The 72,089-nt window shown below is 48.2% G+C and overlaps 1 protein-coding gene across 1 annotated transcript; it reads right to left on the reverse strand.

The window, feature by feature from the left end:
• Positions 1-33,789: 33,789 nt before the first annotated feature.
• Positions 33,790-38,382, reverse strand: LOC123147501 (protein STICHEL-like 2). Its single transcript, XM_044566771.1, has 6 exons — positions 38,029-38,382; positions 36,205-37,390; positions 35,881-36,097; positions 35,499-35,693; positions 35,146-35,355; positions 33,790-34,723 (listed from the first exon to the last, which is right to left on the reverse strand). The coding sequence occupies exons 2-6, from the start codon at positions 37,330-37,332 to the stop codon at positions 34,047-34,049; spliced, it is 2,427 nt and encodes an 808-aa protein (XP_044422706.1). The 5' UTR covers positions 37,333-37,390; positions 38,029-38,382; the 3' UTR covers positions 33,790-34,046.
• Between the last annotated feature and the right edge of the window lie 33,707 nt (positions 38,383-72,089).

The following is a 72,089-nucleotide window of genomic DNA, read 5'->3' on the forward strand; positions in this document are numbered from 1 at the left end:
ATGGGGGTCGAAGCCGACGGCTGCAATCTTTCAGGTTATACATATGTATACATAAACGGCCGCCCAGGAGGCATCATATTACTTTCAGGCAAAAGTATAAAAATAGCCTTATAAAAATTTATAAAAGCATTTCGCTTACAATGATATTACATATCACTCAAACATAATATTTTTTGAGCACTGGGTCTCTATCAAACGAGCACCCTCAAGAACTTCTTCAAAGTACTGCTCAGCAGCCATTCGACCTATGGCCGAATCCCGCGCTGCAACAGTGGTAGCATCCATCTCCGCCCAGTATGCTTTAACACGGGCAAAGGCCATCCGTGAGCCCTCTATGCACGCCGACCTCTTTACCGCATTAATGCGTGGCACCACGTCAAGGAGCTGCTGCACCAAGCTGAAATAGTTGTTCAGTTTTGGCCTTTCCGGCCATAGCTGATCCACAACAGACCTCATGGCGTGTCCGGACAACCTATTCAGTTCGGCCCAGTCGGCTAATTGGTCAGTCAATGAAAGCGGACGCTCGGGAGAATGGAATTGTGTCCAAAACCGCTGGTCCACTTCATGGTCCGTCTGACCCTGGAAGTACTTGGTCGCATCGGGAGTGCTCGCCGCCAAATCCATATACACATCCTCCGAACTCCACAGCCGATCCAGAGAGGTATACCATGGATCTTTGAACTTCCTCCGCAACATAAAGGATTTCCCAGCTAAAATATCCTCGGCTTCCCGCAGCTCCTCCTTCTTCGCCCTCATAGCAGAGTGGATGTCTTTTCTCGTCGCAGCAGCCTTCTCAAGGTCTGATGCCTTCGCTACGTTTTCCTTTTCAAGAACTCGGCAATGGTCGGCGGCGGCTTTTAATTCTATGGCCATCTTGGCCATCGTATCTCGGCTCTCGCCATGCGCGGCCTTCTCGGTTTTCAACTCTTCGGCCGCCTTCAAAGCAGCCGCATTACTAAACCTCGCTTGTTCCTTGGCTCGGGCAAGTTCTGCCCGCAAGGCTTCAATAGTGGCAGCTCCATCTGTAGTCACAACATATTAAAGATACTGGCATCATGCTGCTCTTACTATGTGGCGTTTACCAGATAATGACACTTACCCTGTGCCTCGTCAAGCCTTTTGTTAACAAGCTCGATGTCGGCGTCTGCCGCATCCAACTGTCGTTTTAAATTGGCAAACTCGCTAGTCCGGCTAGCCACCGGAGCTTCCATCACCTGCACATAGAGGCAGTATGGTTATTACCTGGTGAGGGAGTCCTGGATTAGGGGGTGTTTGGATAGCCGGACTATACCTTCAGCCGGACTCCTGGACTATGAAGATACAAGATTGAAGACTTCGTCCCGTGTCCAGAAGGGACTTTCCTTGGCGTGGAAGGCAAGCTTGGCGATACGGATATGAAGATCTCCTACCATTGTAACCAACTTTGTGTAACCCTAAACCTCTCCGGTGTCTATATAAACTGGAGGGTTTTAGTCCGTAGGACAACATATACATCAACAATCATACCATAGGCTAGCTTCTAGGGTTTAGCCTCTTCGATCTCGTGGTAGATCTACTCTTGTACTACCCATATCATCAATATTAATCAAGGAGGACGTAGGGTTTTACCTCCATCAAGAGGGCCCGAACCTGGGTAAAACTTCGTGTCCCTTGCCTCCTGTTACCATCCGGCCTAGACGCACAGTTCGGGACCTCCTACCCGAGATCCGCCGGTTTTGACACTGACACCTGGGAATATGATCCTCTGTTCGTCGTTGTTTCCGATGACAACCAGAGTCTCAGGGGCTACTATCTACACAGGGCACAACTAGAATGTGCAGGACTATCGTACATTATTTTACGTACCTCAAAGCCTGTCAGTAGACTCATAAAAGCTTCATGCAATCTGCTTTCGGCGGACGAGATTCTCTCCATCACCGTATTCATCAGCATACGGTGTTCATCTGAGATGGCCGCTCGCCCCACCAACCCCCTCAGAACATCCGATTGCACACCAGACGGTGCCGGACCCTTTTGTCTGCTCTCTTCGGGAGCCGGACACTGGGAGCTTCAGGGGTCAATGGGATTATCTTCTGGCCTCACCGGACTCGGAGAGGCCCTCCGCGATGACACTTCGGCGTCACCCGCTTCTGGAGCGGAGGAGTCCGGAGGAGGCGTTTCGCTCTCCATCATCTCTGGAAGAAGATCCCCTGAAGACGAGCTCATTTGAGAGGGGCTAAGGCCCGAACTGCAAAAATAAATGCGGTGGTTATTTTCTCAGAAGAAAAAGAGGGCATACATGTACTATTAAAGTATTTCGGGTCACTTACGACTCGCTGGAGAATTGATCCCCCCGCGGACTTTGTGCGGTAAAAGCACCCCCAAGGTAGGACCCTCTGTGGGAGACTTCTTCTCCCGTTTGGAAGCTTCGGCTTCCGAATCCCCGGGCGCAGTCCTTTTCCTCCTCCGGTCGTCTTCCTTCATGGAGACGCTCGCTCCCTCGGTTAGAGTGGACAGCGTTGGGGGCCCACGTCCGCCCGTATTATCCTCCCCAGTATCTTCCTTCAAGGGCTTCGGGCAAGGTGCGACCTGGAGCATCTTTTCCAATACCAGATTGTCCAAACCCTCAGGGAGGGGGGCCGAACACCAAATCAACTTCGCCTTTGTTATCCAGTCCTGGTCAAAAAGCGAACTCTCAGGAATAACTTCGTAACAAATGAGAGATAGTATGTTCGGCCGGAAGATTCCTTACCTGTTCGGCGGCGCGGTTACTGCTCAGGCCCACGTCCTTGGTGATTTCCAGACACTCTACCTGAGGTCCGAAGAATGACTTGTACATCTCCTCGTGCGTCAGGCTGAGGAAATTTTGAATGACACGCGGTCCCTCGGGATTGAACTCCCACAAGCGAAGGGGCCGGCGTTTGCAAGGCTGGACTTGACGGACCAGCATAACTTGTATTACCGCAACCGAACTAAAATCTCCATTGAAGAGATCTCGAATGCGGCTTTGCAGTATAGGCACGTCCTTGGCTGGACCCCAGCTCAGACCTCTGCTGATCCATGAAATCAGTTGTGGTGGAGGGCCCGAGCGGAAAATAGGGGCGGCCGCCCACTTGGCACTTCTAGGAGCCGTGATGTAGAACCACTCCTGTTGCCACAATTCAGACACCTCTGGAATGGAACCTTTGGGCCATGGAGCTCCCGTCATCTTGCGTATTGAGGCACCTCCACACGCTGCATGTTGCCCCTCGATCATCTTCGGCTTTACTTCAAAGGTCTTGAGCCACAGGCCAAAGTGAGGGGTAACCCAAAGGAAGGCCTCACACACGACAATAAATGTCGTGATATGAAGAAAGGAGTCTGGAGCTAGATCATGGAAATCTAGCCCGTAATAAAACATCAAACCCCTGACGAAAGGATCCAGAGCAAGGCCTAGACCTCGGAGGAAGTGGGAGACGAACACGACGTTCTCGTTGGGTTCGGGGGAGGGGACGGCCTGCCCTCGGGCGGGCAGCCGATGCACAACCTCGGCGGTCAGATATCTGGCCTCCCTCAACTTTTTGATGTCTTCTTCCGTGACGGAAGAAGGCACCCATCGGCCTTGAAGGCTAGATCCGGACATGATTGAAGGTTCGGAGCACCTGACCTGAACCTTGGGTGTTTGAGATTGAGGTGGGGGAAGGATTCGATTGGGCACGGGAGGGAAAAAGTAAGAGCCTTGTCCCTTTATAAAGAGGGTGAATATCAAGCGTCCTCTCCGTGGACGTTTGGACTTGCCTATAGTCTAGGAGTCCTAGAAGCGGTTGGATTACCCACGCCCGTATTGATGAGAATCCCGGAATAAGGGGACACAATCTCTGCTTTTACAAGACGTACCAAGGAAACCGCCTCGCATGATGCGCTGAGGTGGGATAATAAAACGATTCGAATAAAGGCTTGGCCGTGGTACAGTGTCGCACTACGGAATACGTCAGCGGATTATATCTGTGTAAATATTATTCTCTCTATGGCCATATGTGGAAACTTATTTTGCAGAGCCGGACACTATCTTTGTCTTCAAAATCTTCTATGAAGTACTTGGAGGAGGAACCCGCCTTGCAATGCCGAAGACAATCTGCGTGCCGGACTCGTCGTCATTGAAGCCTGGTTCAGGGGCTACTGAGGGAGTCCTGGATTAGGGGGTGTCCGGATGGCCGGACTATACCTTCAGCCGGACTCCTGGACTAGGAAGATACAAGATTGAAGACTTCGTCCCGTGTCCGGAAGGGACTTTCCTTGGCGTGGAAGGCAAGCTTGGTGATACGAATATGTAGATCTCCTACCATTGTAACTGACTTTGTGTAACCCTAACCCTCTCCATTGTCTATATAAACCGGAGGGTTTTAGTCTATAGGACTACAGAACAACAATCATACCATAGGCTAGCTTCTAGGGTTTAGCCTCTCCGATCTCGTGGTAGATCTACTCTTGTACTACCCATATCATCAATATTAATCAAGCAGGACGTAGGGTTTTACCTCCATCAAGAGGGCCCGAACCTGGGTAAAACTTCGTCTCCCTTGCCTCTTGTTACCATCCGGCCTAGACGCACATTTCGGGACCCCCTACCCGAGATCTGCCGGTTTTGACACCGACATCGGGTTTTGCGACACTAGTTGCGGTTGTAGAGGCGGTAGTACCATTTCAGGAGCGGTAGTACCGCCCTTACCACCGCGGTAGTACCGCGTTGGGTCATATTCCCTACTAGTCTTCTCTGCTCGGCAGTACCGCTGGCTGGAGCGGCAGTACCGCTGACCTAGCGGTAGTACCGCCCCCTCTTAGCGGTAGTACCGCCCTGTGCGGGGCTGGTTGGTGGGGGCAATAGTTGGATTGTTGCCCCCACTATAAAAGGGGGTCCCCTTCTTCCCTTTGACCTACCTCTTCCCCCTCAAGCTCCATTAATGCTCAAGCTCCATTAAATGCTCCAAGCTCCATTTTCGCCTGATCTATCTCTCTAGCCAATCAAACTTGTTGATTTGCTCGGGAGTGGTTGAGAAGGCCCCGATCTACACTTCCACCAAGGGATTTTCGATTCCCCCACTCATCCCTAGCGGATCTTGTTACTCTTGGGTGTTTGAGCACCCTAGACGGTTGAGGTCACCACGGAGCCATAGTCCATTGTGGTGAAGCTTCGTGGTTTTGTTGGGAGCCTCCGATTAAGTTGTGGAGATTGCCCCAACCTTGTTTGTAAAGGTTCGGTCGCCGCCTTCAAGGGCACCAATAGTGTAATCACGGCATCTCGCATTGTATGAGGGCGTGAGGAGAATACGGTGGCCCTAGTGGCTTCTGGGGGAGCATTGTGCCTCCACACCGCTCTAACGGAGACGTACTTCCCCTCAAAAGGAAGGAACTTCGGTAACACATCCTCGTCTTCACCGGATCCACTCTTGGTTATCTCTTACCTTTACTTGTGCAAGCTCTTTAGTGTTGCTTCTCTTTCTTGCTTGTATGCTTGTTGTTATTGCATCATATAGGTTGCTCACCTAGTTGCACATCTAGACAACGTACTTTGATGCAAAGTTTAATTTGATAAAGAAAAGATAAAAATTGGTAGTTGCCTATTCACCCCCCCCCCCCTCTAGTCAACCATATCGATCCTTTCAATTGGTATCAGAGCCTCGTATCTTTATTAAGGACTTTACCGTCCAAAGAGTATGGTTGATATCGTAGACGGTGTGGAGGAACACTCCGGTGTGAACCCGATCTCGTCTACGGGCGATGGGGGAACCTCGGTCTCTCGTGAGGAGTTCAATGTGGCCTTAGAGACATTGAAGATCTCCATGACGACCGAGGTTGAAAGCATGTTTACTAAATTTCTTGAGGGGCTTAAACTATCCACCGCACCGTTGAAAGTGGGTGACCCCACCGACAAGGTGACGGGTGCTATCCCCGACAAGGGGGAAGCTAGTAGTGAAAAGGCTCCTTCTTCTAGTGGTAAAAATGGCATCGGCATCTTTGCTCATGTGGAACCACCACTTGTTTATAGTGGACCGGTTCCTTCTACTCATTTGAATCAGGCCGGTCCTCCCCCTAAGATTGTGAAAAATGAGGACTTTGATTCCTGGGTTTACCGCTTTAAACGTCATTTAAATCATGTGAACACTAACCTTTGGAGAATCATTGAAGAAGGTTTCTATCCGCATGATCCAAGCAACTTCACTCCTCGAGAAGCCGTGGATAATCAACTCAATGAGAATGCTCTCTTCATCATTCAAGATGCAATTCCACCCGAAGACCTACCTCATCTTCGTCCCTTCGCCTTAGCCAAAGATGCATGGCATTGTGTTGTCTCTCTCTACCGGGGAAGCGCAAGCATTCAACGCTCCAACTATGAAGTGGTGCAGGATGAGGCCGATGAGTTTGCTATGAAAGAAGATGAAGAACCTCGTGAGCTTTATCGGAGAGTAACCAAACTCGCAGTCTCACTACGAGATCACGGGAGCAAGGACACGGATGACAATTGGATCAAGCGCAAATTCCTCAAGGCAATGATGCCCTACCACAAGGCCATGTCCTCCGTCATTCATCAAAGACCGGACTTCCACACTTTGACCTCAAGCGAAGTGTTGGATGAGTTTGTGGCCATGAACATTTTGGACAAGACCGCCGACAATGCGGTGCTCCATTCTCAACGGGCAAAGAAGCCTAACCTTGCATTGAAGGCTAAGCTCACCGTTGAAGAAGAAGAGGAGGAAGAAGAGGAGAGCAACCCCGAAGATACGAAGTATGCGTATCATGAACACATGGCACTTGCTTCAAGGAAATTTTGGAGCAAGAAAAACTCGAGGCCAAACTTTAGCAAAAACAACTCAAGTGGCACGAAGAGCAAGCAACATGTAAGGACTTGCTACAATTGCGGCAACGTGAGTCATTTTGTTGTGGAGTGCCCGTATGAGAAGAGGGAAGACAATGGTGGCAAGCTCATCCGAAAGGACAAGGCCAAGTCGTTCCCCAACAAGAGCAACTTCACCAAGAAGACTCCTCCCATGGCATTGGTGGTACAAGAAGTGTACAATGAGGATGATGACGATGATGAAGGTGATGATTCGGTTGCCATGGCCTCCGTTGCCATTGTGACGACTTCACGGGTGTCTCTCTTCGACTCACCCAATGAGAGCAGCACCGCCAAGTGCCTCATGGCTAAAGCCACCAACAAGGTAACCCCCAACATCAAAACTACCATCAATAATCATCCTTCTCCGACGGATAGCATCAATGAACTTGAGGGAGCTAATGTGGAGGCTAATGAGTTTGAGGCCTTTATGGGCAAACTCAAGGGAAAATCCAAGAAGCACTTTGTTGCTCTCTTGGAACAACTTGGTGAAGCCAATGACATGCTCGAGGCTCACGAAGACACCATCACTAAGATGGAAGGGCATAGTCGTGACTATGCCGATGAGATTTCGGATCTTTCCAATGCTCTTGAGGAAGAGCGTGGTCTTCATTTGGCTCTTGAGGAGTCACACAACATTGATCATGCTAAGTTAAAGAAAGATTATGATCATGTCCTCATAGTTTCTCATGTGCTAAACTCCGAGAAGGCCGAACTTGAGGTTGATCTTGCTAGACTCAAAGAGGAGTTTGGTCTACTTGACAAGGCTCACAAGGTCTTGAAGGGTGCTCATGCTAGCCTCAAAGAGTCTCATGATCAACTTCAAGTAAAGCTAACCAAGGAAAAAAGCCACTTTCCCTCGTATGATGTTAATTGATAATGCAAATGCTACTAACCCGTGTTGTGAGCATGTGCATCTCATTGAGGAGAACGCTAAGCTAAAGGGGAAACTTGAGAGAGGTCTTGCGACTTGCATACAAGGCAAGAAGAACCTCAACGATCTCTTGATCAACCAAAAGGGAGTTGTGGCCAAGGAAGGGGTTGGGTATGTGCCCGACTCCAAGAACAAGAAGAAGAATGACAAGACCAAACGACCTCCTCCTCTCATGCAAACCTTTGTGAAGGAGGGAGAGAGTGTCGGCGTTCTGGGAACGGGGGTCCCCAGACTTGCCTGCCTGCGGCCTGCGGCGTGGCTCAAAGGGGGGCCCAGCACGGCCCATCTTCATCAACACAGACTTAAGACCCTCGCGCGGGGCCAAGCCTCGCGGGGCGGACGACGCGGAGCTTCCTCAGGCACGGCCTCACCAGGCTGGCTCGCGAGGAGGCACAGAGATCAAGGCAGGGTACCTCATGAGGAGCCCTGACGCAAGCCATGACGACCAAGGGCGCCAGGCGGGTGCCAGCCCGCGTAGTGTCCTCCTTTCCCCTTTGGTGCAAAGGGGGCAAGCGCAGCCGCGGAGTACCGAGGCATCAGGCAAAGGTTGCCATTTCGGTGCAACGAGACCAAGACCAGGAGGACTGCAGGACGGAGGTCATCGTGGAGCCTAAGACGGCGTCACCACCAGAGCTTTGCGCAGGCGAGGACCAACTTTAGTCAGGATAAGTGTACTAGATGTTCCCCTCAAAATGGCCAATTGTTGGCGCCCTTCCCGCTCAATATTTGGGAAGAAGCCTAGGGCCTTTGCATATAAATAGGACCGGCCACCCACAGGGTAGGGGGATCAGATCGAAATCAGAGAGAGAGAAGGGTGACTGAACTCCTCCTAGCAGTTCGTCCCCCCCCAGCAAAGAACAGACCCTCGCGAGGCTGTTCTTCCTTGTATTGTTCATCATCATCAGCCCAAGAGGCAATCCACCACACCACACACTGGAGTAGGGTATTACACCACAATGGTGGCCCAAACCAGTATAAACCCTATGTCTCTTGTGTCGTTCTTTCCATAGCTCAGATCTCATCGAGGCGGAGGGGTGCAGGTAGGTAGAAGGCGAAATCTCCACGCGCACCCCAGTGTTCGAACCTCAAGGGTCTGCCAGAACCCGAAATCTGACATTTGGCGTGCCAGGTAGGGGTGCACCGGAGTTTTCCCTTCCGCCACCGCCACGACCTGCCTCGTGATGAGTAGCGCGTCGCCCGCTCCGGCCGCCGGCGCCAGCACGGGGGCCAGGGGGCTCCGAGCCCTGGCCACAGCCCTGCAACGGGTACGGTGGCCGGACAAGTTCAAGCCAACGACACCGCCGCGCTACAGTGGCGCAACTGATCCGCTGGCCTTCTTGCTGGCGTACGAGGAGGCCAACCTCGAAGCTGGAGGTGACGATAGGGTCATGGCCAACTGGCTCCCCATGGCCCTCACCGGCGCTCCACACGCATGGCTGCTCCACCTGCCGGCAGCCTCCATGGCCTCTTGGGAACAGCCTCGCGGCCTCTTCCCCGCCCATCATGCTACACCAACACCCCCGGTCGTCGCGGCCCTCCTGGGCGGCTCGCGGGCGCCGCCTACAAGTCACCACGTCAAGCCGTTCATCTGCCGGGTCAGCACCGCTTCCACGCGGCAGGGGGCTCTCCCGGACCGGGCGGCGCCCAAGGCCGGCCTGACCTTCAGCTCGGGGGACCACCCCTCCAACTCGGCCTGCTCGGGTGCGCTCCCCATGCTGTGCACCCCCACCATCTGCCAGGTGGCCGTCACCAGAACTCTCATCAATGGCGGTGCGGGCCTCAGCGTGCTCTCGGTCGAGGCCTTCAACCTCCTCTGCATACCCCTGGAATGGCTGCAACCCAGCCGGCCCTTCTCACGCGTTGGGGGCGGATCATCCAGCTCCTTGGGACAGATCAGGCTCCCAGTAACCTTCGGCACCTATAGCAACTTCCGCACGGAGCTGGTCAACTTCGACATCGCCCCCATCGGCCTCCCCTACAACGCCATCCTCGGCTACCCAGCGCTGGCCCAGTTCATGGCCGCGACGCACCCGGCGTACAACCTCATGAAGATGCCCGGGAGCAGCGGTGTCCTCACCGTGCACGGGGACACCGGAGACGCGCTGCGGGTGCTCAAGCTCGCCTTCAAGACGGCGGTGTCGGCACAGCCCGCCGACTCGGAGACCCCCGAGCCCAAGGGGGCTGCACCCGCCAAGAAGAAACAGTTGTTCACCCAAGACAAGGCAGAAACCAAGCAGATACCCGTCGATGAGGACGGGTCCACCAACGCCACTTTCACCATATGCACCAACCTCGAACCCGAGCAAGAGGAGGCCCTGGTCGGGTTCCTGCGCGCGAACAAGAAGGTATTCGCTTGGGAGCCTGACCAGTTGGCGGGGATCCCTAGGAGTGTAATCGAGCATCACCTCAACGTGTGCCCCAACGTGCGCCCTGTGAAGCAGAAGGCAAGGCGGCAGTCCACAGAAAAGCAGGCCTTCATCGTCCAAGAGACCCGCAAATTAGAAGCCGCTGGGGTCATTCGCGAGGTCCGATACCCGGATTGGTTGGCCAACCCTGTCGTTGTGCCAAAGAAGGGAGGGAAGGAGCGCATGTGTGTCGACTTCACCAACCTCAACAAGGCATGCCCGCAAGATCCGTTCCCGCTCCCCCGCATCGACCAGATCGTCGATTCCACCGCGGAATGCGACCTGCTATGCTTCTTGGATGCCTTCTCCGGGTATCACCAGATCAAGATGGCGGTAGAGGACGTCGAAAAGACAGCCTTCCTAACCCCGTGTGGGGTGTACTGCTACACATGCATACCATTCGGGTTGCGTAACGCAGGAGCGACCTTTCAGCGGCTGATGCACATCACCTTGGGCCCGTAGCTCGGGAAGAATGTTGAGGCTTACGTTGATGACATTGTGGTAAAGTCTCGGGAGGCCAGGACCCTGATACAAGACCTGGAGGAGACCTTCGCGAGCCTCAACGCAGTGAACCTACGGCTCAACCCAGAGAAGTGTGTGTTCGGAGTCCCCTCGGGCAAGCTCTTGGGTTTCCTCGTGTCCCACCGAGGCATCGAGGCTAACCCGGAAAAGGTCAAGGCGGTCGAGGACATGAGCCCGCCAAAGACCCTCAGAGAAATGCAGAAGCTCACCGGGCGCGTGACCGCGCTAGGGCGCTTCATCTCCAAGTTGGGGGAGCGAGCGCTGCCTTTCTTCCAGCTAATGAAGAAAAAGGGGCCCTTTGAGTGGACCGAAGAGGCCGACAAGGCATTCCAGGATCTCAAGAGATACCTGACTAGCCCACCGGTCATGGTGGCTCCGCGCCCTCAAGAGCCCCTGGTGCTTTACCTCGCCGCCACTCCCTACTCCGCCAGCGCAGCCCTGGTGGCGGTTAGAGAGGAACGTCGCATCAAAGCCACAGCAGCAGCCCGGGACAAGGCAAAACAGGAACAAGGAAGGCCCGCAGAAACCGCCACCGCGGTTGAGGAGGATCAGCCGCCACAAAGGAGTGCACCGGAGGCGGGAGAGGCCCCTCTCCCGGATGGCCAGCCTCAGGAGGCCTCGTCGCCTCAGGAGGCGCCATGGTCTCCCAAGGGAGCCACCAGCACTGACGCACCTAACCTCGTTGAGCACCCAGTGTACTTCGTCAGCACGGTGTTGCGGGATGTGAGGGCACGGTACCCCATGCCTCAGAAACTCCTCCTCACGCTACTGGTGGCCTCGCGCAAGCTGCGGCACTATTTTCAGGGTCATCCCATCAAGGTCGTCTCGTCATACCCCCTGGAGAGAGTGCTTAGGAGCCCTAACTCAGCTGGAAGGGTCGCTGAGTGGAACATAGAACTACAAGCGTTTCAGCTCGAATTCAGCACGACCAGAGTCATCAAGGGAGCAGCATTGGCGGATTTTGTGGTAGAATGGACGGAGGCACCAGGCCTCAAGGCCGACGAGGATCGGTCCCTCTCCCCGGAAAGCGAGGCGCCAGAAGGTTGGGTCATGTACTTCGATGGGGCGTTCTCCAGGCATGGCGCTGGGGCTGGGGCGGTGCTTATATCGCCCACTCAGGACAAGCTCTACTACGCTGTGCAGCTCTGTTTCCAGCAAGGTGAAAAGGTCTCCAACAACATAGCGGAGTATGAAGGTTTAATAGCAGGCTTGAAGGCCGCAGCTGCCCTGGGGGTGAAACGCCTCACCATCAAGGGCGATTCGCAGCTCCTTGTCAATTTCTCCAACAAGGTGTATGAGCCAAAAGATGAGCACATGGAAGCCTACCTTGTGGAGGTCTGTAGGATGGAGAAGCAGTTCTGGGGGTTGGAGTTGCAGCATGTGCCCCGTGGCACCAATGAGGAGGCCGATGACATCGCCAAACGAGCGTCCAGGCGGTTACCTCAGGAGCCTGGCGTTTTCGAGGAGCGGCTCTTCAAGCCCTCAGCCTTGCCGTCATTGTCAAACATGGCTCAGCCTCGGGAGGAGGTCCCCCAGCCACCTGCCTCAGGAGCCCCGGCCTGTGGCCCGGCCTCAGGAGCACACCTGCTCCTGATGATGGAACCTCAGGAGGGGTGCTGGATCACGGAGCTCCAGAGTTACTTAACACAAGGGACCCTGCCGGAGAAGGAGGAGGAAGCGGAACGTGTAGCACGGCAGGCCACGGCATACTGCATCAAGGATGGAGAGCTCTACGGAAGCGACCAAACGGTGTATCCCTGCGCTGCATCTCCAGGGAGCAAGGAAAGGAACTGCTAGAAGATATACACGGCGGAGACTATGGACATCATTCATCATCACGGACCCTCGTCGGCAAGGCGTTCCGCAGTGGGTTTTATTGGCCCACCGCACTCAATGACGCCGTCGGACTAGTGAAAGCTTGTGAGGCCTGCCAATTCCACGCCAAGCAGATCCATTAGCCGGCAGGAGGCTTGCAGACTATACCCCTTTCGTGGCCATTCGCAGTCTGGGGGCTGGACATCCTGGGCCCGTTTCCTCGGGCGCCAGGGGGCTACCGCTACCTCTACGTCGCCATGGACAAGTTCACCAAGTGGGCTGAAGTAGAGGCCGTCCGCACCATCCCCGCGGGTTCCGCGGTCAAGTTCATCAGGGCATCGTGAGCCGGTTCGGGGTGCCAAACTGCATCATCACGGACAACGGTTCACAGTTCACCAGTAACCTTTTCAAAACATATTGTGCTAACCTTGGAACACAGATATGCTACGCTTCGGTGGCGCACCCCCGAAGCAACGGCCAGGCCGAACGAGCCAACGCAGAGGTCCTGAGGGGCCTCAAGACCAGGACGTTCAAGAAGAAGCTGGAGGCCTGCGGCAGAGGTTGGTACGACGAGCTTCAGTCCGTATTGTGGTCCATCCGCACAACCGCGACCAAGCCGACTAGAGAGACCCCGTTCTTCCTGGTCTACGGAGCCGAAGCGGTCCTCCCTCACGAGGTCAGACATCGCTCCGCGCGGGTCCTGGCGTTCGACGAGGCGCGGCAGGACGCCATGAGGGGGATGGACCTCATGCTGGGGGAGGAACATCACCGAGAAGCCGCGCTGCGAGCGGCGAGGTACCAACAAGTACTGCGACGATATCACTGTCGCAACATCCGCCCTAGAACTCTCGAGGTAGGGGACCTCGTGCTCAGGCGGGTTCTCTCCAGGGAGGGATTGCACAAGCTCTCTCCCATGTGGGAGGGCTCGTTCAAGGTTGTTCATGTTTCCAGGCCCGGCTCCGCGCGCTTGGAGACTCAGGAGAGGGTGCCGGTCCAGAACGCATGGAACATCCAGCACCTCCGGAGGTTCTACCCCTAAAAGGCCCAGAGCCTGTGAAGAAGGCGACTGCCTGTGAAGCTGTCACATTTTGGAAAAGGCCCAGAGCCTGTGAAGAAGGCGAATGCCTGTGAAGCTGTCGCGTTTTGGAAAAGGCCCAGAGCCTATGAAGAAGGCGAATGCCTGTGAAGCTGTCGCGTTTTGGAAAAGGCCCAGAGCCTGTGAAGAAGGCGAATGCCTGTGAAGCTGTTGCGTTTTAGAAAAGGCCCAGAGCCTGTGAAGAAGGTGAATGCCTGTGAAGCTGTCGCGTTTTGGAAAAGGCCCAGAGCATGTGAAGAAGGCGAATGCCTATGAAGCCGTCGCGTTTTGGAAAAGGCCCGGAGCCTGTGAAGAAGGGCAACGCCTGTGAAGCTCGCCCCCCGTGACACTCTCACGTAATAATGAGTTGGGGCTGTACATGCCCCGGAGTCTCAGGAGCGCCGGCCTCAGGCCCTGGGGCTCCCTCCCACGCCCAGTGGCAGCACTTAGCTCCGCGCTGGTGAGAAGACGTCGAAGACTAGATTAGGTGCCGGGCACGGCTTTTTCATTTGCTTTCCGCAGTTGGCTTGTTCATTCTCATTTGAAGTTTTATTGAAGTTGTTGCCGTCTTTGGCTTGTGGTTCTTCGACTTTTCATTCTCCTGCCTCGATTTCTCTTATGCAAGGCCTCGCGAGGGGCCAGCCGAGCACCCTCGCGAGTGTTCCTGTCCTGGTCGTTCAAAGGTTTCGCGACCTGGGTCCATTACAGGAGCACCCCTCCAGTCCGTGCCCCACGGGCACCGCGACACGAACACAGGGCCTGGGTCGGTCGCCCCCCTTGGCTGGGGCCGGGAACTATCCACGCGCGGGCACGTAGCCGGAAGGCACGATAACGGAAGCAAAACGATGATTAACAGCAATAACCCAAACACGCCCCCGCGGGGCTCCACACTACTGTCTTTTTATGCAGGAAAAAGGGAAAGAAAGAGCGAATCAGGCGCAGCTCGCCTCACACCGGCCTGCAGGGAAGAATCGAGCTGCCCCCGGGGCTCAGGCCGACTCCCTCTCGCGCTTCACCGAGGCGCGACGGTCGGCAGACACGCTACCACCTCCCAAGCAGATACGACGGCGTGGAGGCTGACCGCGGCCACCGCTAGAAGAGTCTCCACCTGAAGAAGAACCGGAGAAGCTTGGGGAACCTTGAGTGCCGCCAGTCACGCGAGCGCTGTCCTCTCCATCATCGTCGGAGCTGGGTTCCCGGCCACGGTCGTCGCCCTCAGGGTAGCACCCTGCACGGCGACCATCTTCCCCAAACACCCTCACGTAGAGGGTGGCATCGCCGTCGAACTTGAAGTGCAGGGTGCACCGACGGCTCAGGCCACGCGCGCGGGCAAACGTCTGCCAACCGCGGGCCAAGGCCAGGCTACCGGCTGCGGAGACCTCCAATGAAGCCCATGAGGCCCGGCTGCAGCAGCCGTCAGCCTGGAGCCAGAGGCAGACCGGGGCGCCGGCCGGGAGCTCGCCGAGGAGGAAGCGAGGAAGTGGAAGCCGGGTGCTAGTCGGCTCCGCCGACCACACAACGAACTCCGGCAGTACCTCTGCAGCGCGAAAGCGCGGCCTGGGGGGACGCGCGACCGAAGCGCGCCCCCCGGCCGCAGCAGTCTGCCTGTCACCATGCTGGAAATCGTCTCCGCGGCCACGGGGAGCTGCCGTGGTGGCCACAGGATGTTTGCGAGGGCGCCCTCGGCCGCGCTTGGGCGGGGGAGAGGCAGGCTCTACCCGGCGAGCCTTCCCCTTCTCTGCGGCCGAGAACCTCCTCGACGGGGCCATGAAGAAGAAGGAGAAGAAAAGGGGGATGGACTGGAAGGGCGAGCGCCGATCCATACTTATAGCCGGCGAGGGCCAACCGTCGGCCCCCACTATCGCAGGTAATCATGACCCGCTTTGCATGCAGGGACTTGTCCAATCTGTGCAGTTGCCGAGGCGCCATGGGGAAGTGGAGACGCCCACGTCCAATCAACCGCCACGCGGCGCCCAAGGCTGCAGGTTGTTAGGGCCCATGGCGCTTCGCGCTTACCCTTTCGCCTCCTTGCACGGCCAAGTCCGGGCACGCCTTGGGCCCGGGGGCTAATGTCGGCGTTCTGGGAATGGGGGTCCCAGACTTGCCTGCCTGCGGCCTGCGGCATGGCTCAAAGGGGGGCCCAGCACGGCCCATCTTCATTAACACAGACTTAAGACCCTCGCGAGGGGCCAAGCCTCGCGGGGCAGACGACGCGGAGCTTCCTCAGGCACGGCCTCACTAGGTTGGCTCGCGAGGAGGCGGAGAGATCAAGGCAGGGTACCTCATGAGGAGCCTGTGACGCAAGCCATGACGACCAAGGGCGCCAGGCGGGTGCCAGCCCGCGTAGTTTCCTCCTTTCCCCTTTGGTGCAAAGGGGGCAAGCGCAGCCGCAGAGTACCGAGGCATCAGGAAAAGGTTGCCATTTCGGTGCAACGAGACCAAGACCAGGAGGACTGCAGGACGAAGGTCATCATGGAGCCCAAGACGGCGTCACCACCAGAGCTTTGCGCAGGCGAGGACCAACTTTAGTCAGGATAAGTGTACTAGATGTTCCCCCTCAAAATGGCCAATTGTTGGTGCCCTTCCCGCTCAATATTTGGGAAGAAGCCTAGGGCCTTTGCATATAAATAGGACCGGCCACCCACAGGGTAGGGGGGATCAGATCGAAATCAGAGAGAGAGAAGGGTGACTGAACTCCTCCTGGCAGTTCGTCCCCCCCCCCCAGCAAAGAACAGACCCTCGCGAGGCTGTTCTTCCTTGTATTGTTCATCATCATCAGCCCAAGAGGCAATCCACCACACCACACATTGGAGTAGGGTATTACACCACAACGGTGGCCCGAACCAGTATAAACCCTGCGTCTCTTGTGTCGTTCTTTCCATAGCTCAGATCTCATCGAGGCGGAGGGGTGCAGGTAGGTAGAAGGCGAAATCTCTGCGCGCACCCCAGTGTTCGAACCTTAAGGGTCTGCCGGAACCTGAAATCCGACAGAGAGTGCCTCCGAGGAGAAGAAGAAGAACAATGCAAAGGGTGGCAATGTCAAGAAGGGCAATGCCGCCCCTCCAAACAAAGCCGGCGATTTTAATCCTTCTTATGTGTTATGTCGTGCTAGTGATGGGCATGTTTATGCCAAATTTGTTGGTTCTCTTCATGAATACATTGAATGGTCTATTTGGGTTCCAAAGACCCTTATTACTAACATCAAAGGACCCATTACAAAATGGGTACCTAAAACCAAGCAGTGATCTCTTGTAGGTGTTTGCTTCCGGTCGGAGATCATGGTTGCTCGATAGCGGAGCTACAAATCATATGACCGGAAGCAAGGACTTGGTGGTGGACGTGCACAAGGTTCCATCTATGCCCGCCAATGTAGAGTGGGGTGACGCCTCATCTTCTAAGGTATTGGGACTTGGCAAGGTGGTCATCTCTCATGATCTCATGATCGAGAAAGTCATGCTTGTTGAGTCCCTTGCATACAATTTACTTTCCGTTCGTCAACTTGCAATCATGGGCTTTGCCACTTTCTTTGATATCGATACCGTGGCCCTCTTGTGGAGCAAGACTCTTAAAGTAGCCTTTGTTGGGCATGTCGAGAATGGTCTATATGTGATTAACTTTTCGGAGCGACCCACTAAGACCGCGACGTGCCTAATGGATAAAGTTGATGTGGGATGGCTTTGGCATCGCCGTTTAGCCCATGTCAATATGAGATCTTTGCAAAGTCTCCTCAAGGGGGACCATGTCCATGGACTAACGAATGTTAGTTTTGCTAAAGATCGTGCTTGCAGTGCTTGTATCGAAGGAAAGCTACATGAGAAGGCTCACCCTCCCACGACTATCATTTATTCAAAGAGGCCTTTGAAGCTCCTTCACATGGATCTCTTTGGGCCTCCATCCTTCGATAGTCTTGGAGGTAGGAAGTATTGCTTGGTGATTGTGGATGACTACTCAAGGTACACGTGGGTGTATTTCTTCAAGAGGAAGAGCGAGATCCAACAAACCATCATTGACTTTGCAAATGAAGCACAACGTCAACACAATGCAAATATCTTGACAATAAGAAGTGACAATGGCACCGAGTTCAAGAACTACACCTTGGATGAGTTTCTTAGTGATGAGGGAATCAAGCATCAATATTCCGCACCCTACACCCCTCAACAAAACGGTGTTGCAGAGAGGAAGAATTGGACATTAATGGATGCGGCAAGGACCATGATGGCGGAGTTCAAGTCTCCGTACAACTTTCGGGCCGAAGCCATCAACACCGCGTGTCATGCATCCAATCGGCTCTACCTCCGCAAGGGCTTGAACAAGACTCCATATGAGATACTCACCGGTAACAAGCCCAACCTCAAGTACTTCCGGGTATTCGGGTGTAAGTGTTTCATTCTCAAGAAAGGTGTTCGGTTGTCTAAATTTGAGGCTAGAGGTTATGATGGCATATTTGTTGGTTATGCTACAAACTCTCATGCTTACCGTGTCCTCAATAAATCCACGGGACTTATTGAGGAGACGTGTAACGTGGAGTTTGATGAGAATAACGGCTCCCAAGTGGAGCAAAGTGGCACTTGTGATGTAGGTGATGAAATTCCTCCCCAAGCCATAAGAAGAATGGGTGTTGGCTTTATCCTACCCATTGAGGAACCCCTTGTGGCCGAAGGAGAAGGACAAAGCTCCACTCAAGTGGAGCCATCACCAACCCAAGGCCCACACGCTTCCGAAGAACAACATGAAGGCCCTCATCCTCAAGAACATGACCAAGGGCAAGATCACGCTCAAGACGGTGTTGACACATCAAGTGATGCCCAAGGTCAAGTTCTCTCCTCCGAGCAAGTTCAAGAACAAGAACAAGCCCAAGACGACGCTCAAGATGATCAAGTGACCACTCCTCGTCTCACCCCCGAGGAGGAATTAGAGCGTCGTGCCGCCAAGGTTGCTTCCAAGCTCTCCACCAAGGATCATCTCATGACGAATGTGCTTGGAAGATTAAGAAAGGGGGTAAGAACTCGTAGACAATTAGCAAATTATTGTGAGCATCACGCGTTTATCTCTTGTGTGGAACCCCACAAGGTCTATGAGGTGCTAGAAGATCCGGATTGGCTCAATGCCATGCATGAAGAACTCAACAACTTCGAGCGCAACAAAGTGTGGAGATTGGTGCCAAGACCGACCGGGAATCACAATGTCATAGGAACCAAGTGGATATTTAAGAACAAGCAAGATGCCCATGGGATTATAATTCGCAAAAAGGCTCGTTTGGTAGCACAAGGCTACTCCCAAGTCGAGGGTATCGACTACGGTGAAACCTTTGCTCCCGTTGCTTGTCTTGAATCCATTCGCATGTTGATTGCATATGCTTCTCATCATAACTTTAAGTTACAACAAATGGATGTGAAGAGTGCTTTCCTTAATGGTCCTATTAATGAATTGGTTTACATCAAGCAACCCCCCGGGTTCGAGGATCCCTACTTTCTCGATCATGTGTATCAACTCGATAAGGCACTCTATGGCCTTAAACAAGCCCCACGTGCGTGGTATGACCACCTTACCGAGTTGTTACAAGACCGTGGTTTTGAAATTGGGCTAATCGACCCCACTCTTTTTACTAAGAAGGTCAAAGGGGAGTTGTTTGTGTGCCAATTATATGTTGATGATATTATCTTTGGTTCTCCTAACAAAGCTTTCAATGAGGAATTTGCCGCTCTCATGACCTCAAAGTTCGAGATGTCCTCCATGGGAGAGTTGAAGTTCTTTCTAGGGTTCGAAGTGAAGCAAAGAAGAGAAGGAACCTTCATCAATCAATCCAAATACACTCAAGACATGCTCAAGAGATTCAAGCTAAGTGACGTCAAGCCGGCTTCCACTCCAATGCCCACCAAGTGCCAACTTGACTTAGATCCCAATGGTAAAGTGGTGGATCAAAAGGTATATCGCTCCATGATTGGATCCTTGCTTTACCTTTGTGCATCTAGACCGGATATCATGTTGAGTGTGGGAATTTGTGCACGGTTTCAAGCCTCACCTAAGGAAAGTCACTATGTGGCGGTCAAATGAATCTTTCGATATTTGGCTCATACCCCAAACTTTGGCTTATGGTACCCAAGAGGATCAAACTTCAAGCTTGTAGGGTACTCAGATTCCGATTGGGCGGGAGACAAAGTGGATAGGAAGTCCACTTCCGGAGGGTGCCAATTCCTTGGTTGCTCTTTGGTAAGTTGGTCTTCCAAAAATCAAAGTTGTGTGTCTCTCTCGTCCACCGAGGCAGAGTATGTAGCAGCCGGTAGTTGTTCTGCACAACTCCTATGGATGAGGCAAACTTTAAAGGATTACGGTGTCACTTGTGACAAAGTGCCTCTTTGGTGTGACAATGAAAGTGCCATCAAGATCTCTCTCAACCCGGTGCAACACTTCAAGACGAAGCATATTGAGATTCGGTATCACTTCATTCGGGATCACATTAGGCGAGGAGAGATCGAGCTCAACTATGTCAACACTCATGACAACCTTGCAGATATTTTTCACGAAGCCCTTGGATGAAGCAAGATTTCGCGAGTTAAGGCATGAGCTAAATATCATTGATTCGAGCAATGTGGCTTGAACCCTTGCACACCGCACCATGCTCAATTTGCTGTCTAGTTTAGGTGTAGGCATGGACATAGGGGGAGTGTTGTTCTCTCAATGAACTCTCCCTCCCCCCATTATGCATAAATTGATCAAGTCTTTCACTTTAGCCATTGATTGATGGTAGTTGTGTTTCAAAGACGAGTTTTGGTCATGGGCTCAAGGTTAAAATCTTCGCAGTGCCATACCTCTTGACTCAAACATAGGTGGCCTCGGCCACCATCCTCTCTTGAAGAGGTGTGTCTTGGCCGTTTGCTGGTGTGCTCTCTTTTCGTGCCGTTTTGTTTTTCCTCGAGCTAAGCCATGTTGTTTGGTTGCCGTGGCGTACTGGGCGGTACTACCGCTGGTGGTGCGTGGTACTACCGCTTATAAGCGGTACTACCGCCCCCAGCGCAGTACTACCGCTGAGGGACAGGACCAGGGGGTTATATCGGGCAGGGGGAGGTTTGTTCTCCCCCATACCCATTCGCTTCACCCCCTCTTCCCTCTTCCTCTCTCCAGCCTCCTCTCGCCGCGGGAGGGCTCCGGCGGATCTCCGTCTCCGGGGCATCCCTCTCCATTTCCTTCGGTGGAGTCGTTCCCCACCTCGTTCTCTTGCCATGGATGCCGGTGTTGCCCCCGTTCCTTCTCTCCTTTGGTCTCATTTTTTAGATCTTGTTCTTAGGGGCAAGGGTGGTTGCATCTCTAGATTTTTGGCTAAATCTAGGCTTGAGTAGGTTGGAGAAGGCAACTAGGCTATCTTGATTAGAGTTTGGTAGGAATATTTTTGAATTTGGCAGGCTGGTAGTGCCGGATCTGACCACGGTAGCAAGAAACTGGTGTTTCCCTGTCTCGAGCGGTACGACCACTCTCTTTGGAGCAGTACTACTGCTTGGGCGGTACTACCGCGAGCATGTCACGGTACTACCGCTGCCTGCTAAGCTCCATCATATTCCTGCCTTTTCTTTGATCCTTTTGTTGTGTTTGTTGGCTTATGCTCGTTCTTTCTGATTGTTTTGCGTGTTCTTGTGTTTGGATCCAGGTGATGAACATCCTGAGCATCAAGCTCGCCGTATCAACCCTGGGCGTGCAACATCAAAATGCTACCGCACCTCTGAGCCAGCCGGTGGTTCCTCTAGCACCCAACCGCCTCCAGCAAGTGCATCCGCAAGTGTTCCTCCACCTCCTCGGCACTCGAAGAGATCCGCCACCAAGACAAAGGGGAAGACTGTGACTGAGATGACCAACAAGGAGTTTTGGGAAAGGCGTCGCCGCAATCCCTATGAGGTGGACAAAGAACCCACTTTGGTCAACCGCCCGTTCTGGAACCGATTTCAATTTGCCATCTATTTTGATATTATCAAGGCCAAGAAGAATCTCTTTGTTGATGTTCACTCCATTGACACTGATGCTATGGAGAAGGACCCGAAGTACTTTGGTGAAGCCCTTCAGGTGTGCACTCAGCTGAACATTCTCAGGATCATGCAATTCAACAAGGATTTCGATGCAAATTTGGTGGCTCAATTCTTTGCCACCGTTCATCTTGGGACGGATGTCGACAGAACTCTGACACGGATGACCAATGGCAAGCTGCTTTCCGTCAAGTGGAAGTCTTTCATGGAGTTACTTGATGTGGTGGATCACGGGCTTGAGACTCCAGTCGGTTTCCGCCCTCACCGCAATGCTACGTCCACCCACAAGCAAGCCCTTTGGCCCTACTGCACTGTGGAAGTTCACCCAGTGACTGAGAAGAAAACCTATGAGCTGTCTCCGTATCTGGACATTCTTCATCGCATCTTCCGTGAGACTCTCTTCCCTCAGATCGGGAATCTGGATATGGTCCACTCTTATCTCGTGGACATGCTTCTTTTCTGTCAGCATGAGAAGGAAGCAAACACTGGAGAGAGCCTGGATATTTCTCATGTCATGTGGTCTGAACTTCTCTCTACCGTGTCTGAGCACAAGTGCCCGATATATGGTCCATTCATCATGAGGCTCATTGAGAGGGCCTGGGCACAGATCTATCCCAGAGTGTTGCTGGAAACTGGAGACTTGGTTTCCCATGAGATCAAGCGTCTGAGGAAGAAGGACAATTGGGTCACCCCAGCACCTCAATCCGGGGGTCCGTCTGCTGCTGCTGCCATGGAGACCGAGGGTGGGGCAGCCACTAATGATCACGAGGAGGATCTTGGGCCCTCTAGTGCTGAACCCTCATGGGCGAAGAAGCTTAAACACAAGTTGAAGAAGCTTTTCTGCATGGAGTCTCTTGGTTAGTACATGACTCATGTGGCGGAGAAGCATGCCAGGGTGCGCCACAAGGAGCTCATGCGTCATATGGGAGCGACAGTTGCCAGTGGATCTGAGGGTCAGATCACTGAAGAGGAGGAGTGGATTCATCAGCACTGCCCTTGGACCGACTTTGACACCGAGCAGTTTTCGACCAACGACGGAGATGCAGACGATCACGCTGAGATATGATGTTCGAGATCCTCGGCTTGCCATCACCTGGAGTCGTAGCGCTGCTCTTTTCCCTTGTTGGTGCCTCGCTGCCAAAGGGGGAGAGAGTGTAGGGATTTGTGTTGTTGAGCTTTGAGTTTGTCGTCTTGTGTTTTCTTGTGTGTTCTCTCAGTGTCTTTGTTTGGTTTGGTTTGGTGCCCGTGAGACCTAAGTTCTAGACATATGGTGTGAGACATATGCTCCCTATCGCTACCTTATTACTTATGTCTATTCAGTACTGTAGTATATTATGAGTTGCATGCTTGTCCTGTTATATACTCTTCTCTCATATATCTTGTGCTTAGGATTGTTGGACTATAAAATATAGGGGAATTGTTGATCCGGATGTGTGTGTCTTGCTTTCCTTTTGCTCCTCTTTCTAGGCACACACATTCTGGGGGAGCCCGTCTATATTTTGTAGTTCTTAGTTTTCTTACGTTTATATCTTTTCCTTGTGCAAATCCCTAGTTGTCATCAATCCACTAAAAAGGGGAAGATTGTTACGGCATATCTCTCTCAAGGTAGTTTTGGTGATTGATGACAACATGTTTGCAGACTAATCATGTGCTTTGAGTAGTTCACAGATTCATCCCTGGCACGAGACGTTTTCTTCCCTTCGGAGTGTCATTCAAGACAGTGTAGCTCTCGGTGGACTAGTTGCGTAGAGGGCACCGTACTATCAAGAGGGGGTCCGCTGGGGTATTGCATGGGTGGAATCAACATGTACACATCAACTTCTCACCCTCCGAGCTCTTCCATTTCATAGAAGAGATCTCTCCTCTTTTCTATGTCCTGTCTGGGTCCCAACGGTAGTACCGCGCAACCCAGCGGTAGTACCGCTGAGGATCCACAAGCGGCAGTACCGCTCCACAGCGGTAGTACCACCCGTGACTCCACAGCAGTAGTACTGCTGGGGTGCCTGGCACCACCGCCTCGTCCTCGGCCTCTTTGGAGAGATCCTCTCTCTCTTCTGTGTCCCAGCGGTAGTACCGCACTACCAGCGGTAGTACCGCCGAAGGGTCACAAGCGGCAGTACCGCTCCGCAGCGGTAGTACCGCCCGTGACCCCGCTGCCGTACTACCGATGGGCTGTCTGGCTCCTACCACCTCGACTCGAGGGCTCTTTTTCTCGTGTTGGGTTTTGCGGCACTAGTTGCGGTTGTAGAGGCGGTAGTACCATTTCAGGAGCGGTAGTACCGCCCTTACCACCGCGGTAGTACCGCGTTGGGTCCTATTCCCTACTAGTCTTCTCTGCTCGGCAGTACCGCTGGCTGGAGCGGCAGTACCGCTGACCTAGCGGTAGTACCGCCCCCTCTTAGCGGTAGTACCGCCCTGTGCGGGGCTGGTTGGTGGGGGCAACGGTTGGATTGTTGCCCTTACTATAAAAGGGGGTCCCCTTCTTCCCTTTGACCTACCTCTTCCCCCTCAAGCTCCATTAATGCTCAAGATCCATTAAATGCTCCAAGCTCCATTTTCGCCTGATCTATCTCTCTAGCCAATCAAACTTGTTGATTTGCTCGGTAGTGGTTGAGAAGGCCCCGATCTACACTTCCACCAAGGGATTTTCGATTCCCCCACTCATCCCTAGCGGATCTTGTTACTCTTGGGTGTTTGAGCACCCTAGACGGTTGAGGTCACCACGGAGCCATAGTCCATTGTGGTGAAGCTTCGTGGTTTTGTTGGGAGCCTCCGATTAAGTTGTGGAGATTGCCCCAACCTTGTTTGTAAAGGTTCGGTCGCCGCCTTCAAGGGCACCAATAGTGGAATCACGGCATCTCGCATTGTGTGAGGGCGTGAGGAGAATACGGTGGCCCTAGTGGCTTCTTGGGGAGCATTGTGCCTCCACACCGCTCTAACAGAGACGTACTTCCCCTCAAAAGGAAGGAACTTCGGTAACACATCCTCGTCTTCACCGGATCCACTCTTGGTTATCTCTTACCTTTACTTGTGCAAGCTCTTTAGTGTTGCTTCTCTTGCTTGCGTGTATGCTTGTTGTTATTGCATCATATAGGTTGGTCACCTAGTTGCACATCTAAACAACCTACTTTGACGCAAAGTTTAATTTGATAAAGAAAAGTTGAAAATTGGTAGTTGCCTATTCACCCCCCCCCCTCTAGTCAACCATATCGATCCTTTGAACTTGGGGGCTAATGCATATTGCTTGTCTCTTCCTAAGGATGAGTCGGGTGAGCTGTCAACAGTCTCAACTGACTCATGGGGGCTATGCAGTTAAGTTCTGTTCTTTACACAGTGATCAATAGGATGGCTCATTCATACTGATTGAACCGGTCCTTGGGGACTACAAATGCAAAATTATGCTATTATCAGCATCCGGTTTGGTTTTAAACCGGACTTGGAGGGAGTCTAGGACAGAAGCTTGTAAATTTTTAAAGTCTACAGATTATTCAATCTTATCATAATCAGAAGACTTGGGGCTGGTAGGATATATAACTTATATAAGTTGGATGACGTACCTTATACTTCTGGCGCATCTGTTTGACCATCTCAATTTCCAAGTCACAGCTGGAGTGTACTTGACTAAGATAACTAGATAATACTTCACTATTACTCAATTGAGCATAGTGGGAGATATCAAACCTCACTTTCCGTCTTTCCATGACTTCTTGTTTGGCAGAATGTTTCGCTAGTACAGTTGGATTCCCCGGCTCAGTAAATCCGGTGCCAGTGATTAAAATGTCATCAACATGAGTCTCTGGCGGGTTAAGTGAGCTTGAAGGTTCAGTAGTTGACGGGTCAATATTGGTTTCATCAACAGACAACTCAGGCATCTCAGGTTGAGTGTTGGAAGCAGGATCTTCTAGTGCAGAGGCTCGCTGGTCCGGTTCAGTAGCTTTAGGATATTCAGCCGTTTTTGTCGTCTTCGCCTTCTTGTTGGTTTTTGCTTGGCCACTAAAGAAAATTTGGACAAGTCAGCATAATGGTAAAGATATAAAGGAACAGAAGAAATATAATTATTCTGACCCAGGGGCAGTCTTGAAAGCCGGCAGCTGAGTCTGAGATGAATCACCAGAGGAAGAGCGGGAAATCTCCTGCAAAGATAAGTCAAAGGAATGGAGTGGTTAACGAAAGAAACCCGCCAGTAAATAAAAGAGTTAACGTTAAAAAGAACCTTATTTTGGCGTTTTCGAGGAGTGTTTGGTAAACCGGAGGATAAATCTTCACCTCCACTGGTCCGGGTCTGGCGGCGACTCTCGTGTTGCTGTCGTTTCAAAAGAAAGTGAGGGTCTAAATAAGCCAAGGGTGTGAAAACCTTACTTTCCGGGTTACTTGCCGAAGTTTCTGCCTTGGTAAAGGTTCTGAGTCGGAGGAAATAATAGTTACCTCTTCTTCAACCACTTGGCTGGCTCCCGTGTCATCCTGGCAATAGTCAGTGTCAATAAGGTGGTTGAAAAACAAGCCAAGAGAGTCAAGGGCTACCTCCGACTCAGAGGTTTCATCCAGCTTAAGAAGATCAGAGGCACTTGGTTTCTTCCTAGATCTCCTGATGGTCTCTTTGGCGGCTTTCGCGGCAGCCCTAGCCTTTTTGGCAGCCTCGTGGTCATATTTTGCCTTCCAGAAGTCAGATTTAGCCTGCGGAAGAACAATATATTTGAGTTCACGCAATGTTTGGGTGATGAAGTAAGGTAAAAGAAATCAAGAGACTTACATCTGGCGGCGGGTTAAGCTTGCAGAAAGGATTCAAACCCACTTTGCTGCAGTCTTCAAATTTGCTATTTACAAGCAATATTGCTATTTCAATGATGCCCTCTTCAGTCAAACGCGGAGAGCTATGGCGTAAGGGATCGTATGTTCCTTCGGTATAAGTACACATCAAGCCGGATCGGCGGCTTAAGGGTATGATCCTCCATGCGACCCAGTGGCGGATTAAATCGACTCCTGTTAAACCGTTTCCTAGCAAGCCTTGGACTTTTCTGATTGTAGGGACAAGTTTCTTGCATTCGGTGGTGGTAAATTTATCAGGGAGTTGATAACTTGAGTCGAGACATTCAACGCGATAACCCGGCAGTGGATTTTCATCAGACGGCGAGATATCTTTGTAGTAGGACCATGTTTGATTCCAGTCCTTGGGGTGGCTCGGCAGAGCTGCTTGAGGGAAGATGGCATCTCTTCTGTGTTGAATTGAAATTCCACCAAGTTCCAAGCTGGGCCCGTATGTGAACTCATTTTGCCGGTTCAGGTAGAAGTATTCCCTGAAAAGCTCAACACTAGGCTCTTCTTGAAGGTATACCTCAGAGAAAACTTGAAAGTTACAGATGTTTGACACGGAGTTGGGTCCAATGTCTTGCGGATGGAGTTTGAAGAAGTGCAGAACATCCCTAAAGAACTTAGAGCCGGGCGGCGAGAAGCCCTGGTTCATATGATCAGTCAATACAATAACTTCACCGTCCTTTGGTTGAGGTCTCTCTTCGCCCGGGTCAGGAGCACAGTAATGCATGACACTTTTCTCTGGCAAATATCCAACGGTGACAAAATCCTTTAAATTGCTCTCAGTGAAGATGGAGGGAACCCAGTCACATGTAGTAACTGTCTTTGGCGGCATGGTGAAAGGACAACCTAAAGGAAGGAAATAATTTGCTGGCTCAAGTTAGTTGGTGAGATTACAAGTTAACAATTGCAGTGCATGTTCAGAATGGCGGCTTAAGCAAGGGCTAATGATATATGAAGTAATGATAGGCCGGAAAAGAAAGCCGCCATGACTAAGATATTCAAGGTCTACCAAGAGTGAAATTTGCTAAGTGTTGGGGCAAAACAGGTTCTACAGAGTAAAGCTATAAATTTGGATCTGCAGTTGTTCAAAAAAAGGAAATATAATCTAAATTTACAAAGGCGGCAGCAGAAAAGTGGAGGTGCCCCAGAAGAGATCTATTGCAATGAGGATATGTTCTAAATATCAAAAGCGGGTGCTAAGACTGCTACCGCACAGGACCTACCTTATTTTTGGATCAAAGCTACACGATCTAGCAAGAAGAAGGAGGAGTGGTGATGAACACTGACGAACACCAAAACCCTAAAAGACAGATCCAGGAAAAGGAAAAGGGGAGACTTGCTGATACTAGTTGACAGTGGAGGAGTGCCGCGGCGTTTCTGGACCGTTCAGGGTGATGCAGCGGCCGGAGTTGATGAAGGGGACGGAGGTCGACGGAGGCGGAGCTCGTGAGGGCTGGTGCGTCGTGAGGAAGAAGGAGAAGAGAGGAGAATGAGAAGGGGTGGTCTGACCCTATTTATAAGGAAAAGAGTAACAGGCAGGTGCGAAAAACGAGGAGGCCAAATGATGATTATCCAGCTAATTAAACACCTCGAGTTTCAGAAGGTCATTAAGGATAAAAGATCCGTTAAAAGATGATGTCGTGGCGGGTTTCCGAAATTTCTGGAGATGACGTCATGGCAGATTACAATGTTTCACAAGCAGAGGAAGAAGTATTTTTTCTAAGTGTCGAAGATTGACCTGAACAAGTTCAAATCAACCTGAGGCCTAATGTTGGGGATATGACTATCAGGTATGACCCGCCTAGGAGGGGTCGGGTCAACCACAATGATGGTTCATCCTAGAAGCCCAAGAGAGTATACCAGACGACGATTCATAGATAGGCCAGTAAGAGGCCCAAGCCCAGAGACGGCTTAAAAGCCCGTAAGTGTAAACCACCATGTATGAATAGACTTGTAATGTAAGGCATGTAAGATATGTCACCGAGCCGGACACGTTGTATGAGTCGGCCGGGACTCTCTAGGCCGCAGGGCGTCAACCCATGTATATAAGGGGACGACCCGGCAGCGGCTTAGGGCAAGAAATATCAAATCGAGAGCCAGGCAAAGCGTGTTTGCTCCCTGGTAATCGAAACCCTAGTAATACCACCTCAACTGGAGTAGGCCTTTACCTTCACCGCAAGGGGCCGAACCAGTATAAACTCTCCGTGTCCCTTGTCCCGTTTAACCCCTTTAAGCTAACCTTGTCACAATGGTTCCACAACTAAGTTCTTCCATGAGGACATCTGCCTTGACACTTCCATGACACGAATGGAGAAGCGGCACTTGAACAGCAGATGCATCGGGGACTCTCGCACATGATTGCAAAGTGGGCAACGATCACAGCATGGCCACCCACGATGCTGCAGCCTGTCTGCCATCTAGAACCGATTTTGTGTGACCAACATGCAAAAAACTTACATTTTCGTTCTTATATTATGAAACAGAGGGAATGGTAAACACATTTTCTTTCCTTGTGTTGATGTAATGGAGCAGCTGTGATCCTAGATTTGATTAATCTGGTCTGTTGTAGAGGAGCTGGCAGAGGAGTGCGCTGCGAGTGACAGAGCTAGGAAAGAAAAGGTAAGCGAGCGAGTACCTCACTATTTCGGTGCCCCTGTTGGATCAATTTTGGAAGCAAATTCCCTGCCTTGATTTAATACCTTTTCACCTTGCATGCAAATATGCACGTCTAGGGAATTCTCTTCCTTTAATCCATCAGCATGCGACAATAATATGTGAACACCGGCATTAGTCGTGGCCATATCAGTAGGTGCGTATCTATCTATGCAGATTCCTGTACTGCGGGTTCATTACAAGGAAAGACAGGGGGATTTTGCAAATATGTGTGTGCTGACCGGCTCGGGCCCGAGCAGTCCAGTTGTCGCTCTGTGATTGGCCCAGGACCAAAGTTGCACATTGGATGCAAGTTGTAGGACTGGGTAGGTTCATTTTACAAGTTGTAGGACTAAACCATCACATCTCGGACAAGTTATAGGACTCCCAGTGCTTTTACCTCTTCTCAAAGCAAAGCTGCACATACACGATAACTTCATGTATGCTGAAACTTTGCCAGACGCCTGCACAGATAAAAGGTAACACTTGCTCTTCAAGTTGGACATTCACAAAAGGCAACACTTGCTCTTAAAGTTGGACATCCACAAGACATTTGACTCTGTTAGATGGGATTACATCCTTGATCCCTTTAGCGGAGGTGGTTCCCTAGTCGGTTCAGTGACTGGATCACTGCCTTGCTAGCCACATCTTCATCAGGGTCCTCAATAGGATATCCGTCCTCCACCCCCACCCCCACCCCCACATCCTGCATGGGAGGGGGTGCGGCAAGGTGAACCATGTCACCATTGCTCATTGTTATTGCCGTCGACCCCCTACAACAAATCATGGATGTGTTTACTAAGCACAAGATTGGTGGAAGAGGGGCCACCTTCCGCACCTCACTTTATGCCGAGGACACCTCTATCTTTGTTGCCCTCATCAAGCAGGACGTCCATAATCTGGCAACCATTTTGGGCTCTTTTGGTGAGGTGACTGGTCTTTCCACCAACTTTCAAGAGAGCTCTATGGTTCCTATTTGCTGTGGCAACCCCAACCTTGCCGACATCCTGCAAAACTTACACCATACGAGCTTCTTTCTCAATCAAATATCTTGGTCTACCACTCAGCTCAAGAGAGTGGATTTCCAGCCGCTCGAGGATAACATGTGGCAAAGCTCCCTCCATGGAAGGGGAGGAATATCACTACGATTGGTCGAACTACTTTGGTCAAGTTTGTCCTTATCTTGCAGGCAATATATCACATCACACCTCTAGTCGTCATTCCTAGAGTTGTCAACAACACCAAGAAGACGGAGCGGGCCTTCCTTTGGTCGGCGGTGGACAAGACCTCGGGCACGAAATGCAAGGTGAATTGGTAAACTAGGTGCCGCCCCACCGACCTTGACGACCTCGAGAAATTTGCAAGGACCTTGCCGTTGCTCTGGCCATGGCTTGAGCAGAACAACCCAACCAAGTTGTGGATTGGCATGCATGGGCAACCCTTGTGACGCTGTGTGCACGGAGTTTTTCTATGCCTACACCTGCATCACCATAGGTAATGGGGTTAAGGTGCCTTTCTGGGACACGCCATGGCTGGATGGGAAGAGGCCAAATGACATTTCCCCCTTGTCCATGAGGTCTGAAAGAGAAAGAAGTGGACTGCTCGCCAGACCCTTGCTGGGAATGCGTGGATTAAACAAATCAAGTTGACCGAGCATTTTTTCATGGATCATCTTCTCGAGTACGCAGAGCTTTGGAGCATCCTCTCGCATGGTCAGCTTAACGATGGTTTGAAGGATGTAATTTCTTGGAAGTTCGCGACAAGCAGTATCTACTCGACCAAGCCTAGGTACAAGGCTCAATTCCATGGCGCCACCCTCACTTCAATGAACAAGACTATCTGGAAGACTTGGGCCCCTCTGAAGGCCAATTTTATTGCTTGGTTAACCATTCAGAATAGGATTTCGACCGCCAATCGCCTGGCTAGGAGAGAATGAGAGAAATGTGCACTTTGACCCCTCAGTAAGAGGGCCAATGAGATGTCCATGCATATTTTATCCGGGTGTTGCTTCACCATGAGTGGTGTGGAGAATGCCCAAGGATTGGTTTGGTTTGGACTCCCCTGAATTTATCTATGTGGGCGGGTGAGAGAAGCATCAAATCTTGGTGGACAAGAATGACAACCCCCAACATTGCAAACCGAAAGACGATAGCCTCCCTAATCATGCTTGTCGACGCTCTCGAATGAGCAAAACGCTCGTGTCTTCCGAAAGAAATCAATGCTACCATGCTACATCCTAAAGCTTATCAAGGAGGAGGCTAAGATTTGGGTCATCGAGCGAAATAATTGGGTAATTTGATGCCACGAGAGTAGAAGCCTTTCCTTTTGTATGTCTGACGTCGATGCACTGCGCTCTCTTTTGAGCAGTAACTCTGTATTAATAAACAAGGCAAATCTTTTGCCCCGGTTTCAAAAATAAGTATTTTCTCTGCGTATCACATAATTATGCTCCAACACCAAAAGATGTCGGCGTACGACAATCTATGGGGCCGAGAAGCCTCTTTCGGTTCGGTGTGGCGCACGCAGCACACAAAGAGCAGCAACAACCACACACAACACATGAGTGTTTACCCAGGTTTGGGCCGCAGTGACGCGTAAAACTCTACTCTTGCTTCGGTTGTGGATTGATGTGTTAAAAAGCCTTCTCTTACAGAGAGCGCGACCTTGCCGACAGGACGCTTGGGAGGCTGCTAGACTACTGCAAATGGACAGGGTTTCGGCCATTGTAAAGGTTTCCCCGGCCCTTCTTTTATAGATGAAAGGGGTCGCCACAGTGAAAAACAATAATTACAAGGTGAATAGTGGCTATAGTGCTATCATAGCTAACACTGACGGCATAGGACAAACGCATTTAATGCGTTGTTAGGTGTCATGCTAGGTTGAATGCCGGCAAGGGAGTTTTGTTCCACTTGTACCGCTAGCCAAGCTACCTTTTATTACCGCGCGCCCGTGGACGGGTGTTGGTAAAGTTGTTCTTCAGGCGGTGATCCGCCATGTGTCCCGACAACTTCTACCTAACCGCCTGCACGCCCACCACCTGTCGGCAAGCTCCTGGCCGATAGATGCGGCGAGCAGTGGAGGGACCTTGAGCTTGCCGGCCTTGATCTTGCCGGTGATGTGGAAAACACATTGCCGGGAAGGTAACTTCTCGGCAGCCTGAGTCTTGATCTTGAGATGATCTTCTCGATGACCTGCCTCGAGGTCTTCTTCTTCATGGTATTATTCACCATGACTTGTGTATCTTGGGATGGATCTACCTTTTGCCATGCCTTTTCCGGCGTGGAGGCTACCACTTGCCGATGCATAGTGAGGGGTATAAACACCCGATGTTTACAACACTGACAGGAGCCCTTGGGCCCAGGCCAGGCACGCGTGCACAACGTTTGTCTGGGCTAGGCCCATTAACACGCATCGGCCTCCGCGTGGCGAACGGTAACTGCCACCCACTACCTTTTACTGTGTGCTGATGATATTGGATCTTCGCATTCATTGCGAGATCGTGGGGGAGATGGAACGGGATGCAAGTGGGGATCATGTGCCTGAAAAGGCACACCACGGCGTGCGGTGAAAGGCCAGCCCCCCTTCTTCCCCATAAAAGATAATGTCGGGAGCGTTGTTGAATTCACATATCCCCAATTCCATGTCCCGCTGCTGCTGCTACCTTCGTCTTCCTCGCACCACTGCACCTCGTTGCGCCGCTTGCTTCCGCCTCCCTCCATATCCCTTTCTCCTAGCCATGGTTCCCAAAACAAGGGCGACCAAGGATGCGAAAAAGACAGGGAAGGCGCTGGAGAAGTCGAAGAAGGCGATGCCGGCGCAGATGCGGAGGGAAAACACTTTTTTCCCGCTGGCGTTGAAAGTCTCCGACCTCATGGCCCGATACTCATTCCAATGGTCAGTGAAGACCAAGGACCATGAAGCCGTCGAAGTGTTGCCCACAAGTGTACCTGGCGGCGCAGATAAGTTCGCATTCTTCACCGGATATTTTTATTGTGGATTGCTCCCTCCTTTCTCGGCTTTCTTTGATGAGGTGATGAGGACCCAGAATTTTCTAGGTGAGCCGTCTCTGGTAGATTGAAGGTGACTCTGTTCCGCCATCAGAAAACGTGCCTCTGTTCCGCCATTTTTATTCACCTTAGATTGAAGGTGACGCCATCTCTGGTAGCCTGACATGGATCTCCGTGCTGCCCGCTTGACCCTTGAGATGGTAGGCGCTGACTTTCTCTGGCGTCGGATAGCCCCATTGAAAAGGAGGAGCCCCCACTCCTTTGATTCAAAGGAATTTTATAGATTTTTGAAGGATTGAAATCCTTTGAAAATTTTCCTACGTTTGTCCTTTGATTCATAGGATTGAATCCCACAGGATTTTTATCAATGAAATCTTTTGTACTACATTTTATAGGAAATCTAACATCCACTCTAACATTTTTTTACAATTCCTTACTTTTCCCGTGAAATCAAACACTCCTTGCTAATCCTATAAGATTCAAGTTGGGCATGACACTCCAATCCTATACTTTTCCTATATCTGCGTTTTCAAAATCCTGCGAATCAAAGAGGCCCTGAAAAGGAGGAGCGCCGACACAATGCGGATCCGTCCCGGTCTCGCCAACATCCTATAATCCATTTTAATTCTCTACAGCAATCTCTTGAGTTGATTTGCATGATGACGACAAATGATTAACAAAGAATAAAGGGATTGCTCAGGAACGCAACAAAAGGGTGTTTTCTGATGGATTATATCATTGCGCTACCAGTAGAGTTTAGAAGACCTATTGGACTGTACTCTGACATCTACGATGCACATCTAGAGTCAGAACTCAGGAGCAGGCTGCAGTTCAAAGACTCGCCTAAATTGATCTAACTTCCAATGGAATTTGGCTACCCACATCCGTACCAAAATGATAGAACATTATCAGCCTTGTTTCAACGGTGCTCATCTCTCCTAACTTAAGCTACAACATGCTCGCTACCCATGGAACACCTCCTGGGTTTCAGACCTGTACACAGCGTCAGCTTTCGTTCTGCAGTCCGGCCTGATCTTGCAGAAACAGCAGCTGAAGAGTCCCTTGCGAGGCCGCGGAGCCCTGTGCTTGTCGTGCGGCTGGGACTTCCGAGAGGGGGCACACGCACCACACGGTAGAATCTCAGAGAAACAGCCACCGCGGCGACGACCTTTGACTTCGTCGACCATTGGCGTGCGCTCTCCAGCTCTCGAGGCGACATTCCCTGTAGTGGATGCTTCAGGAATGACAGAGATTTTCTGGTAGCTCAGGATCCTCGACTCCGCATCTCCCGCATCGCTATCTGCACCATGAAGGCATCCCAGGATGTGAGATGCTTTCTCCTTGGGTTGTTGTCCTGGGAACGGTGGCGAAGGGCACTCCCTTCTGGATGAAGCTACGGTTCTGCAGTCCGTGGTGACTGGATTCTGCGCCTGTTGACCTTCTCTGGATTGCATGACCAGGCTGACCAACGAATTCTTGGATACAATCCTATTGCTGATGGAGATTGGAGAAAGATTGATCCTAATGTCCACGTTGCACTTGAGCAAATTCTGCAGAGAAACCACAAGTGGCATCCAGAAGCTCTCTGATGTTGGTACCTCCTCAGGATGACAGAATTGTAACTCAGCAACGGCCACACCTGCAATCCGAAAATAAATAGAATGAAAATCTGGCTTGAAACATCCTCAGCGAGCATGCAATGGTGCTTATATAATAGTATGTTACCATTGCTGATTGCTCACACTGTGCCAATTGCTATAGAAGATCAGAACTCTGAGGATAGTGCACGCGTTAAAAGAAACAAGGACTCTGGCCATGATGTACCATCTGATGGTCAACAATAACTTATGTTGGCAGGTGCGAACATTTGCTACATGATACATTGTTCAGTATGTGTTTTTTGGAATGCAGCATTGAGCAACTAGCTGGATAAAGATGTATGGTGGATCAACAGGAAAGAAGGGCTACATGAAGCAGGGACATGACTTCATAAGATAGAATGACAAATGAATCTTGCTTCGCAACAAAGTAAAAGTTCTAACACATCGTTATATCAATTACCTTGGGTTGTGTACAGGGATGACAACTTTCCATCTTTCTGCAGCAGATTATGAAGTGACTTAGATGTGCAGTTTTCAAGAGCCTTCATCCATATCGTCTCCAGTACATCTGGATCTCCTAAATTCATATCCAGACATCCGAGTTTGTTCTGGTAGCACAGATGAGAACTGGTCTCTAAGCTTTCATCTTTCAGGGCAGCAGCCCCGTCGTCTGCACAATTAATAGCATGATTATCAGAAAAATAGACACCTGTAATCAGAGATTTGTTTCATAATGATATTTGATATAGGGAACAATTTGAGATATTCGGCATTAATGCAGCATGCCTTTTTCAGACGGAGAATACGGGGTACCTGTTTGACTCTCTGTGAACATGCTTGAAACTGCAGTATCATCTAGGGCTTCTAGGCAGTAAGGCTCTCTCATATTGAACTGTAACAGAGCGGCGGTGAGCCAAGTGGACTGGTTCTTTGTGGTTTTCAATTGCTTTTCGGTTTCAGAAAGTATTTCCAGCGCATTCCTAAGTTTGTGCACGTCCACCTCAGCAGCTGAGAAGTTGCACAAATAGGGTTAGATGGATATGGAAATAATAGATCCATGTACTACACTGTAAGCTTATACACACACATAGGGATAGTGCTATAAATCGTCAACAAAATCGCAGATTTGTGTGCCGCTATGTCTCATGTAGCTCACACAACTTTAAAGTTTGCCCAGGAAGGGAAGTGGACGTACATGTATTTTTGCCAGTAACTTTCCTAACTTCTGAAGAATCTGAGGGGTGCTTCGCAGCTAAAATATCCATGATAAGATTTGCAAGCTGAGCCAATAGCTGCATGGGATCGACCTTTGAACTCAAAAGCTCCCTAGCCCTCCGGACAATGGTAGCAGCATCTGATGACATAGACAGATTAAGAAGATCAAGCAACTCTTCATCTGAGACATCACCTATCTGCCAAAATATAATTGGAGGTTATTTATAGGTCGAAAGAAGAAAAAAAGAAAACATATTTTCTGATGATATATATGAAGTTAGAGAGCTTGAGTAAATCAACTTACTAGGTCGTATGTCACTGATTTGCTGATCCTTTTTCCGAGCAGAGTTAGTTGGTCAAGCATTTGAACTGCATCCCGAATGGAACCACTTGCCTTGCGAGCAAGAAGCTCCAGCGCTTCGGCTTCGAACTCCATTCCTTCTTTTGTGCAAATCTTGCTCAATCGGCGGACAATCTCTGCATCGTCTATCTTGCAAAACCTATAGCTCTGGCACCATCCAGCGGAGTTGCTTGGTAGTTTATCAATGTCGGATGTTATCATGACAAATATTGAGCTTGCAGGGATCCCTTCAAGGCTACTGTAGATGGAGTACCAGCCCTCCTTATCCATATGTTGGCAATCATCTACAATAAGTACCTTGAAGTGTGAAGAAGCAGGAACTTCACAGGCATTCCTGAGCAAGACAGCAACTCTAGATTTGCAATCCAGTTTGGAAGCATCAACCTCTACCACACTGCTGCTGTTTCCTGAGAATATGGCCACGCATTCCTCGCAGTGCCCACAGGGCTGGTTCCCACCTGGAGAGAGGCAATTCAGCGCCGCTGCAAATACCCTAGCCGCGGATGTCTTGCCAATGCCATGCGGACCATGGAGGAGATAGATTGGAGCAAGCTTTCCTTGAGAAACGGCATTTGAAAGAGACTGTGCAACAACATCCTGTCCAGCCAGCTCAGAGAAGGACTTTGGCCGGTACTTCTGGAGCAAGCTTCTCGCGCCTTCCTGGGGCTCACTCCGACCGAGCTCTTCCCCTTCAATCACCAGAGAGAAAGCCCTGTCCTTGGCAGCTCTCGACATCCCAGGGATCGCAGAGCAGCAGTTCTGGTTATGAAGCGCCGCCTTCACCCGCGCGTTGGCCTTGATTATGTTGATCGGAGAGTTGGCGAGGCGGCCGCCAAACTCCTCCCTCCTCCTCTGGACATGATCATACATGTTGTAGCTGAAGCTGTGTCTGCCGTAATTGCTTGCCTCCACGTCATCTTCCTCGAGGGAACACCCCTCCCAGATGGTCTTCTTGGCCGAGAACTTGGCCAGCGAGTTGGTGTCTGGGTCCCTCAGAGATCTGGACCTCATGACGGCGACCAGAGCCCTCGAGATCGGGATATCAACCGAATGCCGCCTCCCCTCAATCATCTTGCAAGGCTTCCAATCAACTCCACAGGCTGGTTGTAGGACTGCAGACGGCTGAATCCTGCAATGCGGACGAGTGTTCAGGAACAATTTTTGACTTGTGGCAAGAAAAGCACATGCATTGCACGCTAGTAACAAAAAAAATTGAAACATGAAGCAGATCCCCCATCTAAAATTTCCATCTATTTTTAGATACTTGGTGACAGCAAATGCAGGCCTTTTTCTAAATAAATAAACAGGAAATGCAGGCCATGGACTGCGATTTTTTAGGAAACAAACTCCCTCCCGCTGCGATTTACCCTAAACAGTATTTACCACGCAGGTAATCAATCTTGGGAGCAGAAAAGGATAGAGATTGGGCGTACGGTTTTGAGCAAATCAATCTTGCACTGGTAAAAAAAAGTCGCAAAGAAGAAGATGGTAAATCGTGAATGCAGAATGCATCTAAGAAGAGAAAACAAGAGGAAAGAAAAAAACAACCTGGGAATAGAGGTTCTTGGAAGAAAAACCTGGCAGCGGGGGGGGGATTAAAAAGAGAGACGGGGGCGCAATTCCCCATAGAGGAATGCACCTCAAGAAGGCAAAGAAAAGAAAAGGAAGAATCAGAGAATCTCGGTGACACGCGAACCGAACAACCAGAAGGGAACCGAGCACGAACAGAAGAGGAAAGGTGGGGATTCGAACCGAAAGGAAGCTTACCCTACGTCCCTGCCACCCCGAAGCCGTCCACCGCCGCCGACGACGACGAGGAGGAGACGAAAAGCGGCACAGCCTTTAGGCACCGGCACCGCCACGCTCCAGTCCGCTCCCGGTATTTACCAGCACCGCCGCCGCCGCCGCATTAATGACGCGAGCGAAGCGGGGGGAGGCGGGGTGGAGGGGCCGCAGGAGCAAGAAGAAGACGAGGGGCAGCGCAGTGGCAGGGCGCGTAAATACGGCCGAAGTCGACGGATGGTTAGCCCCGCGAGGCCTGGGTGGAGACTGGCGTAGAGGAAATCGGAGGCCTGGCCGCGCCTCGGGCGGCGTGCCATCGCCCGTCGGTGGCTCTACAGCCGTAGATACCTGTGAAGAGCAGGGGCATGCTCATCTTTTGGCGAGAGGATGTCACGGCCGAATCGTAACGGACGGGGCAGTGTTGGCCGTGCGCCGAGTCCATGACAGGTTGGACCCTGGCCCACGCGTCGGCGACCGAGTGGAGCGTGAGCGACGGTGTGGCCGAGGGGGTGGCGTCAGATTTACTGTTGCTGATGCCGGGGGCTCGTGACCCCACCGCTTCTTGTGCTGTGCTCTGCTCGTCCTTTGCTCATCCTTTACTGCCAGAATAACTCTGTTTCGCCCAAAAGCAAAATTTGGCTTTCCTGGCATGGCCTCGTTTTTATTTCCTGCGTAAATTGCACGTCAAACGGCAATCACAGTAGTGCCGTTTGAAACGCCGGTTTTCCTAAAAAAAAATTATGGACCTAATTTGTTTGTTTGACAGCACGAAATTGTCCCTGTCAGAGGACATTTCGTCATCCCCCGGGTTTTGTCCAACTACACGCACGCACGGATGGTTGCCGAATTCGGAGTACAATTCTGAAGATTTGTGGAGATCAATCAAGAGGAAATTATGTGTTTCAGACGGAAATACTATGATAGCACAAGATTGTCTTTTTTGCCACCCGAGGACATTTCATCGTCGTCTGATTTTTTTTTTGTAGGACGAAATTATCTTTGGCGTAGTACTACTTGATTTGTTTATCATCTGATAATTTGGAGCCTACCCATGTTACGGAAACTGTGATGGTTGCACTGTTCTCTGTTTTGTATGCTACTATGCAGCACCCACCTTGAGCATTTGTTTCTTGTGCCAGGAGAGGAGAGGAGGATGGAATGGATGTCTGGGACCTTCTTTTCTCCGGAGCACATGTTCGTGGCATTATTTATCTCACTTCTTTTAACGGGGATACGACACCACGGGGGGACCAAGGTTAGTTGGGTGCGGCGATCGTGTTTACTCATTTTCTAATCACCGTTTCATTACTACCGCTAGTGATTAGGCAAGGGAGCTGGTGATGAGCTACAGTAGTAGTAGTAGTCTCGACTCTGCTCGCTGCGCTGCTGAAACAAATGTTGGCTTTTAATCATGAGATGAGATTACCCCACCCATTAAGATACGATCGCACCATCATGCCCGAATCTACAGGATAAGCATTCCCAAATCAGACAGTTCCTCATGCTTATCTTTTTCTTTGAAACATATACTATGAAGCTTAGCCGGCCTGTATTCTTAATCATGCTAGATCACTACAGTACGCTCATGTGATTAAAAACAGGAGCCTAACAGCGGCAGTGTAGCTCGCCGTGAAAAGGTCCCACTTTTGGTTTGGCCCTTGGTTTGGCTTCCATACAACCTATGGTCTAGGAGCCAACAGTGCTGAGCACGACACTAATAATATCCCGTCATACTGCATGCTCCTTCACCTCGATATAGGCACTTTCTTATGGGCACTAGAGTGGGAATTGATGAAGCGCACTAGTATTAAGCTAGGTAAAATGAATCACCATGACAAAGCATAATCGACAAAGCGCGGCGCTTCTACAGTGAGAATTGCTGGAATGGGCTGGGATGGAATCCCATGCATTGCATGCAATTCCGCTACGGACATGTGGCAGCAAAAGCTGAAAAGAATCCGTATCTTTCTTCCATCTCCACGCCCCATGCCACCACTCTCTCTCATTTTTCTCTCTATCTTGTTTGTGAAAAAGATGCACATGCACGAGCTGTGAAAGTCCGCAGTACAGAGAGAAGGGGGCCGTCTGCTGCGCTGTGTGTGACTGTTGGAGCAGACAGGACGTTCCATCCATCCATCTGTCCACGACACGGCAAATGCCAAGGGTAAAATCCAGCTTTCCTCGAGACACAAGAGAAGAGAACCCATCTTTACTGAACTGCATTGACTGGACACTGGTCGGTGCCCGTAGCTTTGTACTCCCTCCATTTCACAATGTAGTGCTTCCTCTATTCCCGTGCTTCAACTTTAACCGTAAATTTAACTGTTAAGACCAATTGCGGCGGGAGCAAAAATTATATCGGTGAATTCGCATTCGAAAGAAGTTTTCAATTATATAATTTTTTCTCCCGCCGCAGTTAGTCTCATTGGTTAAATTTATGGTCAAAGTTAGACCTCGGAAAACGCGGACGCATTATATTTTGAAATGGAGGGAGTATAGCAATGCTGCGGCTACAGTGGAAGATCTCCATGGAGGCAGCAGACGCAAGATTTTGTCAGGACGTAAACGCGCCATCAATGGAGTACTTTCCTGTCATTTGTAGGAGGACACCGGTCCTTGTTCTGAATCTCTGGGGAAAAATTTATGGAGGGGTAGACTTGAGGTTCAGAATCACATGGACCACTCGACCTCTAGTTTAACCACTTAAACCGGGCAGCCACGTTTCAGGGAAAGAGGAAGCGTATTTTGCACCCTAAAAGTCATTTTTGATCGCCATGGCAACTGAGGTTACAGTGGGAGATGGTCAACGGGCCAACTTTTGGCATGATCGTTGGTTGCTTGGACAATGCCCCAAAACCATTGCACCTGCTCTTTTCAAGATCTCAGCAAGAAAAAACAGAACGATCCATGAGGCGCTGCAGGCAGAAACTTGGCTCTCGGACCTTTCTAGGGGACTGACCGACCAAATGCTACCGGAACTGTTGCGGCTTGCGGCGTTGCTTGATACAGTACAACTGCACGATGGACAGGACGACTCGATCGTCTGGCGTTTCACGGAGTCACATGAGTACACAACGAGATCGGCCTACCTTCTGCAGTTCGAGGGCTCGGTTCCCACGGAGAATTACAATCTAATTTGGAGGGCGTGGGCGCCTGAGAAATGTCGGTTCTTCATCTGGACTGCGGCGCTTGGGAGGATCCTAACTGCCGATGTCTTGCTGCGCCGCGGATGGGAGAACAACTATTTCTGTACACTATGCGAGCGAAACCTGGAAACAACGGCACATTTGTTCTAGGACTGCCCATGGTCCAAACAAGTTTGGGGCAAGATCGCACGCCTAACCAACATGTCGGCGCTCCAGCCACAATCCTGGAACAATCAGACAAGCATCATCGGATGGATGGCACACTGTCACAACCAAGCCGCTAAGGAGAAGAAGAAAGGAACACTGTCCTTGCTACATCTTGTCCCATGGGAGTTGTGGAAGGAAAGGAACAGGAGGACCTTCCAACAGGAAGCTCTGTGCTTAGACTCTTTCGTTACTAGATTAAGAGAGGAGATCACACTCTGGAATCTCGCGGGAGCTGGGATTCCTTTCGATCCTGGCTAAATCTGTAGGCAGTGTGGTGTTTTTTGTGTTTCTCTTTCCTTTCGCTTGTGCCCGCCCGCTCTTGTTTTGGTGCTACTATCTGTAGCCCACCCCCTGTCCTTTTTCTCTGATCAATGAATTTGGTAGATTCTACCAACATTCAAAAAAAAGTCATTTTTGATGGATCCATATCCCCCTTGACTCAAATACCACGTAATTTTAACTCTGAAAACTGTCAAAACAAAAGAGGGGAGGGGCACGTAAGTCGATGACGTTGACCTTACATGTTTCCCCCCTTCTCCTCTTCCCCTCTTCCGGTGCCCTGGTCTGACTGGGGGAGGGGGAGGTGGCGTTTTGAGGGTTTCCTTGCCCTAGTCAGATAGGAGGAAGAAGGGTAGGGTTTTAGGGCGTGATCATATCAGGTGTTTTATTTTTGATCGGACATGGGTTGGGAATGATCAAGTGGGGTTTGTTTGGCATGATCATGATCATAAACATGCGACCGTTCATGAAAAAAACGATTGTTTCTATAAAAGGGAAAGAAGGAGAAAAGAGGGGTCTATTTTCGCAACAATTGTTGATGTGATTTATGAAGTGATTGCTCTGAATTCTGTGTTGATCAAAGCTTTATAATTTTGAAACACGTGTTGAAGATCCACCAGATGGTATGGATTATCTTTTTGCTCGGTTTCACTATTTTGGAAATTGTTGAAAGTTAATCGGCTGGAGGTTGAGATTCTTGTGGACAGAACCAGATTGGGTTATGCAGAAGTTTTGGCACATGCTACTAATATGTATCATGTGGAAAGAGGGCACTGGAGTTACCAACTGCACCGGCTAGTTCCTGACAAAATACTCACCAATTGTGTGTTGTTTTTTCATGATGATGCATCAGCTAAGAAGGTGGACATTGGACCAACTTATGGGGAATTTGCTGACATGTATGTGGAGGAAAGTGAGAAAGTGTTAGTGCAAAATGCAAAGTAGGGAAATGAAGGAACTACAGTGGAGGGAATTCAAAAGATGTAGAGAGAACATATTTAGAACTAGTGGAGCAGAGGAATTCAAATAACATAGACTAGACAAATTAGGATGATGCGGTCCTCATTCCAATTAAAGTTGCTGAAAATTATTCCATGCACAAATGAAGCAAATTTTCTTTTATCAGTGTTATGATTGTGGAAACAGATTTGGTGGATGAACTGCTTTTAGCAAAGTATGCTAGTGATGCAGAATAAGACATAAACATTAGCATTGATGATATGCAAGAGGTCTCAACCTTTATGGACAAGAACCTTTGCATTCCACGAAGAGAAAAGAAACTAGTCACATCAACTGTAGTTGCTAGCAAATATGCCAGGCTTATCGGAGCAAATCCCAATTGGAAGCAATGAGACATAAGGAAAACAATGCTTGAGGAGCTCTTTGCTAATGTGAACATTGCATAGTGCAAGAGGGCAAAGAAAATGGCCATGCAGGAAATGTTGCATTCTATAGAAGGAGAGTATTCAAAAGTTTTTTAACTGTCGGTTAGAGCAGCTCAAAACAAACCCAGGTAACATAGTTACAGTAGAATTGGATCTATGTGAAACGGATAGCCCATATCTTTTCAGAGGTTTTACATGTGTTTTGATGCATGTAAAAAGGTTTCTAATTGGGTGTAGAAAAGCAGTAGGGGTTGATGGGTGTTTATTTAAAGGGGCTTGCTATGGCATATCTTATGTGCTATAAAAGAGTTCCAAACAATCAAATGTATCATGTTGATTGGACATTTGTTGAGAAAGAGACATATTAATCATGGTTCTGGTTTCTTGAAGAACTTCACATGGATTTGAAAATAAAAGATCATGGGATGTGGTTGGGTATTTATCTTGGATTAGCCAGAAGGAGTTAGGTCTATTGAGGAAATTTTCCCAAAATCAAAGCATTGAATGTGTGCAAGACACATATATGCAAATTGGAAGAAAAAAACACCCTGAACATTATCTAAAAGGTTTTGGAGGTGTGCTAAATCTCCTAATAGAGTATTGTTAAACTACAATAGAGCAAGGCTTGCATAGTTCACTGTTGAGGGAGCTAAAGACATGATGAACACTAATCGAGTGCACTTGAGTAGGGCCTACATGAAGTGGAGTCCAATTGTGATTCTGTTGACAACATGTGCGGATCTTTTAAGGTACTTAGCTACTATCTCCATGCTTGAGCAAATCGTATATAAGATCTTGGTCTGGATATATGAAAATAGGGCAAAGTTAGTTAAGTGGAAAGGAGCATTTTGTCCCAACGCAGTCAAAAAAAATCAAACAAGACATAAAGAGAGCTGAGAATTGCCACGTTCTATGGAATGACAAAGAGATATTTGAAGTGCAAGAGCATGGGAGGTTCAATTCATGGTCAATATGGAAAAATGGACTTGCTCATGTTGATATTTGCAGTTCTTAGGATACCATGTTGTCATGCCATTAGTGCAATCTACAAAACTGGAAGGAAAATTGATGCTTACACTTCCATTGAGGTGCACATCAAGATATAAGATCAATCCTTAAAACTTGTGGAGGCAGAAGAAAGTTGTCACATTTCAACTAACCCAAAACCTAAACCCCTTGGAGACACCTATGGATATATGTTCTTTATAGTCATGTTCTGGTATATGCCATGTCACACACACACACACACACACGTGTGCGCGCACACACACACAAGTGCTTGTGAGAATGTGGTTTATGCTCATTTCCTTTATCTCACACACTAGTTAGTGCAAAAGCATGCTTTATGGTGATATATTGTCACTTCGCATCACACCATGATTATTTTAGAGGGACCTTGCTCTAAATTCTCAGGTTATACATTGCTTGTAAATTTATATATTTAACCGTGTAAGCATTAATTGTAGTGTATGTTGACGTTCAAGAATCAACTTTCGACGACGGCGCTTTTGCTTGTCGCGGGTGGTTTGTCGGCTCTGCAACAGAGTGCCCGCTTAGATGAAGCCATGCTCGACATCATCTATGGTGAAGATGATGAAGACTCGAGCGTCAGCGCCCCCTACCCGGCACATGAAATATCACGTGTGGAAAACACGACACCAGGGATGAGAGACACACCCTTTTTGGTTGGTGTTGCTGTAACGCCCTCGATGCGGCTATATCTCCTACGTGTCGAAGCACGACTTAGAGGCATAACCGCATTGAAAGCAATGTCGCAAGTGAGGTAATCTTCACACAACCCATGTAAAACATAAGAGAAAGAGATACATAGTTGGCTTACAATCGCCACTTCACACAAGTACATGAATAAAGCATTACATCATCCAGATACAATCAAGGTCCGACTACGGAACCAAAATAAAAGAAGAACCCCAAATGCGACAAAGGTCCCCGATCGACCCCAACTGGGCTCCAATACTGATCAACTAAAACGAAACAACACAAAGGGCAAGATCTTCTTCGAGCTCCTCCTGAGCTTGGTTGCGTCATTTGCACAGACTCATCAGCACCTGCAAGCTGGTTTTGGAAGTATCTGTGAGCCACGGGGACTCAGCAATCTCGCACCCGCGAGATCAAGACTATTTAAGCTTATAGGAAGGATGGAGTAATGAGGTGGAGCTGCAGCAAGCGACTAGCATATATGGTGGCTAACATACGCAAATGAGGGCGAGAAGAGAAGGCAAAGCACGGTCGATAAAAGTATGATCAAGAAGTGATCCTATAGCAACCTACGTCAAGCATAACTCCAACACCGTGTTCACTTCCCGGACTCCGCCGGAAAGAGACCATCACGGTTACACACACGGTTGATGTATTTTAATTAAGGTCGACTTCGGGTTTTCTACAACCGGACGTTAACAAATTCCCATCTGCCCATAACCGCGGGCACGGCTTTCGAAAGTTCAAATCCCTGCAGGGGTGTCCCAACTTAGCCCATGACAAGCTCTCACGGTCAACGAAGGAATAGACCTCCACCCGAGACATTCCGATCAGACTCGGTATCCCGGTACAACAAGACATTTCGACAGGGTAAAACTAAACCAGCAACACCGCCCGAATGTGCCGACAAATCCCGATAGGAGCTGCACATATCTCTTTCTCAGGGCACACTCAGATTGTCTAAGGTACGGGTAGGCCAACCCAGAGTTGCCCCTGGTGGCCACCGGCAGCTGACAGGTTGGACCAACACTCAGAGGAGCACTGGCCCGGGGGGTAAAATAATGATGACCCTTGAGTCCGCGAAACCCAAGGGAAAAAGAGGCTAGGTGGCGAATGGTAAAACCAATGTTGGGCATTGCTGGAAGAGCTTTACTTAAGGCGACCTGTCAAGGGGTTCCCATAATAGCCCAACCGCGTAAGGGACGCAAAATCCGGGAACATAACACCGATATGACGGAAACTAGGGCGGCAAGAGTGGAACAAAACACCAGGCATAAGGCCGAGCCTTCCACCCTTTACCAAGTATATAGATGCATTAATTAAGTAAGATATATTGTGATATCCCAACAAGTAAATAAATGCCCCAACAAGGAACAGCATCTCCATGTTCCAACAAGGAACAAACTTCAATCTTCACCTGCAACTAACAACGCTATAAGAGGGGCTGAGCAAAGCGGTAACATAGCCAATCAACGGTTTGCTAGGACATGGTGGGTTAGAGGTTTGACATGGCAATTTGGGAGGCTGACAAGCAAATGGTAGGCATCGTAGCATTGGCATAGCAAAAGAGCGAGCAAACTAGCATAGCAAAGATAGTAGTGATTTCGAGGGTATGATCATCTTGCCTAAAATCCCGCAAGGAAGAAGAACGAGTCCATGAAGAAGACAAACGGACGTAGACGAATGGATCCTCACAACCTCGACGTTATCGGAACCAACCCGAAGAAGCAAACACCGGAAAAGAAGCACACAACATAGTAAACAACCCACACATCAACATGGCATGATGCACAAACGAGTATGATACATGTCCGGTTTAATGAAGCATGGCATGGCAAAGTGCACAAGCAATCCTAGAAATTAAGTGGAGCTCAACATGCAACGAGTTGCATATTGACGAAACACCACAACAAGTTATTTAGTTTGATCTCGTTTATGTACTCAACAATATTAAATGTTGGTTAACATGGCAAGAGGGTGAAGCAAAGTAAAACTACCTATCTAGTCAAGTTTAAATGAGGCCGGAAGCAACGAACAACAATTCCGGAAACTCCCCATATGCATATTTTAGATTAGGTCCTGTTCTGCCCTAAACACAATTTTAGAGTTGTTTAATATGCAAATAAAGGTCACCATGATAAACTAGGCAAAATTCCCGCTCCTCGATCCCGCCTGGATCGAGCGAGGGGGTGCAGGGGCCCGCGGTCAACGGTTGAAGGGGAGGCGGCCCATGTGCGTGCGGCGGCGGATCCGGGCATGGGGAGAGGCGTGATGCAGGCGGGGCGGCGCTGCTTGGTCTCCGGCGGCGACGGCAGACCATGAGGCGGGGCGATTGGGTCAGCGCGCAGGGCCAACGGGAAAAACGGCGCGGAGGACGAGAAGAGGCGCACACGGGAGGGGCGCCATGGGTCTTGGGAGCGTGCCCGAGTTCAAGCAGCGACGAAGCAGGGGAGGTTCGAGGCGCCGGGGAACCACGACGCTGGGGGCGGATCCAGCCGGAAAAGAGGTCGGGGACGATGAGGCTGGACGAGGCCCACGCTCGAGGTGGTTGACGGGGAAGACGGCGCGGGTCGAGGTTGTTGCAGCTGGGGCTCCGGACTACTGCTTCTTGGGTGGCCGGCGACCACCAGCGTGAGGACGACGAGGAACACCGGCGAGCTTGCTCCGGGACGAGGCGGATCAGCGAGAGGAGACCGACGCGCGAGGAAGGGGCTCAGCTGCAGGAGAGGCCCGGCTGGGCAGCTCGTGGAGGAGGGGATCAACCAGAAGGCAGGGGCGGCGCGACTGAGGAAGGAGGAGGCGCTGCGGGATTCGGGCGGCTCCGATGTAGTGGTTGGCTCGCTGTGGAAAACGAGGGAGCATGGGTGGATCTGGATCCCGAGGAAGATGGTGGCGGCGGTGGGATGGATCCCTAAAATTTAGGGATTTGGTCTGATTATATAGGCAGGGGACTAGGTAGGGACTAATCCGGTCCGCCCGATTATAATCGGGCGGTCGTAAATAAACAGGTTAAATAGCCCGAATAATAAAACAAAGATATTTTGTAGATGTTTGGGGATGATCCGGACACAGGGGTAACGACTGTTCGAGTCGGGTCCGGGACAGCTTTCGGGCGCTCGCGTGAGGGGTTCGATGCACTGTGCAGAGAGGGTTTCGGACCGCGCGATCGCATCGGGCAACTCCGGAAGCGAAGAGGGGAAGGAGGATGGACTAGGTGGGCTGTGCAGACGGTCTCGAGCTGAGAGAAGAGAAGAGAGGGAGGCCCGGCGACTGTTTCCGGAGACCGAAAACGTCCGACGTTAGACCAGCTACTATTGCCGCTATATTTATCCGTTGGGGCGTCAAACGGACTCCGAACGCGATGAAACTTGGCAGGCGGCCTACTAACAACAAAACAACACCGCACGCCAACTTTCATCCCATTCCGAGAACATTTTCCGGCCACTTATAAAATACTATTACGGACATGCCGCGGGCGCGTGCAAGTGTGTCTGGGCTCAGAACGGACAACAGAAAGAACGGGGGAACCCGGACGGATGCAAGTTTTGAAAACATGATGATGCAATGCACATGATGACATGATGAAATGCAACACGCAAGCCAATGACAAGACAACAACAACGAATAACTGAACGACACCTGGCACATCGGTCTCGGGGCGTTACAACACTCCACCACTACGAGAGGATCTCGTCCCGAGATCTAGAATGGCACCGGAGGGGCAACGGAAAAGAAAGAGAAGAGGTAAAACTAAGTTGCTTCTTTGACAAACGAGTGAGACCAAAGAACCTGGAAAAGGTTAAGCCATTTCGAGAAAAGAATACAACGGAAATGACGAAGCTGAAAACACTCCGTTAGAAAAGAGGAACAAGGGAAAACAACTTCGGGTAGCACTCCGGTTGAGAAGTTATGCAAGACTTGATACGGTGAAAAGAACTTGAGCAGAGGACAAGACACTCCGGTTACACAAGATAGAGAAGGAATAAGACTGATATAATTTGGACAGCACTTCGACTGTAAATGGAAGGAATTGAACATGATCTTGACAAACCGAGATGAGGAGTGAAAAGAGCAACATCACAATGCCTCCGGAACAAAAGTAAGAATGGAATGTAGTGAACGAAGGAAAACAATATCTTGAGAGAGCACGGTTACAACAGAAGCTAGGACGGAGTTGTTGGAAAACCCACAACGAAAATAATAAGCTTGATATGGTCTTATGAAATACATCTCGAATTATGAGATGACAACCTGCCACTCACGGGAAGAAGAATTGGATTGATATGAACGAGGAGACGAGAAACTTATTTCACCGGGAGGATAAATGAAGTACTTGGATCAATTATAAGCACCAAAATTAGCAACATTCCTTAGGGAAGGCTATAGGTGAAATATAACCCAAGATAACTCCAAAGAAGAGATTGATGGATTTAAAATATCTCATTCTTGATAACTTGTGACTCACGAAGCAACGAAGGGGAATTATCAAGAAGGACATAATACCACCTCCAAAGATACGGAAGAAAGAATTGCACTCCGGATTGCAAGAAGAAGAATACTTGAGCTCCTTAGAAAAGAATCTCTGCGAACTCTTGGAGAAGGGATAAAATCGTTGATGGACCACCATGTATAGCCTCCATGAAGAAACTCCGGTAAACAAAAGAAAGACCCAAAATAATTGAATGATGTAAAGAATAAGATTTAAGCCTCGCAATGATTTAGATGGACCTCCGTGGAGATGTAATTGTGAAAGCTTGGAACTCTTGGGAAAGAAAAGATAAAGCGTCTCGAACCAAGAATGTGATATGATGCACCTCTGGAATAAGGAATTAAATCACTTGGATGGAAAAAAAGTAAGAATTACATTATGCTTATCCTTCACCAATTTAAATTGATGACAATCAACGGATTTGGCATACTACTTATTCTCGTAGAAAGGATTAAGATAGATATTGCGCAAACTTGAGAAAGTCTTCAACTATCCACCGGTAGAATTTAGAAAGTACGAATGCATAGATATGATACACGAAGGAAGAAAACTCTTGAACGAACCACCGGCAGGATTGGAACAACAAATGAATTGATATGATGAACAAGGAAGAGAGATCTTGAAAGAACCACGGTAAGAATTAAAAATGAACAAAGAAAAGATAAGGAAGACACCGGGAAGAATTTGCAAATACACGAAGATGCTTGAGAGGATTTAGATACATGAGAACGACGAGATCACGAGCGATTAAAGATCACTTGCACGAAGCATCGGTAAAATTTGGAGAATGATAGCTGAAAGCTGAGAATGAATAAACCTGAATTGATGGACTCCGGATAATCAAACCGAGAAGACTCTTGAATTACTCCGGATGGATGAAAAGAATTCTCACGATCAAAACAATTACGAGAGGATGGCAACAAGCTAGAATCACGAATCTTGAAGAGAATGGAGCGAGATTAAAGAGAAACTCTTCTTCGGTCTTCAAATGATGAGAATGACAATGAGAAACACCACCAAGAATTATTGAGGCACACCGGAAGAATCAAAAGCGAAGAGGTTGAGCCAACTATGAAAAGAATTTGAAAGATCTTGGAGAAAAGCATTTGACTAATGATAACTCATTCTTACGTCAAACTTGGAGAAGAATTTAGGATAGCTCTGGGAAAATAGAAGAGTCAGGTAAGATCCTGGGAAAAGACCTGTGGGTTAGGGCCCACTCAAAAGAACACCGTTGAAAAGATTTAAAAGAGATGTTGCACCGGTTGAATTAAATGACTTGAATGAGATACCAATCTCGAAAGAGCTTGAACGAATGCAGAGTGGAAACACGAATCTTCGAGATATCTTGAGCACTCCGGAACAATTTAATAGCGAGAGATGGATGATTAAGAGGTGCACCGGCATAAGAAAAGCATTGGAAAAAAGAAAAGGAGTATGCTTAATACCAAAGCTTGAATTAAATCCACCGGAGAAGAAAAGAACGAGAAATGATGAACTTGAAGCTCCATTAGAATCTTCATGAGAATCACCGGATAAGAACATTGACGGAAAAGAATGGAGAAACTTCCCATCAATAAAATGGATACTCGATTAAGAAATCTGAGTCCTTGAAGAAAAAAAGAGGGGTGGGAGGGCGGGAAAACAAAAACAACTTGGAGACGGATGAAACAAACAGCGTTGAGAAGAAGTGATAAATGATCTTGCAAATGTTGACGTGAACGGATCCACTTGAAGAGAAACATACCGGTTGAAAAGGATTGACAAGACAATCTCGATTATCCAGAATGGTTAGTATTCAAATTGGAGTATGAGAACACCATTTGGGGAAGGTATGGAATCAACATTTGACATTGAAGCAACTTGAATACCACAGCTCAAAACAAAACAAAAGATTGGCTTGCAAAATAAGCCGGAACAAACATATGATAGAGATTCCGTCCGAAGTTTTCGTGGTGGGGCCTACACGGGCTCGATCGTACAGCACCATCATGTACAAGGCAGTGCACATGACATACGAAGCGTCCCCGAGTCGGCATAGCCAAGGACTCTTTAAGACACAACGAGACCACTGTAAAACCAACCGTGAATAGGCGGACCACTAGACGTCGAACCCCAATTTCATATCATACATCCGTCGGAAAGATATCCTAAGAGCTACTTGAATTCCCACCTATGAAACTCCCGAAATTTTCCGGTTATGCAATCAGGTGTTGGGGATACAGGGGAAGCATAATATCTCACCCAAACTAGCAAATCCTACATCCAGCTGTATCCATCCTTCAACACATAACCAAGAAACCTTCGGAAATCGTCTACCTCAACCTTCGAAAAGCATCCGTTATACAAGTCATGGCAATACTCCCGTACTCACCTCAGTACTGGGTTATCGGGGTTGTCTCACCAACAACTGCATAAAAGAGATTTCGATGTCGGCGTACTAAACTCAGGTATTCCAGAACTGCAACGATAAAATTATGATGACAACACCTCAGAGCTCAACACCCCGGGACACTTCCACTAAACCCCTGACAGGAGGCACCAAGACAATGTTCTCATCATAAAACCATCGGAACGATTCCAAGATACCCGCGTGATCCTAAAATTTTTTTTAGTGAAATTTGAGAAGAGAAGAGTCAAAACTCTACGTCAGGATGCCTTACCAGAGCGATGAGGAGGCTGGGAAGTAAAAAGAATTCCTAAACTCTCCGATATATAATTCCTAAATGACTCAAAACATTTTTCTAGACACAACTCGGCCACTAAAAACGATCAAGCAATGGGGCTCCTAAGGTCAGGGAAGGCTCTGATACCAACTTGTAACGCCCTCGATGTGGCTATATCTCCTACGTGTCGAAGCACGACTTAGAGGCATAACCGCATTGAAAGCAATGTCGCAAGTGAGGTAATCTTCACACAACCCATGTAAAACATAAGGGAAAGAGATACATAGTTGGCTTACAATCGCCACTTCACACAAGTACATGAATAAAGCATTACATCATCCAGATACAATCAAGGTCCGACTACGGAACCAAAATAAAAGAAGAACCCCAAATGCGACAAAGGTCCCCGATCGACCCCAACTGGGCTCCAATACTGATCAACTAAAACGAAACAACACAAAGGGCAAGATCTTCTTCGAGCTCCTCCTGAGCTTGGTTGCGTCATTTGCACAGACTCATCAGCACCTGCAAGCTGGTTTTGGAAGTATCTGTGAGCCACGGGGACTCAGCAATCTCGCACCCGCGAGATCAAGACTATTTAAGCTTATAGGAAGGATGGAGTAATGAGGTGGAGCTGCAGCAAGCGACTAGCATATATGGTGGCTAACATACGCAAATGAGGGCGAGAAGAGAAGGCAAAGCACGGTCGATAAAAGTATGATCAAGAAGTGATCCTATAGCAACCTACGTCAAGCATAACTCCAACACCGTGTTCACTTCCCGGACTCCGCCGGAAAGAGACCATCACGGTTACACACACGGTTGATGTATTTTAATTAAGGTCGACTTCGGGTTTTCTACAACCGGACGTTAACAAATTCCCATCTGCCCATAACCGCGGGCACGGCTTTCGAAAGTTCAAATCCCTGCAGGGGTATCCCAACTTAGCCCATGACAAGCTCTCACGGTCAACGAAGGAATAGACCTCCACCCGAGACATTCCGATCAGACTCGGTATCCCGGTACAACAAGACATTTCGACAGGGTAAAACTAAACCAGCAACACCGCCCGAATGTGCCGACAAATCCCGATAGGAGCTGCACATATCTCTTTCTCAGGGCACACTCAGATTGTCTAAGGTACGGGTAGGCCAACCCAGAGTTGCCCCTGGTGGCCACCGGCAGCTGACAGGTTGGACCAACACTCAGAGGAGCACTGGCCCGGGGGGTAAAATAATGATGACCCTTGAGTCCGCGAAACCCAAGGGAAAAAGAGGCTAGGTGGCGAATGGTAAAACCAATGTTGGGCATTGCTGGAAGAGCTTTACTTAAGGCGAACTGTCAAGGGGTTCCCATAATAGCCCAACCGCGTAAGGGACGCAAAATCCGGGAACATAACACCGATATGACGGAAACTAGGGCGGCAAGAGTGGAACAAAACACCAGGCATAAGGCCGAGCCTTCCACCCTTTACCAAGTATATAGATGCATTAATTAAGTAAGATATATTGTGATATCCCAACAAGTAAATAAATGCCCCAACAAGGAACGGCATCTCCATGTTCCAACAAGGAACAAACTTCAATCTTCACCTGCAACTAACAACGCTATAAGAGGGGCTGAGCAAAGCGGTAACATAGCCAATCAACGGTTTGCTAGGACATGGTGGGTTAGAGGTTTGACATGGCAATTTGGGAGGCTGACAAGCAAATGGTAGGCATCGTAGCATTGGCATAGCAAAAGAGCGAGCAAACTAGCATAGCAAAGATAGTAGTGATTTCGAGGGTATGATCATCTTGCCTGAAATCCCGCAAGGAAGAAGAACGAGTCCATGAAGAAGACAAACGGACGTAGACGAATGGATCCTCACAACCTCGACGTTATCGGAACCAACCCGAAGAAGCAAACACCGGAAAAGAAGCACACAACATAGTAAACAACCCACACATCAACATGGCATGATGCACAAACGAGTATGATACATGTCCGGTTTAATGAAGCATGTCATGGCAAAGTGCACAAGCAATCCTAGAAATTAAGTGGAGCTCAACATGCAACGAGTTGCATATTGACGAAACACCACAACAAGTTATTTAGTTTGATCTCGTTTATGTACTCAACAATATTAAATGTTGGTTAACATGGCAAGAGGGTGAAGCAAAGTAAAACTACCTATCTAGTCAAGTTTAAATGAGGCCGGAAGCAACGAACAACAATTCCGGAAACTCCCCATATGCATATTTTAGATTAGGTCCTGTTCTGCCCTAAACACAATTTTAGAGTTGTTTAATATGCAAATAAATGTCACCATGATAAACTAGGCAAAATTCTACCCCATTTACATATAAAGTTTATTTAATTCGGAGCTACGGTTATTTAGTTATGAAAAAAAGCATTTTAGCATGGCATAGGAGCAAATTAATGCAAACAACATTTTTAACATTTTAAATATAGATGAAAGTTGGATATTATTAATCTACACAAAATTCTGAGCAAGTTTCATATATGAAACATTTTAATCCGATGCACGGTTCTTGAGTTATTAAATGCATGAACATGAGGGTCTAATCTGTAAAACTGGCAATCCCTGGAATAATTGGACAAATCGTTCTGCAGGAAAAAAACATGAATCGGGCCGAATCTGAACAGTGCACTGGGCAGCCCAACAAGAGTAAAAAAAACAAGAGGAGGGGGCGCTGGGGTCGGCTCACCCCTGGGCTGCGGCCCGTGAAGGAGGAGGAGGCAGGCTGGTGGGAGATGGGCCACTGGAGCTGGCTGGCGGCCCAGCAGGGAGGAGAGGCTGGCGCTGGGCCTTGGCGCGCTGCGGCCTGGAGGCGGTTGAGGCTTGGGCTCGTCCCGCTCCTCGATCCCGCCTGGATCGAGCGAGGGGGTGCAGGGGCCCGCGGTCAACGGTTGAAGGGGAGGCGGCCCATGTGCGTGCGGCGGCGGATCCGGGCATGGGGAGAGGCGTGATGCAGGCGGGGCGGCGCTGCTTGGTCTCCGGCGGCGACGGCAGACCATGAGGCAGGGCGATTGGGTCAGCGCGCAGGGCCAACGGGAAAAACGGCGCGGAGGACGAGAAGAGGCGCACACGGGAGGGGCGCCATGGGTCTTGGGAGCGTGCCCGAGTTCAAGCAGCGACGAAGCAGGGGAGGTTCGAGGCGCCGGGGAACCACGGCGCTGGGGGCGGATCCAGCCGGAAAAGAGGTCGGGGACGATGAGGCTGGACGAGGCCCACGCTCGAGGTGGTTGACGGGGAAGACGGCGCGGGTCGAGGTTGTTGCAGCTGGGGCTCCGGACTACTGCTTCTTGGGTGGCCGGCGACCACCAGCGTGAGGACGACGAGGAACACCGGCGAGCTTGCTCCGGGACGAGGCGGATCAGCGAGAGGAGACCGACGCGCGAGGAAGGGGCTCAGCTGCAGGAGAGGCCCGGCTGGGCAGCTCGTGGAGGAGGGGATCAACCAGAAGGCAGGGGCGGCGCGACTGAGGAAGGAGGAGGCGCTGCGGGATTCGGGCGGCTCCGATGTAGTGGTTGGCTCGCTGTGGAAAACGAGGGAGCATGGGTGGATCTGGATCCCAAGGAAGATGGTGGCGGCGGTGGGATGGATCCCTAAAATTTAGGGATTTGGTCTGATTATATAGGCAGGGGACTAGGTAGGGACTAATCCGGTCCGTCCGATTATAATCGGGCGGTCGTAAATAAACAGGTTAAATAGCCCGAATAATAAAACAAAGATATTTTGTAGATGTTTGGGGATGATCCGGACACAGCGGTAACGACTGTTCGAGTCGGGTCCGGGACAGCTTTCGGGCGCTCGCGTGAGGGGTTCGATGCACTGTGCAGAGAGGGTTTCGGACCGCGCGATCGCATCGGGCAACTCCGGAAGCGAAGAGGGGAAGGAGGATGGACTAGGTGGGCTGTGCAGACGGTCTCGAGCTGAGAGAAGAGAAGAGAGGGAGGCCCGGCGACTGTTTCCGGAGACCGAAAACGTCCGACGTTAGACCAGCTACTATTGCCGCTATATTTATCCGTTGGGGCGTCAAACGGACTCCGAACGCGATGAAACTTGGCAGGCGGCCTACTAACAACAAAACAACACCGCACGCCAACTTTCATCCCATTCCGAGAACATTTTCCGGCCACTTATAAAATACTATTACGGACATGCCGCGGGCGCGTGCAAGTGTGTCTGGGCTCAGAACGGACAACGGAAAGAACGGGGGAACCCGGACGGATGCAAGTTTTGAAAACATGATGATGCAATGCACATGATGACATGATGAAATGCAACACGCAAGCCAATGACAAGACAACAACAACGAATAACTGAACGACACCTGGCACATCGGTCTCGGGGCGTTACAGTTGCGCACTAACACGCTCGAGATCTTTACCTAAGAAATGGCAATTTTTTACCCAAGTTTGGGCCACTGTAAGTGTAAACCCCTACGTCCTGCTAGATTTTATTCACTTGAGCTAATGAACTTGAGGCTAAAGTGCTGAAATCCCTTGTCGGGGCTTGCAGGGCCAAGGAAAGCGCACTCGTGCGCGGGAAGTAAACTATAAGGGAGTCCAACCCTTATCTATGTAGCCCGGTGATACGTCTCCAACGTATCTATATATTTTTATTGTTTCATGCTACTATAGTATCAATCTTGGATGTTTTACATGTAGTTATATATCATTTTTTGGGACTAACCTATTAACTTAGTGCCAAGTGCCACTTGCTATTTTTTGCCTGTTTTTGTTTTTTCAGGAAATCGATACCAAACGAAGTCCAAATGCCACAAAACTTTTTGACGATTTTTTTCTGGACATAAGAGACACTGGTGAAGGAAATATGCCCTAGAGGCAATAATAAAGTTGTTATTTTTATATTTCCTTATATCATGATAAATTTTTATTATTCATGCTAGATTTGTATTAACCAGAAACTTGATACATGTGTGGATACATAGACAAAACACCTTGTCCCTAGTAAGCCTCTACTAGACTAGTTCGTTAATCAAAGATGGTTAAGTTTCCTAACCATAGACATATGTTGTCATTTGATGAACGAGATCACGTCATTAGGAGAATGATGTGATGGACAAGACCCATCCGTTAGCTTAGCATATTGATCATTCAGTTTTATTGCTATTGCTTTCTTCATGTCATATACATATTCCTTTGACTATGAGATTATGCAACTCCTGGATACCGGAGGAATACCTTGTGTGCTATCAAACGTCACAATGTAACTTGGTGATTATAAAGATGCTCTACAGGTATCTCCAAAGGTGTTTGTTGGGTTGGCATAGATCGAGATTAGGATTTGTCACTCCGAGTATCCGAGAGGTATCTCTAGGCCCTCTCGGTAATGCACATCAAAAGAAGCCTTGCAAGCAATGTGACTAATGAATTAGTTGCGGGATGATATATTACGGAATGAGTAAATAGACTTGCCGGTAACAAGATTGAACTAGGTATGAAGATACCGACGATCGAATCTCGGGCAAGTAACATACCGATGACAAAGGGAATAACATATGTTGTCATTACGGTTTAACCGATAAAGATCTTCGGAGAATATGTAGTTACCATTGTGAGCATCCAGATTCTGTTGTTGGTTATTGACCGGAGAGGTGTCTCGGTCATGTCTACATAGTTCTCGAACCCGTAGGGTCCGCACACTTAACGTTCAATGACGATTTTGTATTATATGAGTTATGTGATTTGGTGACCGAATGTTGTTCGGAGTCCCGGTTGAGATCACGGACATGACGAGGAGACTCGGAATGGTCGAGAGGTAAATATTGATATATAGGACGATAGTATTCGGACACGGGAAGTGTTCCGGAGGTACCGGGTACATATCGGGTCACCGGAAGGGGTTTCGGGCTCCCCCGACAAAGATATGGGCCTAATGGGCCAAGAGGGCAAACACAGCAGCCAGCAGGGGCTGCTGCGCCCCCCATATGGGCCGAACCATAGGAGGAAGGAAAGAGAGGGAAGAAAGAAGGAAGGGAAGGGATTCAGCCTCCCCCTTCCTTCCCTCCTCCCTGCTCCGTCCTCCCCCTCCGAAAAATATGGTAATGGGGAGGCCGAATTGGACTAGGGCCTCAAGTAGGATTCCTCCTACTTGGGGCGCCCCAAGGCTGTTCCCTTCCCCCTCCCACCTATATATACGTGGGGAGGGGGTGCCTAGAACACAGACCAGTGATTGTTAGCCGTGTGCGGCACCCCCCCTCCACAGTTTATGCCTCCGGTCATATCTTCGTAGTGCTTAGGCGAAGCCCTGCGCATATTGTTGGGGAACGTAGTAATTTCAAAAAAATTCCTACGCACATGCAAGATCATGGTGATGCATAGCAACAAGAGGGGAGAGTGTTTTCTACGTACCCTCGTAGACCGAAAGCGGAAGCGTTAGCACAACGCGGTTGATGTAGTCGTACGTCTTCATGATCCGACCGATCCAAGTACTGAACGCACGACACCTCCGAGTTCAGCACACGTTCAACTTGATGACGTCCCGCGAACTCCGATCCAGCAGAGCTTCATGAGAGAGTTCCGTCAGCACGATGGCGTGATGACGGTGATGATGTTGCTACCGACGCAGGGCTTCGCCTAAGCACCGCTACGATATGACCGAGGTGGAATATGGTGGAGGGGGGCACCACACACGGCTGGGAGAGATCAACAAATCAACTTGTGTGTCATGGGGTGCCCCCCTGCCCCCGTATATAAAGGAGGGAGGGGGAGGTGCGGCCGGCCCCTAGGGGTGCGCCTGGAGGAGTCCTACTCCCACCGGGAGTAGGACTCCCCCCTCTTGCCATGTTGGAGAAGGAAAGGGGAAGGGGGAAAGAGGAAAGGGAGGCGCCGCCCCCCCTTCCTTGTCCTATTCGGACTAGGGGGGAGAGGGCGCGCGGCCTGGCCTCCTCTTCTCCCTTAGGGCCCATGTAGGCCCATTACCCCCCCCCCCCGGGGGGGTGTTCCGGTAACCCCCCGGTACTCCGGTAAAATCCCGATTTCATCTGGAACGATTCCGATATCCAAATATAGGCTTCCAATATATCAATCTTTATGTCTCGACCATTTCGAGACTCCTCGTCATGTCCGTGATCACATCCGGGTCTCCAAACAACCTTTGGTACATCAAAACACAAAAACCCTAATTACGATCGTCACCGAACTTTAAGCGTGTGGACCCTACGGGTTCGAGAACTATGTAGACATGACCGAGACACGTCTCCGGTCAATAACCAATAACGGAACCTGGATGCTCATATTGGTTCCTACATATTCTATGAAGATTTTTATCGGTCAGACCGCATAACAACATACGTTTTTTCCTTTGTCATCGGTATGTTACTTGCCCGAGATTCGACCGTCGGTATCTCAATACCTAGTTCAATCTCGTTACCGGCAAGTCTCTTTACTCGTTCCGTAACACATCATCCCGCAACTAACTCATTAGTTGCAATGCTTGCAAGGCTTATAGTGATGTGCATTACCGAGTGGGCCCAGAGACACCTCTCCGACAATCGGAGTGACAAATCCTAATCTCGAAATACGCCAACCCAACAAGTACCTTTGGAGACACCTGTAGAGCACCTTTATAATCACCCAGTTACGTTGTGATGTTTGGTAGCACACAAAGTGTTCCTCCGGTAAACGGGAGTTGCATAATCTCATAGTCATAGGAACATGTATAAGTCATGAAGAAAGCAATAGCAACAAACTAAACGATCAAGTGCTAAGCTAACGGAATGGGTCAAGTCAATCACATCATTCTCCTAATGATGTGATCCCATTAATCAAATGACAACTCATGTCTATGGTTAGGAAACATAACCATCTTTGATCAACGAGCTAGTCAAGTAGAGGCATACTAGTGACACTCTGTTTGTCTATGTATTCACACATGTATTATGTTTTCAGTTAATACAATTCTAGCATGAATAATAAAAATTTATCATGATATAAGGAAATAAATAATAACTTTATTATTGCCTCTAGGGCATATTTTCTTCAGTCCCCCACTTGCACTAGAGTCAATAATCTAGTTCACATCGCCATGTGATTTAACATCAATAGTTCACATTACCATGTGATTAACACCCATAGTTCACATCATCATGTGACCAACACCCAAAGGGTTTACTAGAGTCAATAATCTAGTTCACATCGCTATGTGATTAATACCCAAAGAGTACTAAGGTGTGATCATGTTTTGCTTGTGAGGGAAGTTTAGTCAACGGGTCTGCCACATTCAGATCCGTATGTATTTTGCAAATTTCTATGTCAACAATGCTCTGCACGGAGCTACTCTAGCTAATTGCTCCCACTTTCAATATGTATCCAGATTGAGACTTTGAGTCATCTGGATCAGTGTCAAGACTTGCATCGACGTAACCCTTTATGACGAACCTTATGTCACCTCCATAATCGAGAAACATATCCTTATTCCACTAAGGATAATTTTGACCAATGTCCAGTGATCTCCTCCTAGATCACTATTGTACTCCCTTGCCAAACACAGGGCAGGGTATACAATAGGTCTAGTACACAACATGACATACTTTATAGAACCTATGGCTGAGGCATAGGGAATGACTTTCATTCTCTCTCTATCTTTTTCCGTGGTCGGGTTTTGAGTCTTACTCAACTTCACACCTTGTAACATAGGCAAGAACTCCTTCTTTGACTATTCCATTTTGAACTACTTCAAAATCTTGTCAAGGTATGTACTCATTGAAAAACTTATCAAGTGTCTTGATCTATCTCTATAGATCTTGATGCTCAATATGTAAGCAGCTTCACCGAGGTCTTTCTTTGAAAAACTCCTTTCAAACATTCCTTTATGCTTTGCAGAATAATTCTACATTATCTCCGATCAACAATATGTCATTCACATATACTTATCAGAAATGTTGTAGTGCTCCCACTCACTTTCTTGTAAATACAGGCTTCACCGCAAGTTTGTATAAAACTATATGCTTTGATCAACTTATCAAAGCGTATATTCCAACTCTGAGATGCTTTCACCAGTCCATAGATGGATCGCTGGAGCTTGCATATTTTGTTAGTACCTTTAGGATTGACAAAACCTTCTGGTTGCATCATATACAACTCTTTTTTAATAAATCCATTAAGGAATGCAGTTTTGTTTATCCATTTGCCAGATTTCATAAAATGCGGCAATTGCTAACATGATTCGGACAGACTTAAGCATAGATACGAGTGAGAAACTCTCATCGTAATCAACACCTTGAACTTGTCGAAAACCTTTTTGCGACAATTCTAGCTTTGTAGATAGTAACACTACTATCAGTGTCCGTCTTCCTCTTGAAGATCCATTTAATCTCAATGGCTTGCCGATCAATGGGCAAGTCAATCAAAGTCCATACTTTGTTCTCATACATGGATTTCATCTTAGATTTCATGGCCTCAAGCGATTTCGCAGAATCTGGGCTCATCATCACTTCCTCATAGTTCGTAGGCTCGTCATGGTCAAGTAACATGACCTCCAGAACAGGATTATCTTACCACTCTGGTGCGGATCTCACTCTGGTTTATCTACGAGGTTCGGTAGTAACTTGATCTGAAGTTACATGATTATCATCATTAGCTTCCTCACTAATTGGTGTAGTAGTCACAGGAACAGATTTCTGTGATGAACTACTTTCCAATAAGGGAGCAGGTACAGTTACCTCATCAAGTTCTACTTTCCTCCCACTCACTTCTTTCGAGAGAAACTCCTTCTCTAAAAAGGATCCATTCTCAGCAATGAATATCTTGCCTTCGGATCTGTGATAGAAGGTGTACCCAACATTTTATTTTGGGTATCCTATGAAGACGCACTTCTCCGATTTGGGTTTGAGCTTATCAGGTTGAAACTTTTTTCACATAAGCATTGCAACCTCAAACTTTAAGAAACGACAACTTAGGTTTCTTGCCAAACCATAGTTCATACGGTGTCGTCTCAACGGATTTAGATGGTGCCCTATTTAACGTGAATGTAGCTATCTCTAATGCATAACCCCGAAACGATAGCAGTAAATCAGTAAGAGACGTCATAGATCGCACCATATCTAATAAAGTACGGTTACGGCGTTCAGACACACCATTACACTGTGGTGTTCTAGGTGCGTGAGTAGTGAAACTATTTCACATTGTTTTAACTGAAGGCCAAACTCGTAACTCAAATATTTTACTTTTGCGATCATATCGTAGAAACTTTTATTTTTGTTACGATGATTCTCCACTTCACTCTGAAATTCTTTGAACTTTTCAAATATTTCAGACTTGTGTTTCATCAAGTAGATATACTCATATCTGCTCAAATCATCTGTGAAGATCAGAAAATAATGATACCTGCCGCGAGCCTCAATATTCATCGGACAACATACATCAGTATGTATGATTTCCACCAAATCTGTTGCTCGCTCCATTGTTCCGGTGAACGGAGTCTTAGTCATCTTGCCCATGAGGCATGGTTCGCAAGCATCAACTGATTCATAATCAAGTGATTCCAAAAGCCCATCAGCATGGATTTTCTTCATGCGCTTTACACCAATATGACCTAAACGGCAGTGCCACAAATAAGTTGCATTATCATTATTAACTTTGCATCTTTTGGCTTCAATATTATGAATATGTGTATCACTACGATCGAGATTCAACAAACCACTTTCATTGGGTGTATAACCATAGAAGGTTTTATTCATGTAAACAGAATAACAATTATTCTTAACTTAAATGAATAACCGTATTGCAATAAACATGATCAAATCATATTCATTCTCAACGCAAACACCAAATAACACTTATTTAGGTTCAACACTAATCCCGAAAGTATAGGGAGTGTGCTATGATGATCATATCATTCTTGGAACTACTTCCAACACACATCATCACTTCACCCTTAACTAGTCTCTGTTCATTCTGTAACTCTTGTTTCAAGTTACTACTCTTAGAAATTGAACTAGTATCAAATACCGAGGGGTTGCTATAAACACTAGTAAAGTACACATCAATAACATGTATATCCAATATACCTTTGTTCACTTTGCCATCCTTCTTATCCAACAAATACTTGGGGTAGTTCCGCTTCTAGTGACCAGTCCCTTTGAAGTAGAAGCACTTAGTCTCAGGCTTAGGTCCAGACTTGGGTTTCTTCACTTGAGCAGCAATTTGTTTGCCGTTCTTCTTGAAGTTCCCCTTCTTCCCTTTGCCCTTTCTCTTGAAACTAGTGGTCTTGTCAACCATCAACACTTGATGTTTTTCTTGATTTCTACCTTCGCCGATTTTTGCATCGCGAAGAGCTTGGGAATTGTTTTCGTCATCCCTTGCATATTATAGTTCTCATCACGTCTTGACCATAACACATCACAACATGCCCTGCAAAAACAAGTTAGACGTCCTCTACTTTGTTGTTGCAAGTTTTACATGGCTGCTACGGGCTGAGCAAGAACCGTTCTTACCTATGCATCAAAACCACAACGATAGTTTGTCTAGTTAGTGTTGTTTTAACCTTCGCAAGGACCGGCCGTAGCCACACTCGGTTCAACTAAAGTTGTAGAAACTGACAGCCGCCAGCCACCTGTGTGCAAAGCATGTCGGTAGAACCAGTCTCCCGTAAGCGTACGCGTGATGTCGGTCCGGGCCGCTTCATCCAACAATACCGCCGAACCAAAGTATGACATGCTGGTAAGCAGTATGACTTATATCACCCACAACTCACTTGTGTTCTACTCGTGCATATGACATCTACGCATAAAACCTGGCTCGGATGCCACTGTTGGGGAACGTGGTAATTTCAAAAAAATTCCTACGCACACGCAAGATCATGGTGATGCATAGCAACAAGAGGGGAGAGTGTTGTCTACGTACCCTCGTAGACCAAAAGCGGAAGCGTTAGCACAATGCGGTTGATGTAGTCGTACGTCTTCACGATCCGACCGATCCAAGTACCGAACGCACGACACTTTCGAGTTTAGCACACGTTTAGCTCGATGACGTCCCGCGAACTCCGATCCAGCAGAGCTTCACGATGGCGTGATGACGGTGATGATGTTGCTACCGATGCAGGGCTTCGCCTAAGCACCGCTACAATATGACCGAGGTGGAATATGGTGGAGGGGGGCACCACACACAGCTGGGAGAGATCAACAGATCAACTTGTGTGTCATGGGGTGCCCCCTGCCCCCGTATATAAAGGAGGGAGGGGGAGATGCGGCCGACCCCTAGGGGTGCGCCTGGAGGAGTCCTACTCCCACCGGGAGTAGGACTCCCCCCTCTTGCCTTGTTGGAGAAGGAAAGGGGAAGGGGGAAAGAGGAAAGGGGGGTGCCGCCCCCCTTCCTTGTCCTATTCGGACTAGGGGGAGGGGGCGCGCGGCCTGCCCTGGCCGGCCCTCCTCTTCTCCCTTAGGGCCCATGTAGGCCCATTAACCCCCGGGGGGTTCCGGTAACCCCCCGGTACTCCGGTAAAATCCCGATTTCACCCAGAACGATTCCGATATCCAAATATAGGCTTCCAATATATCAATCTTTATGTCTCGACCATTTCGAGACTCCTCGTCATGTCCATGATCACATCCGGGACTCTGAACAACCTTCGGTACATCAAAACACAAAAACCCTAATTACGATCGTCACCGAACTTTAAGCGTGCGGACCCTACGAGTTCGAGAACTATGTAGACATGACCGAGACACGTCTCCGGTCAACAACCAATAGCGGAACCTGGATGCTCATATTGGTTCCTACATATTCTACGAAGATCTTTATTGATCAGACCGCATAACAACATACGTTGTTCCCTTTGTCATCGGTATGTTACTTGCCCGAGATTCGATCATTGGTATCTCAATACCTAGTTCAATCTCGTTACCGGCAAGTCTCTTTACTCGTTCCATAACACATCATCCCGCAACTAACTCATTAGTTGCAATGCTTGCAAGGCTTATAGTGATGTGCATTACCGAGTGGGCCCAGAGATACCTCTCCGACAATCGGAGTGACAAATCCTAATCTCGAAATACGCCAACCCAACAAGTAGCTTCGGAGACACCTGTAGAGCACCTTTATAATCACCCAGCTACATTGTGATGTTTGGTAGCACACAAAGTGTTCCTCCGGTAAACGGGAGTTGCATAATCTCATAGTCATAGGAACATGTATAAGTCATGAAGAAACCGATAGCAACAAACTAAACGATCAAGTGCTAAGCTAACAGAATGGGTCAAGTCAATCACATCATTCTCCTAATGATGTGATCCATTAATCAAATGACAACTCATGTCTATGGTTAGGAAACATAACCATCTTTGATCAACGAGCTAGTCAAGTAGAGGCATACTAGTGACACTCTGTTTGTCTATGTATTCACACATGTATTATGTTTCCGGTTAATACAATTCTAGCATGAATAATAAACATTTATCATGATATAAGGAAATAAACAATAACTTTATTATTGCCTCTAGGGCATATTTCCTTCACAGATCACTTCACCATCACCGTCACCGCAGCATCGTGCTGACGGAACTCATCTTCTTCCTCAACACCTTTGCTGGATCAAGAGGAGGAGGGACGTCATCGAGCTAAAGGTGTGCAGAACTCGGAGGTGCTATACGTTCGGTACTTGATTGGTTAAAATGAGAAGAAGTTCGACTACATCAACCGTGTTGTCAAACGCTTCTGTAGATACACTCTCCCCCTATCGTTGCTATGCATCTCCTAGACAAATCTTGCTTGAGCGTAGGAATTTTTTTGAAATTGCATGCTACGTTTCCCAACAGTGGTAACCGAGCCAGGTCTATGCATAGACGATATGCACGAGTAGAACACAAAGAGTTGTGGGCAATGATCGTCATACTGCTTACCACCAATGTCTTACTTTGATTCGGCGGTATTTGTTGGATGAAGCGGCTCGGACCAACCTTACATGACCACTTTCATGAGACCGGTTCCATCGATAGACATGCAACTAGTTTTGCATAAAGGTGGCTGGCGGGTGTCTATTTCTCCTACTTTAGTTGAATCAAATTTGACTGCGGTCGTGATGTCTACTACGCAACTTTAGTCTTGCAGACACGTGTTGGGCCTCCAAGCGCAGAGTTTTGTAGGACAGTAGCAATTTTCCCTCAAGTGGATGACCTAAGGTTTATCAATCTGTGAGAGGTGTACGATGAAGATGGTCTCTCACAAACGACCCTGCAACCAAATACAAGCAATCTCTTGTGTCCCCAACACACCCAATACAATACAATGGCAAATTGTATAGGTGCACTAGTTCGGCGAAGAGATGGTGATAAAAGTGTAATATGGATATTAGATATTGGTTTTTGTAATATGAAATTATAAAAACAGCAAGGTAACTAATAGTGAACGGGCACAAAAACGGTGTTGCAATGCTTAAAAATGAGGCCTAGGGTCCGTACTTTCGCTAGTGCAATTTCTCAACAGTGCTAACATAGTTGGATCATATGATTATCCCTCAAAGTGTAATGAAGAATCACTCCTGAGTTCCTATTAGCGGCGAATAAAAGATAGGAATTGTTTGTAGGGTACGAAACCATCTTAAAGCTATTCTTTCCATTCGGTCTATCCTAGAGTTTGTACTAGAATAACGCAAGCTATTCTTTCTGATCGATCTAATCAAGAGTTCGTACTAAGATAACACCAAAGCAAATTCATATTCATAATACTCAATCCACCCAAAGAACTATAAAGAGACCCCAAAGTTTCCGTCGGAGAAAAACGTGCATCAACCCCTATGCATAGATTACCCCTATATCACCGCGGGTATCCGCGAGTTGAATGCCATAACATATATCAAGTGAATCAATAAGATACCCCAATTGTCACCTCAAGTATTCATATTGCAAGATATAGATCATGTGTTCTCATCTGAATATTCAATCCGACAAGACAAAACTTCAAAGGGTAAAGATTCAATCCATTACAATAAGAGTATAGAGGGGAGAAGCATCATATGATCCGACTATATTAACAAAGTCCATGATATGGATCATGAGAGAGAGAGAGAGATTAAACACATAGCTACTGGTACAATCCCTCAGCCCCGAGGGTGGACTACTCCCTCCTCATCGTGGTGGCCGCCAGGATGATGAAGATGGCCACCGGAGATGATTCCCCCCCTCCGGCAGGGTGCCGGAACGGGTCTAGATTGGTTTTCGGTGGCTACGGAGGCCTGCGGCGGCGGAACTTCTGATCTAGGTTAACCCCGAGGGGTTTCAGAATATTTGGGAATTTATAGTGCAAAGAAGGGGTATGGAAGGTCACCGAGGTGGGCACAACCCTAATGGGATGAATGTGAAGTTTTCATTGTCCACCTAGATAATACACGTGTTGCCAGAGATACATCTAAAGAACTGACATTCAGCTCCGTCCAGATCTTTTTCAGTCTCTTCGGTGTACCAGGCTCACCCTTTTCCTTCATTGCCAATTTTCCTCTACCCTTTGTTGCTTCTTTCCTGTTAGATTACTGTATCATTGCTACCTCTTGAGCACTGCGTTGGATTTCCTTGAAGAGGAAAGGATGATGCAGCAAAGTAGCGTAAGTATTTCCCTCAGTTTTTGAGAACCAAGGTATCAATCTAGTAGGAGGCTACGCGCGAGTCCCTCGTACCTGCACAAAGCAAATAACTCCTCACAACCAACGCGATAAGGGGTTGTCAATCCCTTCACGGTCACTTACGAGAGTGAGATCTAATAGATATGATAAGATAATATTTTTGGTGTTTTTGTGATAAAGATGCAAAGTAAAATAAAAGCAAAGGAAATAACTAAGTATTGGAAGATTAATATGATGAAGATAGACCCGGGGGCCATAGGTTTCACTAGTGGCTTCTCTCAAGAGCATAAGTATTTTACGGTGGGTGAACGAATTACCGTTGAGCAATTGACAGAATTGAGCATAGTTATGAGAATATCTAGGTATGATCATGTATATAGGCATCACGTCCGAGACAAGTAGACCGACTCCTGCCTGCATCTACTACTATTACTCCACTCATCGACCGCTATCCAGCATGCATCTAGAGTATTAAGTTCATGAAAACAGAGTAACGCCTTAAACAAGATGACATGATGTAGAGGGATAAATTCATGCAATACGATAAAAACCCCATCTTGTTATCCTCGATGGCAACAATACAATACGTGCCTTGTTGCCCCTACTGTCACTGGGAAAGGACACCGCAAGATTGAACCCAAAGATAAGCACTTCTCCCATTGCAAGAAAGATCAATCTAGTAGGCCAAACCAAACTGATAATTCGAAGAGACTTGCAAAGATAACCAATCGTACATAAAAGAATTTAGAGAAGATTCAAATATTGTTCATAGATAATCTTGATCATAAACCCACAATTCATCGGTCTCAACAAACACACCGCAAAAAGAAGATTACATCAAATAGATCTCCACAAGAGAGGGGGAGAACATTGTATTGAGATCCAAAACGAGAGAAGAAGCCATCTAGATAATAACTATGGACCCGAAGGTCTGAGGTAAATTACTCACACTTCATCGGAGAGGCTATGGTGTTGATGTAGAAGCCCTCCGTGATGGATGCCCCCTCCGGCGGAGCTCCGGAATAGGCCCCAAGATGGGATCTCGTGGATACAGAAAGTTACAACGGTGGAATTAGGGTTTTGGCTCCGTCTCTGATCGTTTGGGGGTACGTAGGTATATATAGGAGGAAGGAGTACGTCGGTGGAGCAATAGGGGGCCCACAAGGATGGAGGGCACACCTTGGGGGGGGGGGGGCAGGCCCCCCTACCTCGTGGCCTCCTCTTTTATTTCTTGACGTAGGGTCCAAGTCTCCTGGATCATGTTCGGTGAGAAAATCACGTTCCCGAAGGTTTCATTCCGTTTGGACTCCGTTTGATATTCCTTTTCTTCGACCCTAAAATAGGCAAAAAGATAGCAATTCTGAGTTGGGCCTCCGGTTAATAGGTTAGTCCCAAAAATAATATAAAAGTGGATATTAAAGCCCAATAATGTCCAAAACAGTAGATAACATAGGATGGAGCAATCAAAAATTATAGATACATTGGAGACGTATCAAGCATCGCCAAGCTTAATTCCTGCTCGTCCTCGATTAGGTAAATGATAAAAACAGAATTTTTGATGCGGAGTGCTACTTGGCATAATTTTAATGTGATTCTTCTTAATTGTGGTATGAATATTCAGATCCAAAAGATTCAAGATAAAAGTTCATATTGACATAAAAATAATAATACTTCAAGCATACTAACTAAGCAATTATGTCTTCTCAAAATAACATGGCCAAAGAAAGTTCATCCCTACAAAATCATATAGTTTAGTCATGCTCCATTTTCGTCGCACAAGAATGCTCTCATCATGCACAACCCCGATGACAAGCCAAGCAATTGTTTCATACTTTAGTAATCTCAAACATATAAACTTTCACGCAATATATGAGCGCGAGCCATGGGCATAGCACTGTGGGTGGAATAGAATATGATGATGGGGTTTATGTGGAGAAGACAAAAAGGAGAAAGTCTCACATCAACGAGGCTAATCAATGGGCTATGGAGATGCCCATCGATTGATGTTAATGCAAGGAGTAGGGATTGCCATGCAACGGATGCACTAGAGCTATAAATGTATGAAAGCTCAACAAAAGAAACTAAGTGGGTGTGCATCCAACTTGCTTGCTCACGAAGACCTAGGTCACTTGAGGAGGCCCATTGTTGGAATATACAAGCCAAGTTCTATAATGAAAAATTCCCACTAGTATATGAAAGTGACAAAACAAAAGAATCTCTATCATGAGGATTATGGTGCTACTTTGAAGCACAAGTGTGGCAAAGGATAGTAACATTGTCCCTTCTCTTTTTTTGGGCCTTCTCTTTTTTTAATTCCTCACTTGGGACAATGCTCTAGAAAATGATGATCATCACACTTCTATTTATTTACAACTCAATGATTACAACTCGATGCTAGAACAAAAGATGACTCTATATGAATGCCTCCGGCGGTGTACCGGGATATGCAATGAACCAAGAGTGACATGTATGAAAGAATTATGAACGGTGGCTTTTCCACAAATACTATGTCAACTACATGATCATGCTAAGCAATATGACAATGATGAATGTGTCATGATAAACGGAATGGTGGAAAGTTGCATGGCAATATGTCTCAGAATGGCTATGGAAATGCCATTATAGGTAGGTATGGTGGCTGTTTTAAGGAAGATATAAGGAGGTTTATGTGTGAAAGAGCGTATCATATCACGGGGTTTGGATGCACCGGCGAAGTTTGCACCAACTCTCAATGTGAGAAAGGGCAATGCACGGTACCGAAGAGGCTAGCAATGATGGAAGGGTGAGAGTGCGTATAATCCATGGACTCAACATTAGTCATAAAGAATGCACATACTTATTGCAAAAATCTACAAGTCATCAAAAACCAAGCACTACGTGCATGCTCCTAGGGGGATAGATTGGTAGGAAAAGACCATCGCTCGTCCTCGGCCGCCACTCATAAGGAGGACAATCAAAGAACACCTCATGTTTCAAATTTGTTACATAAAGTTTACCATACGTGCATGCTACGGGACTTGCAAACTTCAACACAAGCATTTATCAAATTCACAACTACTCAACTAGCACGACTTTGATATTATTACCTCCATATCTCAAAACAATCATCAAGCGTCAAACTTCTCTTAGTATTCAAATCACTCATAAGATTTTTTTACTAATCTTGAATACCTAGCATATTAGGATTATTTAAGCAAATTACCATGCTATTTAAGACTCTCAAAATAATCTAAGTGAAGCATGAGAGATCAATAGTTTCTATAAAACAAATCCACCACCGTGCTCTAAAAGATATAAGTGAAGTACTAGAGCAAAATTATATAACTCAAAAGATATAAGTGAAGCACATAGAGTATTCTAACAAATTCCAAATCATGTATGGCTCTCTCAAAAGGTGTGTAAAGCAAGGATGATTATGGTAAACTAAAAAGCAAAGACTAAAATAATACAAGACGCTCCAAGCAAAACACATATCATGTGGTGAATAAAAATATAGCTCCAAGTAAAGTTACCGATAGGAGTAGACGAAAGAGGGGATGCCTTCCGGGGCATCCCCAAGCTTTGGCTTTTAGGTGTCCTTAGAGTATCTTGGGGGTGCCATGGGCATACCCAAGCTTAGGCACTTTCCACTCCTTGTTCCATAATCCATCAAATCTTTACCCAAACCTTGAAAACTTCACAACACAAAACTTAAAGTAGAAAATCTCGTGAGCTCCGTTAGCGAAAGAAAACAAAAGACCACTTCAAGGTACTGTAATGAACTCATTCTTTATTTATATTGGTGTTAAACCTACTGTATTCCAACTTCTCTATGGTTTATAAACTATTTTACTAGCCATAGATTCATCAAAATAAGCAAACAACACATGAAAAACAGAATCTGTCAAAAACAGAATAGTCTGTAGTAATCTGTAGCTAGCGCAAGATCTGGAACTCCAAAAATTCTAAAATAAATTGCTGTACGTGAGGAATTTATCTATTAATCATCTGCAAAAATAATTAACTAAATAGAACTTTCCAAATAAAAATGGCAGCAGTTCTCGTGATCGCTAAAGTTTCTGTTTTTTTACAGCAAGATATCAAGGCTTTCCCCAAGTCTTCCCAACGGTTCTACTTGGCACAAACACTAATTAAACACAAAAAACACAACCAAAACATAGGATAGGTAAATTATTTAGAACTAAACAGGAGCAAAAAGCAAGGAATAAATATAAAATTGGGTTGCCTCCCAACAAGCGCTATCGTTTAACGCCCCTAGCTAGGCATAAAAAGCAAGGATAGATCTAAGTATTGCCATCTTTGGTAGGCAATCCATAAGTGGCTCTCATGATAGATTCATAAGGTAATTTAATTTTCTTTATAGGAAAGTGTTCCATGCCTTTCCTTAACGGAAATTGGAATCTAATATTTCCTTCCTTCATATCAATAATTGCACCAATCGTTCTAAGGAAAGGTCTACCAAGAATAATAGGACATGAAGGATTGCAATCTATGTCAAGAACAATAAAATCTACGGGCACATAATTCCTATTTGCAATAATAAGAACATCATTGATTCTTCCCATTGGT

The sequence above is a fragment of the Triticum aestivum genome, chromosome 7A, assembly GCF_018294505.1.
Source record: "Triticum aestivum cultivar Chinese Spring chromosome 7A, IWGSC CS RefSeq v2.1, whole genome shotgun sequence".
Lineage (NCBI taxonomy): Eukaryota > Viridiplantae > Streptophyta > Magnoliopsida > Poales > Poaceae > Triticum > Triticum aestivum.

Coding starts and splice junctions, on each gene's coding strand:
- LOC123147501 (XM_044566771.1), bottom strand. CDS start 37,332: ATGATTGAGGGGAGGCGGCATTCGGTTGATATCCCGATCTCGAGGGCT. Junction 35,694..35,880: donor AGTTACTGGCAAAAATACAT/GTACGTCCACTT, acceptor GCAACTTCTCAG/CTGCTGAGGTGGACGTGCAC. Junction 34,724..35,145: donor ATCCCTGTACACAACCCAAG/GTAATTGATATA, acceptor TTCGGATTGCAG/GTGTGGCCGTTGCTGAGTTA.